Source organism: Pan paniscus, chromosome 9, assembly GCF_029289425.2.
Source record: "Pan paniscus chromosome 9, NHGRI_mPanPan1-v2.0_pri, whole genome shotgun sequence".
In the NCBI taxonomy this organism is placed as follows: Eukaryota; Metazoa; Chordata; class Mammalia; order Primates; family Hominidae; genus Pan; species Pan paniscus.
Window position 1 is genome coordinate 47,570,920 of NC_073258.2, and position 71,423 is coordinate 47,642,342.

Genomic DNA, 71,423 nt, shown 5'->3' on the forward strand with positions numbered 1-71,423 from the left:
GGGTTTTGAAGTTTCTCCATGCATCATATTGGAGTACATAATATCAATATGTCTTATTATTGGTGCTGTTAATAAGACACATTGCTGTCGATGACATCTGATCACTGATTAAGGTGGCATCTGTCTGTTTTTTCCACTGCAAAGAGGAGAATTCCATTTGTGTTAATATATATTTGGAGAGAGATGCTGTGAGGTTACCTTGGCCTTATTTGTAACCAGATTTTCCTTACATGTGTGTTGGGATGGAGAGGTGATGGGAGGTGGGATGGGGTGGACTGTGTGATCTGTTCAGTCTGTACATCCCAAGTACAGATCAGAGCTTGCTATGATTATGCTGCACAAAGAGGGGAAGAAACCTTTGCACTATAATAAATAGCTGGGGCTACATCTTGATATGCATAAACGAAAATGTGATATGGCATGTTTTTATTGTGTGTGTGTATGTGTGTGTGTGTGGAGGTGTGTGTTGTTCATTGAATCGAGTTCTTCTTATCCGTGAGTTCATTATTTCTTAATAAAGGGTAACCTTTTCTGAGTGTCTACAATGTTCCAAGCACTGTACTAGGCTCTGCATCTCTTATCTCAGTTCAACACTGTAAAGTGGACATCATTAGATGTTTTACAGATAAGGATACCAAGGCTCATGGAAGTAAGTTACTCAAAGGCAAGTGGCAGAACTGAAACTTGAACCCAGGCTCGTCTGACTCAGAAGTTTGTGCTACTTCCAAAGCACCAAGCTTGCTTTCCTACTGTGCGCCAGGCCCTGCAATTAGTGCTAGGATGCAGAAGTATGAGATAGTGTTCAAGAAGCTCACACCTACCGCACAGGGACCTTGGGAAGAAGCACTGAGGGCCTGGGGAGGAACATTTATTATGGGCATCATCCTTGTTTTCTCAGTGACAATCCCTTGTCTTGAAAATCACTGAAATGGTTTTTTCTCGGGCCTTTAATGAGTCAGGGTAGATTTGCCAGGTTGCCCTCAGCTACAAGTAGCTGAACAGAGGAGGGAACTAATAGCGATGCAATGCCTGCTCTGCTTGTCACTGACTGTTATCCATCTCAGCCCCACCATGAATGAGTATATTATTATCTCCACTAAGTACGTGAGATATCCAAGGCCCAAAGAAGCTAAATAATATCATCCCTAAAGTCACCAGCTAGTAAATGGCTAGCCAGGAGTTTGATCCCAGATCTAACTGATTCCACAGCCAGTGTCCAATCTCAGTGCCCCTTGATATGGCAGGGGTACAGATTCCAGCATCCTTGCTGCAACATGGCTATGCATCCACTACCTTCTCATTTGTAGAAGGGGTGGCCATGTCAACATAGTGCCTGATGGACATTGACAACAGTTCATTTGTACCAAGCATTTTTTTGCTCAAGCCAAATGATCTCTGGGCAGCTTTTGCTTTTTTTTTTTTTTCCACCCCCCCCCCCCAACAGTCAGTCCATACCAACAGGGCAAATGGAAAGTGATGATTCTGAGTCATTTGTGACATATAAAATGCTACTGTGTAAACAAATGTGCTTCCCTAAGAGAGACGGCATACGGCAAGTCAGGTCTCTTTGTCCCCAGCTTTTGATGAGAGGATTTAGTTCCTCATAGAGGCAATGCTTAATAAATAGCATTTGATGTGGCTGCTGATAGTTTGTGGCCTTCCAGTCTCCAGGCATTTGCTGAACTGTGTAGTGAGGAAGGGGGACAGAAAAAAATTCTTCATTCCCCTGCCTGTCCCATTTGGCAGCTCCCTAGATTCTCTCAGATCAACGTCCTTTCTATTCTTTGCTATTTTTGAAAATTTGAAAGCAAGGTGAGGTCGCTGCATTGGAGTAGTTGGAAAAGAAAAGGAGACTAATGATTAGCAGGCCCAGGGATTAGGATGGGGAGAGCAGGTGGCAATCTGGTTTATTAAAATTACTCCATTTGGTTCCTACCATATAGAACCGAGGTTCATTGATTATCTTGATTCTGCTGCCATTGTCCTGCTACAGGCAGTGAGAATGAATGACCAAAAGGTGAGATTAGCAGTAGATGGAAAGAAAAATGGGGTAAAAGGAATTGGAAGTTGTTTTTGATTTCCCTCTCTTAGTTTGGATTCTCCCAGACCAGATCCAGAGGCAAGGATTCAAGCGTAAGCAATTTATTTGGGAGGTTCAGGAACCGTTGGCAGGGAATTGAGAACAAGCTGGGAAGGGAGAAAGGCCAATAAAGGATTGCTACTCTTGTGGAAGACTGGAGCTCAATTCCACTGGTGAATCCTGGGAATGGTGGTGTAGGACACACAGGTCAGAATGATCTGTCTTCCCACTCCCACTCAGGGAAGGGAGCTGAGGTATTTATACACCAACTTGTGAGTGTAGGTTATTAACAGCTGCTCCCATGTGGTGTGCTGGGCACACAGGCAGAGTGGTTCTCTCCTGTTTAGGAGAAAACCCGCAGGCAAAAAGATGCAAATGCTGCAGTTGAAAATAAACCAGTGTGCACTGATGTGGTAAAGCCAAAGGGATATGGGCTGGGTATCAACAGCATCTGCTATGTCCCTTTAAAACAAAACACCCACTCCTCCCCCCGTATTTCCATATCACTAAATAGCACCAACATTTACTCAGTTTCTTATGCCGGAAGACCTTAGAATCTTCCTTGATGCTTTTCTGCTCTTGCCTCACATTCAGTCATGAACTCCATCTTAAAAATACACCTCGAATTGTACTGCTTCTCATCATCCCCGCCATCATCTTTCACTGGGTCTCTGCAACAGCATCTTAGCTCAAATTCGTATTTACACTCGTTCCCCTGACATGGTAGCCAGAGTGATTTTTTAAAACCTGAATCAGATCATTTTACCCCACCCCACCAGCTCAAAACTATCCAGTGGCCCCTCATCACTCTTAGAATACAATCAGAAGCCTTTACCATGCCCCAAAAGACCCTACAAGATCTAGCCTGACTTCATCCCTGACTTCACTTTCTATCTGTTCTCCTCTTTGCTCACAGTGCTCCTGCTAGATGGCTTTTCTTGCGCATTCCTGCCTCAGGGCCTTTGCATTTGCTCTTTCAACATAGAACACTACTCCAAATACTCATCTCACTCAATCCTCTCAATTACTCAGTCATCTGCTCAAATATCACCTCTTTAGGGAAGACTTTTCTTAATACTCTATCTAGAAAAGAGCCTTTTGTCACTCTATTCCTTAATCTGTTTTATTAATTTTTCCATAGCAGTGATCATGACCTGAATAATATTAGTTTCTATTTTATTTGTCTGTTGCCTGTCTCTTGCATTAGAATGTAAGTACCATGAGTGCAAGGACCTTGATTCTCTGCATTGCTCCCAGCTCCTAAAAGAGGGTGACACATAGTAGGTATTGATTGAATGAATGGATTAATAACCATTTACTGGTCCTGCTGAGAGGACCCATCTGTCAAAATTTTTCAGAACAGACAGGAGAAACCGGAAACTTGGTTTAATAACTGCCTGGCTGCCTCTTTTCCCAGAGCTGGCTCTAACGAAGAATAAACACACTTAACAGAGACGGTTGAAGGTCCTGGGATTACTTCCAATATGTGCCTTCCTGATGTCCACGGCAAATCTCAACTTGTTCATTTTTCTTTTTGTTTGCCTTTCTGAAAACAATGGAAGGAAAATTGAGGGAATCAATGTGCTACATTTCATATATGATGATAGGGACAAAGTGTAGTTTTGATTTTTTTTTTTAAATGATCTAGAATACAAAGTTGGTTATTTCCTCCTAGTGCCTGGCACATAGTATGTGCATACTAAATGTCGAGTGAATTGGCAATGTCATCTATTTGATGTTATTAAGTTTTCATTGTGTGCTAATTGTTCTGTAGAAGGTATTGGATTAGAGGGCCCACGCCCTTAAAGATACCAAAAAGCTGGAGGATTTTCTCCATCACTGCCCCCAACCCAGAAAACCCTTAGCCTAATCCATGCCTGTTCCTTGTCATATGTACCAGCCCATGATCCTAAAAATAGTCAGTAGAATCAACTCTATTTTTTTGTGTGGTTTAATTTAATCCATTATAAAAGTAATGCAGGTTAATTTTAGAAAGTTTTTAAATTACAGAAAAGTAAAAGAGAAGAAGAAAAAAATATGTGGTTCTACCACCCAGAGATAACCACTGTTAATATGCTGGTGTATTTATTTCCTTCCACTGTTTTCTATGTGTATTTTTACACAGATTGAACATACAATTGTATTTCTCTCTTAATATCATAACATAAGCATTTATTCTTGGAATTCAATACTGTGAATATCTCTTTTAATAGTTGCATACTATTACATTTTCCTGTTTTAGACCATTTAGTTTGTTTTCTATTTTTTAAAATTATAAGTAATGCTGGATAAATATCCTCATATGTGTATCTTTGCTGGCATTCCTGGTTTTTTTTGTTTTGTTTTGTTTTGTTTTGTTTTAGGATAGAGTTCCAGAAATGGTGTAACTAGTTCTAAAGGAGACAAACTCTTAATACATTTTATGAGATTTCATTTTGATTTCTAAAACCGTTCGAATGTGACTTCCATAAAAGAGCTCTAGGAAAGCAGATTGCCTCAAAGAATTTACTTCCAGTTTTGCAACATTTCAGGCATAGAGTGTTTTAGCATTCAGTTTAAATGAGTACAGAAATATTCTGTAGACTGCCTCCTCTTCAGGCCTCTTCTCTCTCTAATAAAATGCAGCATTGGCATTATAAAAATCTTTCTTTGATAAACAACGTCTTTCTGCGTTCTCAAGGATTGTTTTCCTAAGTCTTTCTGGCGGGTATTGGGTTTATGCCTAGAATTATGTGTTGTATTTTTGCTTGCCTGTTTATGATATCTTAAGGGTTTAGTTATGCTTTGTGTTTTGTTTTGTTTTTTCATTGCCAAAGGAAGTCCAGATTTCATAGCAGTGAAACCGGCTTTTACAAGTCTGTCTGGGTCTTTCCTGAAAGGCCAGGAGATTACCTTGGCAGGGACTGTTCTCAGGAATATTGCATGGAAAAGGACTCCCCTCTCCAAGGCTAAGCCATCGTGGAAACGGCCTTGCCAAAGATAAGCGGTTTATCAATGGAGGGAAACCATGCCATTCATAGATATGAGAGACCAGGCATGCCATCTAGGAGGGTCAGGATATAGGATGGCTTAGTAAATGATGTCTCAGTCATACCACATAAAATCATGCATGCAACATTATTGAAAAGAATGGAACAGACATCCTTATCTTACCTGAAAAGACATCCATGATATTTTGTTAATTCTGAATAACAAGATGTAGAGAAATATGTATGGTGTGATCTCATATTTGTAAGAAAAAAATAAAAACAAAAATCATGTTTAACCATTTGGGAGGCCGAGGTGGGCAGATCACCTGAGGTCAGGAGTTCAAGACCAGCCTGGCCAACACGGTGAAACCCCGTCTTTACTAAAAATACAAAAATTAGCCAGGTGTGGTGGTGGGCACCTGTAATCCCAGCTACTCAGGAGGCTGGAGCAGGAGAATCACTTGAACCCAGGAGGCAGATGTTGCAGTGAGCCAAGATCACACCACTGCACATATCAGACTGTTGGTAACTCACTGGTATGTGAAATTGGGCTAGATGAGAATAAGGAACTTTGCTTTATACAACTCTGTTGAATAACCTATTACAATGAACATGTATTACTTTTATAACTTAAAGGAGGAAAACTAAAAAAAAAAATACTGGAGACGGACAGAATAGGAAGTGGGATTTAGGAGCTAGTTAAATGGGACCTGTGCAGGGGGGATCATCAGCCTTTCTGGCAAGGCTGATGCATGTGCCAAAGAAGAAAAGTGGGGCTACCTAGAAAAGTGGGGCTGAGCTGGCGTGTCCTTACCCTGGCAGCTGCTAGAAAAATTGAATATGTTGGCATTCAATGGAGATATCACATCTGTAAAGTCTATTGGGGGAGAAAATGGGAAATGATCCAGAGAGAGTCAAGAGTTGCCATCTGAGGGCTTGAGAGAGGGTGGCCAGGAGAGATCAGAAGAACATGCTTTAAAAGCCCCAGAATGGAAAAGATGGATTCTGCATCTGAATCACAGAGCTCTTCTTAGCCATCTGTGAGACATGCCCTAGGCCTTGAACTAGAGACAGTGCCCCAGGCTTTTATTAACCTTCTTCCCTTGGGAGTGAATGCTGAGGTGTGTGTCTTCGAGGAGTGATGGCTCAGAGGCTACACAGCTCTCAAACTTGATTTGCTTTATATTTTATTTGTGAATTAGGGTGTATTCACGGCGAATGGATGATTTAGACGATGATGGGTCTGCTGCAAATATAAAGGGATAATTGAATCTCGAAGTCTATTAAAGACTGTTGCCTTACATCTTGTGGGATGACATTTTATTACAGGGGCCAACTTGTCTCTTATATTCTGTTTCTTCTCTTCCCTTCCTCCCTTTCTTCATTATCCTTAAAAAATTAGATTTTCCCCTTCGCCAATCAGCAGTTGCAAAAAGTCCTCCAGGAAAAGTCAGGATGCCAGAAAGCCGTACCTGAGGGAGGCAGAATTGCATGGCAGTGGGCTACATGGGCTCCAGAGTTGGCCAATGTGTGACCTCTAACAAGTATCTTGCCTCCTCTATGCCTCAGTTTCCTTCTCTGTAAAGTGTGGGTGATGATGTTTACTTTTTAGTTGCCATGAAGGTGAGGGATGATGATGCTTAGCACAGTGTCTGACACTTTACAGCAAGCGCCACGATCCACTGTTGGCATCGGGACTTTTGTCATCCTCAGTGCTGCCACACGTTTGCCCTGGGTCCTTGAGCAAATTGGCTCCTTTCTGTGGCCCCCTTGTTCCTCATCTGCCAACTGAACTCTCCACAGTTAATAACTCCAGCGACACTCGAAAAAACAACAAAAGCAGTTGAACAGCAAAAACAATAATCCAAAAACCCACCCTGATTCCTGGGTAGGATAACATCATTTCGCTCAGGACTGCTCTCAGTAAGTGGGCCTCTCCTGTCAGAAGAGCCTGGAACCTCTCTGTTCCTCAGAGCTGCCAACACTGGCCTTGTTCTGCGGTCTGATCTGCTGGCCACCTCTGTCCGCACACTTCTGAGACTGGCCAGGGGCCCTGGCACAGTCACACTGCACAGCCCGCCAAATCGAAAGGTCCTTTCTTTTGAGCAAAGAGCATCATACACGTTGCCATCAAGAAAATGAAAGCATTTGCAGTGGCGCAGCATCCAGCTTCTCTCTGTGGCCTTTGAAAACAATTTTGTGACCAGAGAATGGTTGGAGACAAAGGTCTTTCTATCTGATCTGCTCACCAGGCTGGCATGGGATCGTGGGGGGCCTATGTCCCTCTTTCCTGGCACCACATGGATTGCTATCACTGCATTTGTCTCCTCTCTTTGATTAGGACAAGACAGGCAGGCAGGCAGAGGGTTATATTTCAACTGCCCTTGACTCTGTTTATAATCACAAACATGAAAGGAAGGGGAAGAGATTGAGTTTATAGGACTGGTTCTTTGTGTAGCCTAATTTATCTCTCTCGGGCAGCAGTGGGCTAAGCGAGTTTCCTTTTTGTTTCCAATGCAGGAAACTGAAATATGAATCTATGTTGATGAGAGAATAAAGGAATTGAAAGAGGCATAAATCTTATCTTCTCGCAACCCTAGAAGATCAGCTTCTTGTGAAGAAGGGGATTATACTTCTGTAATTAACTGCTTTGCAGCTCCTGGTGATGGCTCAGAGCTGAATAATAGCACCCAGCCAAGTTGGATAAAAGGCTGTTGGATGGGCGGGTGCAGCCGCTCATCGTGAACAATGGTCTCAGGGCTTGACATCCTTTTCCAGTGCCCCGTGCTCAGAGAGTCCAACCAGGGGATATTTGTTCCCTGTCTATCAACATTCACAGCAGAGAATAAAATTCCAGAACAAATAGCTCAAAGAGACCTGTTCCACTGGAGGCCAGTAGCTGCAATGAGCTGCCTTGAAGGACCAACCCAGATTCTACACCTCTTTGTGTTCTGACCAGTGCCCGAGACCTGTTAGGGGCTTATGGAACGCTGGTTGGAAGTGACTGCTTCTCAGCCGCTGTGCTGTCTCAGGAAAGTTGCCTGAGTTCTCTGATCTTCAGAGTTAACCGTCCACACAATGCAAGGGGTTCTTATGGAATTCTTATGAGGAAGAAATCAGATTATGAGTGTAAACAAATTACTTAGTACAGTGCCTGGCACAGGGCAGGTGATCAATAAATGGTAGCTATTATTATTAAATTGTGAAATAAAATGGATCGCGGACACATAGCCATTATAATAGTCAATGTTTATGAGGCTTATCCTATACAGACACTGCATATCCATTAGTGCATGAAGGCCCCACAGCATCCCTATCAGGTAGGCAGGATTCTTTCCCCCCATTTCACTGGTGACAAAATGGGCTCAGAATGGAAGATGATCTGCTATGGTTAGGAGCAGGAATGGAGACTGGCACCCAGGTCTTTCCCTTGTCTCTTTTTCCTTAGCCCCTGCCCCTCAATACTGGAGCCACAGGTACTCAGCCCCTCAACCCACTGTACTCTGAAACTCACCAACCCCAGGATCAAGCTTCTGAGCCATCTGTGTTTCCTTTTCTCCTCCATGCTGCATGCTGAAATCTCTAGGAATCCTAGAGATTCTTCTTTTGAGATGTTTCCAAAACACCTCCCTTCTTCAATCCCACTGCCACTCATGCTGGTACAGACCCTCGGCTCATGACAACCAGGCTTCCTACATTGAGCAGGTACCCAAGTAGTGTCTCAGGCCCAGGTCCTCTTTCTGTCACCCCTCACATCAGTGCCAGATGAGTGATCCCTTGCCTCACTCTCCTGTCCTTCCCTCCTGAGGGAGCAACAATCACTCCCCTGCCATATTAAGTCAGTTCCACGTTCCTTTCTTGGTATTCAAAGCTCTTTAGCTGACCCACTCAAACTTGTCTTCCTACTCACAGTCAGAACTTTGGGTCCAGCTGAGCCTGTCTCAGTTGCCCTCAGGCAGGCATCTGCAGCCACTCTGTGGGCTCAATGGATTAGACCCTTGATAAAGACTCAAATGTCCTCATTCACTGAACATTTAAGTGTTTAACAGAGCTATGGAACACAGAGATCATGTCTTCCATTCACCCACCCATTCTACAGATGGAACCTGAGGTCCAGAGAGGCTCAATATCACACAGTGAATTAGTTTCAGAACCAAGTCTCAAAGCTAGGCTTTTAAGCTTAGAATTCAGTGTTCTTCCATTAGGTCAATAGGCCATACCACCCTCAGTAATGACTGGCTGCCCGTGGCTGGGAGGGGCAATTTATTTATTCCTCAGTCTACATATGGGCTCTGGACCTGTGTGGTGCCCCAGAGGGTCAGCCTGAAGGCTGCGGAGGCTCCGAGTTAGGTGCTGGGGACAGGGATGTGATGGGCAGAGGCTGGGTGGTGGCAGCAGCAGAGGTGGGGGTGGGAGATTGAGATTTAGGGGGACTGTTGTGAATCTCAGCAACTGTTAAGACAGATGAAAATGGGGCTGAATGCCAGGCCAAGCAGTGTGTGTGGGAACAGAGCACTTAACTTCTCTATTTGGATGGGAGATGGGATCCAGAAGGGCTTCAGGGAAAAAGTGGCCTGTGGCTCTGAAGAACCAGAAGGATTACGTTCATGGCACCAGAGGTCAGGTATTCCGGGTGGAGGAGCAGCGTGGACAGGGCCAGACTGCCTGGCATGTGCGTGGTGAACAGCGCAGCTGCAGCAAGGGAGCCCGGAAAAGCAGAGGAGCCTGGACTCCAGCTCTGCCTCTGCATCTGGGCTGACCCACTCAAGGTCTGGGCAAGTCACTTTGCTTTCCTGAACCTCAGTGTCCTTGTATGTGAAATGGGCATCATGATGTTACCTGTCTCCTAAGGCTATTGTGGGGATTAACCTAAATAGCAAGGCACCAAATATAGGGCCTGGCACATAGTAGGTATTCAGCAGAAGACCTAGTGTGGCTGGAGCTCAGGTTATTGGGCCACAGGGACAAACAGATGTTTGGATGTCATTGTTTGTTTTCTTTTGCCTTCCAATGGGCCCTTTCTGCTCCTTCCAGGAGCTCACCAGCTGGCCTGGGAGGGCTGCTTGCCCACTTATAGTTGCCAAGATGTTTGGCTGTGCCCCCGTCCAGAACCATCTTCTGGTCCTGTCTTCATTCTTGAGCCCTTTCCAGCCTGAACCCAATGGGGGACTCGTGTTCCAGGTCTGCTAACGTTTGCTGGCAGAGCCCATGTTTGGGAGCGTGAGCTGTGTTTAGGTAGAAACAGACACTGAAAACAGCTGCTGGCTTCTCTGCCGTGGTAAACAGGGAATAAAGCACTCCCCACCTCCCACTGTGAGCTTCGCTGGGGATTGGGGAGCACAAGGCAGGCTGGGCTTACTGTCGTTTTTGGGGAGGGGAAGGCCATTTTTCTTTAGGGAGTGGGCCTGCCCCCTCAGGCTCGGGTCGGGCCAGGGGTGGGGTGAGATGTGTGGAGGGAGTTGGAAGCCCTCCCTCTCCCTGGACTTCTAGATGTTTGAAGACTCCATAGGCACTTTCTACCGTTTGGTGTCTGTGAGGCAGGGTCGTTTCTTTAAGCCTTTGTGGGTGGACTGTCAGCAAAGGCAGTTTCTGGCATGTCCTTGTACTGTGTTGATGAGTGGTATCAAACTTACCTTCACATCAGCCTCACTTGGTTGGTGCTGATTTAAACATACATATTCCCAGGCCCTTGCTCAGGCTCGCATAATCAGAATCTCTGAGGGAAGGGCCCAGAAGCCTGCATTTTAACAAACTCTTCAGGTGATTCTGCTGCAGGCATTCAGGGAACTACACCTTGGAGACCCCTGACAGGTTTCTAATGGGTTATCTGGGAAACCAGGGGGAAGGGGCAGTCAGGAGGAGGAGGGGGCCAGCCCAACCGCCCTTAGCATGCACACCCTGTTATGCTTTTTGACTTAGACTTGGGAGCAGATGCTTTTAGATGTAGGTCTCCTTAGAAACAGATGCTATCCCTGTTCTAGAATATAGAATAGAGTAGTTCCCCATCCTCTAGGTGTGCTTCATTTGCTGTCCACCCACTCATCCATCTCTCGACCCACCCACCCAACCATCCATCCACCCACTCTTTCATCCACCCACCCACCCACCCATCCATCCACCCACCCTTTCATCCACTCACCCACCCACCCACACACCCACCCATCTTTCCATCTACCCATCCTTTTTGGAGCGACCACCTGCTTTGTGTCTGGCTCTGGGCTGAGCTTTGGAGACACCAGAACTCTCCATTTAGACAAACAGACACAGAAATCATCATAATACAGAGGAACCTGTTCAATGATCAATGTCTCGAATAAGTACTGTGGTGGCACAGATGACGGACTCCACTGGCAGGGAGAAGGGATCAGAGAAGGCTTTGGAAGACAGCAACCTGTGAGTGGGCCATAAAGGGCAAACAGTTTGCTAGATGGAGAGTGTGAGCGTGACACGGTGTGTAGGAGGGAAAGTCAGTTCTGCGAACTAAATCCTCTCACACCCACATTCAGAGCAGGGGCCTATCCCCAGGCCCCATGGAGCCCGTATTCGGAGGCTTATCTGTAGCTGCAACCTCTAAACTTGGCCCCATCTCCTGACATTTCTGAGTGAAAAGGAGCCACTCTTTAGTGTGTGTGCTGCAGGCTCCTGTGGCTGTCACAGTACAGTTATTGCGGAATTAACAGGGGAACAGCCATCCAAGTGGAGAGGCACAGAATACTTCCTGTCCTAGCTCTGCCTTCAACTCACTGTGTAACTGTGGACAGTTTTGGCCTCAGTTTCCCCATCATAAAGATGGGAGATTGGCTGTCAACTCTGCCAGCTTCCTGCCTGGAGCGCAGCCCTGACACCCTGCCTGCAAGATACACGTTAGCAACGACCGTTCTCTCTACACCAAGCTCATTTGTCTGAGCGTATCAGCAACACGACACCTCGCAGTTCAGTGGATTTGATGTGAGCTCCCGCCCCTGGCACACCTAGCGTGTAATACCTGCCCCTGAAAAGGGGCATTTGAAGGCAAAGTGCATGGCAGAAGGAAGCCTGTAGGTGGCGCTATGGCTCCGGTTGCCGAGCTGCTCCCGGGAGATCCATTTTCAGAGGATCTGAGAAAAACCCGGCAGGGTTGATGGCAGCTCTTTCTTCTCGGTGCCCTCGCAGTGCAGCAGGCCCCGCTTATTTGCAAGAAGCAGCCAGGTCAGCCCACTGGGCCTCCCCACCTCTTGTGCCCCTTCGCACATTTCAGAGCTCTCTCTTTTCCTCTGGGTCCTTCCATTCAGGAGAGGAGGAGGAGGAGGGGGTGAGCCTGTTGCGAACGGCGTTGGTGGGGCAGGGGCCGGTTCCCCTGTTTCTGGGGAGCCTTTTCTGTGCTGGTTGCAGGCAGGAGCCCTCAGTGTGGAGCTGCGGTGAGCCTGTGCCCCGTTGTATTTGGGTCACAGCCTCCGTGACCCCCAGCCCCCGCCAGGCACTCCACACCTGCAGTGATTCGCTTGATATTTTAAAAGCACTCCATCTTCTGCCTGCTGCCTTCTCTCCATTCATCTGGGTCCAGGTTTTCACCGAGCCATCTAATAAAGAATCCAGGGGGGAGAATGATGGGGGCGAGGAGAGGGAAAGTGCTAACATTTATTAAGTGCCCGCTGGGTGCCCAGCACTTCCTCAACAACTAGAGCAGCGGTCTTTCTGCTTTCTTTCAGCTGCATAACCCTTTCCTCCATCCAAAATCGCAAGCCTAACCTGGCCGTGTAAACAAACACCAGGGAAGCGCCTCTGATGGAAGGGGATGGGGCACCTAAGGCCCTGTCCCTCACCAAGTAGCAACCTCCCCACTCCTAACAGACACTTTGGTGCTTCCATGAAACCTGGATCTAAAAGCTCTGTGCTCACTAAATCTACATATAACTCTCCAAGGAAATAGTATCCCCATTTTTATAATACCAAGCTAAAGGCCAGAGAGGGAGAATGTAGGATCACACAATTTTTTTTTTTTTTTTTGAGATGGCGTTTCACTGTCACCCAGGCTATAGTGCAATGGCGTGATCTCAGCTCACTGCAACCTCCACCTCCCTGATTCAAGTGATTCTCCTGCCTCAGCCTTCTGAGTAGCTGGGATTATAGGCGCGTGCCACCACGCCCTGCTAATTTTTGTATTTTAATAGAGATGGGGTTTCACCATATTGGCCAGGCTGGTCTCCGAGCTCCTGACCTCAGGTGATCCGCCTGCTTTGGCCTCTCAAAGTGCTGGGATTATAGGCGTGAGCCACCGCGTCCGGCCCAGGGACACGATTATTAAAGGGCAGAGAGCCAGACTGGGGAGGCAGGTGTGCTCCATTCCCAAGCCCATGCTTGCCCTGGCTCTGCGGGAAGACAGTAGGTGCTTTGCTTCCTGAGAAAGGGCAGGAAGAGGCGTGGCTCCTCCAGCTGTACAGACGACCAGGCCAGATCCACATGGCCCCCTTTGGTGCTTGGATGTCTGGTAAACTGCCTGCCAAGGAGGAACGCAGGTAGGACAAGAGAACTGTTGGTGGTGAAACGCATGGGGAATGGGTTCTGTGTCGCCAGTGAAATGGTCTTTCAACCTGCCAGGCTCCAACTTGGCTGACTTTAGAAGAAATCAGCCAGCCATGGATTGCTGGAGATTCAGACACAAGCTTTCCAGGCCCTGATAAGTCCTTGTTTTCTTCCAGGACAACTGGGGTTTGGGACTGTAAGCTATGACCCAGATCTTGGTTCCCATTTCGCACATGAAGAGAAGATTGGCCCTTAAAAAGCAAAATGCTTTAAAACAAAAACAAAGAAAAGAAAAAAAAGGAATTCACTTTTTTGCTTGCAATTTATTGTTTTCTTATAATCTTATAATGACCATCAATTTGGATTCAGAAATACCTGGATCAAAAGGTCATGTCGGTGCTAAGACCTGACTTCCCTGCATCTCAGTTGCCTCCTCTGTAAGATGGCATCACAAACACTCCCCATGCCATCGGGCTGCTGTCACTGGTTCTTGTGTGTGGAAATGTCAATCCCAGGGTCTAAGTTGTGCAAAGTCAATAGTGGTTCTCTCCCCACTTCCACCCCCCAGTTTTTCTCAAAGCCTGTTGAATGTATGATGTGTCCTAAATGGAAGTGCTTCCACGGGGCACTGAGAGGATGGGTGATCTCTTCTCACTGCAGTCAACTGGCTGAAACGCTCACCTTTTCATCTTAGCATGTGAGATGTGACACTCTGATCCCTGGAATTGTAAATTCAGACTCTCAGAGAGCTCAGGATGGCAAAATCCAACCTCTTCGTTTTTAAGATGGGGAAATTGGTTTGCACAAGGTCATGCAGCAGGTTTGTGGCAGAGCTGGAACCCACACCTGCTGATTCCCAACCTGGTGCTCTGTCTGTCATCCTGGGTGACAAGGAGCCATGGAGGCCGCAGGGAGGAAGGACCATGGGATGCTGTCTTGATCCCTCTGGCCTGTGACTGTGAGGGAGGCTCACTCTGCTCTGGAGCCCCATCACATGGGTGTCATGTGTGAGGGGGTGTGGTGCCTCCCTTATAGAAACGAAACCCCAAGAGCCAGGAAGAGCCCAGTCATCATCCAGATTCATAGGGAAAGCCAGCTCCTATCAGAGGCATCAAGGGGTTAGGAGGTCTGCCAAACTTGGAGTTGAGTCCCATTCCTGCCTCTTGCCAACTGTGTGCCCTGGGCAGGGGATTTCTCGAGTTGAGCCTGTTTCCTTACGAACTGAGGAGAGTAAAATTACAAACCCATAGGTTAATGTGAAGTTTCAACAAGTTAATATAATACTAATACTTAATGAGCATTTACTATGTGTCAGGTTGGGTTCTAAACTCTTTATATGTATTTTCTTATTTAATCTTCATAACAACATAGTTTGCTGCTAAGGCAATGGAGGCTCAGGATGGTTAAACAAACCCCAGGGACAAAACTGGAGCGGACAGTGTAGATTTTGAGCCCAGGTAGCCTGGCTCTGGCACTCTACTCTTAACCACTGTGCTCTTTGACCTCAATTTCGGCAGAATCCAGTGCTTAGCACATAGAAGGTCCAAAAATGTCCACCCCTCCCTTGCTGTCTGTAACCAGCCTTCCTCATCCGCCCCTTCTGGCCCTCAAGAGTAGGTTCTAGAAGCAGGATTCTGTTATTTCTCAGACACCAAAAGTTGACCCAACTCGATTGCTCTATCTTGAGTTATTTTACTTCTCTGTTTTGTTGTTGGTTTTGGTTTTTATTGCCTTTTCTTTGATCAGAAGCAAGACTGAATTGCCTACAAAGGCAAATCTGATTCTGTGCTCCTGAGCACCAAGTGAGCCTCAGCGATCAGCTCAGCTCAGCTCCTAATGCCAACCAGTGAAGGAGCATGGTTTCTTGGCTTCTAACTGCTCACATGCATGGCTAAACCCCCAGCCCCAGACGAGCTTCCCCGACCAATTTGGGGGAAGAATACACCTTGTTGTTTGTGGGTTTCTGGCGACACTTGTTCAATTTCCTGGTTACTATAGAGACCTTGTCAACACATCCAAATACTCTTCTTAGCAAAGAAATTTTCTTCTCCCCAGTCTCTGCATAGCCCCAAAGAACACAGGGTCTCAGGAAGAAGCAGGAAAGGCTTAGCCTATGGGCCTTCTGAGCCCAGCCCAGGCTCTGGTTCCCTTTCAGCTGCTTGCAGACTTTGAGCCTACAGAGGATAAAATGAGGGAATGAACAAGGAGCGCTGTTTGAGTGGGACTGAGCTTCAGGGCAAATAAAGGGAAGTGAATCAGAACAATGGAAAATCTGGCCAGGGTATTTAAACATTCAAATTTCTTTCTTTTTCCAGTGACCTAAGGACAGGCAATCTGCACTGGGAATCTGGATCCCTTACTCCTGATATTATGGCTGGAAGGGCAAGGTCAAGACTCCCAGTGGACTGGATACTAGGGTTGGGTCTCAGGTCTGCTCCTGATGGCCGAGGCCAGCAGCTACATTGCATTTATACAAATGGTTAGTGGAGCTCCCAAGCTGGCTCCTGTCTTTCCATCTCTGCTTATTGAAAGCTTACGCATGCTTTATGACCCTGCTTTGTTGCCACCACCTCCAGAAAGACTTAGAATCGATCTCCTCTTTTGCCCTTGTACCTCTCATTATAATCTCATCTCTCATCACCTCCTGCCCGACGTCATGGTTGCTTGTATGTCTGCCTTTATTCCAGAAATTCTCATCAAGCTGTAATTATGGGGCAGGCCCAGAGCTAGTCACTGGCGATGAGAAAGATCTAATCCCTGTCCTTATTTCAGGGGCTCCCATATGCTCAACAGCCTGGCAGAGACGGACAAGTCCACACGTAATTTAAGCAGACGGAGGGGGATGTGCTGAGTACCTGGGGCATCTCTGCCTGCAGATGGGGAAGGGGTGATCCAGGAAGGCTTCCCAGAAGTGATGATGCCTGGCTTACATCTTAAAAGATGAGTTTCACAGAACAGCATAGGGGACAGGGGAGAAGGGACAATTCATGAAGGCAGAACAGGATGTGCAAAGCCAGAGAAGTGTGAGGTCTTCAGGGATGAGCCCCAAGGAGCCCAGATGGCCAGTGTCGGGGTCATCCTGGGGCGCAGGGGCAGGAGGTGGGATTGGGCAGGCAGGGACTGTCAGACCGCAGAGGACCTACTATGCACTGCTTAGCAGCTTGGGCTTTATCCTGCCAGCTGTGGGGAGCCATGAAAAAGTTTTCAGGAGGCAAGAGACCCGACAGGGTTTGTCTTTTAAAAGGACAACTGGGGCTGCTGAGTGAAGGATGGATGGTTGAGAGGCAAAAGGTGAAGCAGGGAGACCAGCTAGTAGGTAGGTAGTGGCCTTCATCCAGGTGAGGGACCATGGTGTGGACCGAGTGATAGCAGTGGAGGTAGAAGTAGGAGGATTTGAGATCTGTTTAGGAGGTAGAATTGGCAGGACCTCGTGGTTGATGGGATGGGAGAAAGAGAGGGTGAGTTGGAGATGACTCCCAGAATTGTGGCATCGTTGGCCAGGGTGGATGATCAGATCTGAGGAGGAAAGTGGCACTTTTGGCTTAGGAAATGCTGATCTAAGGAGCCTGAAGGATACCTCAAGGTGCATCTAGATGCTCTTCACTCCTCTTTCCCCTGCTCCCCAGGCCAGCCCTTGCTGTGGCTTTTCCTCCAACCTGTTGTCTGGACCCACACTAAGGTGGTAGCTTGGAGTTAGATCAACAGATTTGGAAAAAGTCACCAGATGAATGCACTCCTACTGCAGATGTTTGAGCTGGACTCCGTGTGCCCTGCCTCCCTGGGGTTTTCAAACTTCAAGGAGAAATCCAGGAGAAAAAGGACACAAACAGTGGAATTCCAGGTTTGTTAGGAGAGAGATTTAGCAAGTCCTTCTCTAGGGCCTGAAAACACACTTGCTCAGGCTGCTGGGCCTGCTCCTCTCGGGTCATGGTCCTGTGTGCCCTGGTCCAGCCCTGCAGCCTTCAGTTGTGCACCCAGCCTGCATCACCAGCCACAAGGCCCCAAGTACATCCTTTGTTTTTCCTGGGCCTAATTCTTTATTTATCAAATAACAGAATTGTGCTCCTTCTCTTCCCACCCCACCCCCCTTATCTTCTCTTCTTCCTTAGTGATAAAGAACAAGGACTTCAGAATCAGGTAAATCTGGGTGTAAATTTCAATCCTACAACTTTCTACCTGTGTAAGTTACTTCACTAGTACCTTAGTCTCCTCATCTGTAAAGTGGGGACAGTAATGGTACCTACTTCATATAAGTATCGTTCATATTCAGTGAGACAATGTATGGAAAACTGTCAGCTCAGTGCCTGCCACCCAGGAAATGCTCCAAGGTCATGGCCATCACGGGCATCAAGGTTCCTTCCCTCCCTCTCACCTCCCCTCCCTCTCTGATATTCTTTGCAAATACTCCCATTACACGGCTATCTCTGGCCTGGGCTGCTGGCTGTCCAGTCTGGAGGCAGAAGACTGAACTGAATGACCCCTCGAGGTCTTTTTGGTTTGGGAGTCTTGAGTCTCAAAGGCTTGGGAGCATTCTCCCTGAACTTTCTTCATCTGGGTTCTCATGGTGATGCGGGCCCTGGGCTCTGTGGGTCTCTGTCTCTATTTAGTTTTTCCAAGTCACCTGGAGGCTCCCTCCCTCCACTGCCCACTCTCAGCATCCCCTCCTGGGTCCAGACAGGTTCAGGCAGAGCACACTCTCCATCAGTCATCATGGCCCACCTGCTGGCTCCCCAGTGACTGGGTCTCTGATTGGCTTCCTTCTGCATTTCCCAAGGATGTTCTGAAGAGCTTCACGTGCTTCCCCCTGCCTGCCCATGCTCAGCGTTTCTGAAGCTGGCAGAGCAGAGGGAAATTGCTTTGGGAGAATGAGTATTCTTTTTTATTTTTTACTTTTTTTGAGATGGAGTCTCACTCTGTCACCCAGGCTGGAGTGCATTGGTGCGATCTCGGCTCACTGCAACCTCCACCTCCCAGGCTCAAGTGATCCTCCTGCCTCAGCCTCCCAAGTAGCTGGGATTACAGGCACACGCCACCACGCAAAGCTAGTTTTTTGTATTTTTAGTAGAGACAGGGTTTCGCCATGTTGGCCAGGCTGGTCTTGAACTCCTGACCTCAAGTGATCCAGCTGCCTCGGCCTCCCAAAGTGCTGGGATTACAGGCATGAGCCACCGCACCTGGCCAGAATTAATTTTCACATTCTCTGTACCTCCTTCACGCCTGGCAGTTCCTGGTGCCCAAGGAGCTTGCCTTTGTGTGATTTATCTGCTGATCACCTTGGTCCATGTCCCTGGGTATTAGGGTTCTCCAGAGAAACAGAACCAATGGGATGCATATAGAGAGAAAGATTCATTTTAAGGAATTGGCTCACCCAATTATGGAGGCTGGAATATCCAGAATCTGCGGGATGGGCTGGCAGAACCAATGGGGCAGTTCAAACTCAAAGGTTGTCTGCGGCTGAATTCCCTCCTGCTCAGGGCGGGTCAGTCTTTTGTTCTATCGAGGCCTTCAACTGATGAGAGGAAGCCCTCCCATGCTACGGAGGGCAATCGTTTTACTCAAAGCTCACTGATTTCAGTGTTAATCTCACCCCCAAATCACCCTCACAGAAACAACTAGAATGATGTTTAACTCTGGATCTGGGGACCGTGGCTCAGCCAAGTTGACACATAAAGTGAACCATCCCACCCTGTTATTGGCAAACATACCAGACACATATCCCAGGCCTCAGGGAGGCTGTCACTTATCTTGGATTCCAGACCACACAGTAGTAAGATTTTGTTCCCACTTCTCTAGAAGATCATGTTGGGAAGCCACCGGCCACTAGGTGTAACCTCTGCCTCGGCCAGTCAAGGCCTCCTGGACTGCAGCAGCACAGGACTGGGCCCGGCCTGGGGCTGAAGGCTGCATGTTGGTTACTGAGTGTGTAATGGAGGTTGTAGGGAGGGAATGAGGGGTGTTGCTGCCCCATGGCCTCACAGACAGTAATTTTCTTTCTTTTTTTTTTTTATTTTGAGATGGAGTTTCGCTCTTGTTGCCCAGGCTGGAGTGCAATGGCGCAATCTTGGCTCACTGCAACCTCTGCCTCCCGGGTTCAAGCAATTGTCCTACCTCAGCCTCCCGAGTAGCTAGGATTACAAGCATGTGCCACCAAGCCTGGCTAAATTTTGTATTTTTCGTAGAGACAGGGTTTCTCCATATTGGTCAGGCTGGTCTCGAACTCCCGACCTCAGGTGATCCGTTGGCCTCGGCCTCCCAAAGTGCTGAGATTATAGGCGTGAGACACCACGCCTGGCCAGACAGTAATTTTCAAACCTGGCTGCATACCAGAATCACTTTAAGTTGTAGATTCCCAGACCTCACTATCAGGGGAAATTCAGAGGCACTAGTCAAATCTAGAAAGATCAGGGCATCTAAATTATTAGGAAGTAATTAATGTATCACCATAGAAAACTCAGAATGAGAGTGGAGCTGTGAGCGTCTCCTGGGGCCAGGCATTTCCTGTCTCTTTCAGAGGTGAGGCACCTGGTCCGACCCATCATTTCACGCTGAATCGCCTGTTGACCCATCTCACTTGAATGACTCCTGGGATGGAGGCCTGGCTCCCTCCAAGGCAGCCCCTTGCGTTGGAAGAAGGGCAATGGTGTGAAGCCTGTCGGTTGTACCCTCCAGCTGCGGGTCCTTACTCCAGCTCTCAGAACCAGAAGGAATCTGTCTAATTGCTCATCTACTGGAGAGCCCTTGAGGTATTGATGACAGTTTTCATTTCCTGCTGTGTCTTCTCTACGATAAAAAATCCCCAGCCCTCTTACCAAGCTGTGTCTCTCAGCATGAGGCCCCAGCAGTGGACTCTGCTCAGGCTTTTGTTTGGCCCCTACAAGGCCTACCAAAGCAATCACCTCCTTCCTTCTGAACACTCCACCCCCATTAATGTGTCCAAAGCCACATGGCTGCTTGTGTTAGCTCCATCACACTGAGGATAGAACCCTCAGTGTTAGCTCCATCACACTGTGGATAGAACCCTCCAAGCCTGAGCCCCAGCCTGCATCCTTATCCTCCTCCTCTCTTTTGCCTTAACTGTTCCACCTGGAAGAGGGGCTTCTTCAAGGTCCTGGGCACTCCAGAATGTTCTCCTCCACTTAAAAAACACAAGGATGGTCTCCAGGCACCTGAGGAAACACAGTCTCCTGCCCTTTAGGATCAGCCACCTCTGAGGCCAAGACCTGACCCAGATTCCGGTACCCTTCACAGAAGGAGCCACCACAGTGGAGAAGGAAGCTCATGGCTTTTGGGCAAGGTAGGCTTAGGTTCAAAACCTGGCTCTCCCTGTAGGACCTAGGGCAACTGATCCTCTCTTTCTTAATCTGTAAACGGTACCTGCCTACTAGGGCTGTGCTGAGACTTCTGGATAAAGTGTCAAAGCACCTAGCCCAGGGCCAGCACATAGTAAGCACACCTAAGTCTAAGTTCTCATCTCCTCTTGAGGGACTTAGATCTTTTATCCCTTTTTCTTTCCCATCAAATCCTCCAATTCTAGCCTCTAATGTGGAAAAGTTGTACTGACTCAACACACTAGTACACCAGTACACCAAGGCACTAGTCAAATCTTATGGCTTTGGGCAGAGAATGCCCCCGTGTGGGTTGTGTGACCTGGGGCAAACCTCTTCCTTTCCTCTGATTGTGGGTCTTTCATCTCTGATTTGAGATGCGCAGGCTAGGAAGTCACATTTATTTATTTATTTATTTATTTATTTATTTATTTATTTATATGGAATCTCGCTCTGTCACCCAGGCTGGAATGCAGTGGCACAATCATGGTTCACTGCAGCCTTGACCTCCTGGGCTCAAGCGATCCTCTTACCCCGCCTCCGGAGTAGCTGGGACCAAAGGCGTGCACCACCACACCCAGCTAATTTTTGTAGAGATAGGGTCTCACTATGTTGCCCAGGCTGGTCTCAAACTCCTGGGAGCAAGCGATTCCCCCACCCAGGCTTCCCAGTGTTGAGATTGCAGGCATGAGCCACCACGCCCGGCCCAGGAAGTCACTTTAAAGCCCCTTCTAGCTCTGCCTGTTGGGTCTCCCCAGAAGCCTCCTTGTCATATGGGATCCTTGGCCCTGGGAGGGAGCTGGGGCAGCTGTGAAAATCATCTAACGAGCGCCCCAAGAGGAGGCTGGACCATTCTTCCTCACCACTCAGCCTGATTTTCTTTTTGTTTGTTTGTTTTGTTTTTTGTTTTTGTTTGTTTGTTTGTTTGAGACAGAGTCTCGCTCTGTCATCCAGGCTGGAGTGCAGTGGCACAATCTAGGCTCACTGCAATGAGCCATTCTCCTGCCTCAGTCTCCTGAGTAGCTGGGACTACAGGCGCCCGCCACCACGCCCGGCTACATTTTTGTATTTTTAGTAGAGACGGGGTCTCACTGTGTTAGCCAGGATGGTCTCAATCTCCTGACCTCGTGATCCACCCACCTTGGCCTCCCAAAGTGCTGGGATTACAGGCGTGAGCCACTGTGCCCAGCCCACTCAGCCTGATTTTCAAGCACCCGATCATCTCATTCATTCCTCAGACACCCACATGTCCCCACTTGTTGGCAGGCACGATGAGGGCACAGATGAGAAATAAAGGGTCTTTCACCTCAAGATGCTGACAGGCCAGCAGGGCAGACAGACAAGCAAACAAATAGCTAAGCCAGGGTGACAGGAGCTATCCTAGAAGCAGCAGACAGAGCACAGAGGATGCAACACGTGATTCTACCAGGGATGAGGGATGGGTGGTGGTTCAGAGAAGCTAACGAGAAGCGAATGTTGGCGTTCAGGCTTGAAGGATGAGTGGGGGTCTGCCTGGTGGGAAAGGGAGGAGGGGCACTGCAGGCCAAGGACACAGCATGGGCATTGGCCCAGGGATTGGAAAGTCCTGTTCCACTCTTGGAATGACCTAAGAGTTCAGCAAAGCTTGAGGAAGTTGACTGGGAGATGAGAATGGAGCCACGAAGGCCAGCTGGCTGTCTGCTGTGGAGATCCAGACTGGAGGCCACGGGAACATGAACTAGGACAGAGCCTTTGTCCTTAATAGGCAATTTGGGGACACAAAGACCAGCCAGATCTGGATCCTCCTTTCCAGGGACTGACCATCCATCCAACCATTCACTCATCAGTAAATGTCGATATAGCACCTATGCTGTGCCAGATGCTGTGACGGCGGTGAGCCTTCTCCAGGAGGAAGAAATCGCCTGTCCTCCTGTGCATTAATTTCCCAGGGTGGCTACAAGAAAGCACCATGATCTGAGTGGCTTAAAACCACAAAAATGCATCCGTGCATAGGTCTGGAGGCTGGAAGTCTGAAATCGAGGTGTCAGCAGGGCTATGCTCCCTCTGAGACTCCAGGTAGAATCCGTCCTTGCCCCTGCCTACCTTCTGCTGGTGACCATTCATCTTAGTGTTCCTTGGCTTGCAGACGCATTAATCCAGCCTCGGCCTCTGTCATCACGTGACCTTCTTCCTGTGTGTCTGTCTCTGTATCGCTTCTCCTCCTTGTCATAAATAGACCAGTCATATAGGATTAGGGCTCATCCTAATTGAATAGGACCTCATCTTAACTAATTATATCTGAAAAGACCAAATTTCCAAATAAGATCACATTCACAGGTACTGGGCAGTTGGGTCTTCAACATCTCTTTCTTGGGGGGTGGGGGAGGTGGAGACACAGTTCAACGTACAATGCCAAGTAATCACAATGCACTGTGGCAACTACCTTAGAGGAATTGGGGACAGGCTGTGAGCATTCAGAATAAAGAGTTCTTGCCAAGCAGAGGAATCCTCAGTGGCTTCCTGGAGGAGGTGGCCTTTCAGCCATACATTGACAGTATTTAGCTATGGAAATGGAAGGGCATCCCAGGCAGAGGGTAGTGCAGGAGTATAAGCATGTAGGAGGGAATTGCAGGGCAGTAATTATGTCACTTGTTGTAAGCAGTACTCAGAAAGCCCTCTCCTCTCACCCTTCTGCCTGCCTGCACCCCCCAAATCTTATACATGCCAAGCTCACTCCAGCACCATCCAATCTTGCACTTGCATTTGATGGGGTTTGGAAGAAAACTGCTGCCTGGAGTCATCATGACATTCCTATTCATGTCCAAGCCTGGATTTGTTTTTCCTGAGCTGCAGTGAAGAAAAAAAAATAATAAACTCTGTATTTATCAAGCAGCTAACCAGTAGGAAATTATAACCTTTTAAAATAAATATGTATCTAATTATAGGAGAGCAGCATTTACTTTTGCAGTACTGTCAGGATTTCCCCGGCCAGCCTAGTCTACAGATAATGTTCCAACTGCCCTCAACCCCCAAATCTCACTGGGTATTAACCTCAAAACTACCACCTTTGCTGATCTCTCAGCAGACAGTGATTTAGGCTGTGCTGAGATGCCCTGAGCAGGCTGGAGAGGAACCTGATTCCCCAGACTTTCCTTTTAAAGCCAGAGGCCCAGCCCCTTCATTGGCTCCTAACCACAAAGCCACAACCCGCACCCCCAACAATGTCTGTTCTGTCCAGCACACATCTCTGTGGTTGGCAGTTTTCTCCCTTGCAGAAAAGTCAGAAGTCCCAGAGGGAGCAGAACTGAGCCATCTTGGGGAAGGAGCTAACACTGAGGGCTCGTCTCATGCCAGGCATGGCGCAAGGCCCTTCCTTCACTTCTGTATTCCTGTCATCTGTAAGTCCACAGACAGCAATCTAGCCCCGAATGTCGCGTCCACACACACCATGAAGAACAAGTAAGGAACAGGAGCAAAGTGTGTAAAGTGCCAACGGGAGCCCAGGCACCTATTAAGTGCTGATAGGAGGCAGCTGTTGTTATTCATGGCCAGAATCCCATTACTCTCCACCAGGCACATCCTATGATGAGTTCATTCTTTCAGCATCTATTCATTAAGCACCTGTGATGCAGCAGGTACTGCTATTCACCTGGCTCCTTCCCTCCCTTCCTCCCTCCCTCCTTCGCACTGGGGCCTGCCCCGTCTGCCCTCTTTAATGCCTAGCCCCCTCCAACCCCACTGCTGGCTCACCCCCCACTGTTTACCCAGCTCTGCTTTCCCCCTCGTACTTATCACCTCTGATACCCTAGATGATTTATGTTTGTCTGTTATTCTTGTCTGTTCCCCACAACTCTGGGAAGGTGGAGTCTTGGTAAACTCACTGCTATGGTGGCAGCACCTAGGTCAAGGCTTTAAACATAGCAAGTGTTCAATTAATATTTGTTGAGTTGAACTAAGATCATTGTCTTTGTAGATGGACAAATCCAGGTGAAATGCCCACTCCTTGCTAGCTGTGTGACCTTGGACCCACAACATGGCCTCACTGAGTCTCAGTGTCCACTTCTATAAAGTAGAGAATCTGTGGGGATCTGAGCAGGTAGGAAGCTTGCACAGCACAGAGCAATGCCCGGTGCCGAGATGCTTCTCGGGAGCTGGTAGGCAGGCTTCTGAGGGTCAGGCATGCAGTGGGAATTGCATGGTTTATGGAGGTCTCAAGTGTTAGCAGGTCTGGGTTTGAATTCTGGTTCCCACCACTTCCCAGCTCTGTGACCGTAAGCAAATCGTGGAACCTTTCTAAGCCTCAGTTTCCTGTTTGTAAAATGGGGCTCAAACAGCACCCCCACCTCAGAGAGTCATTTTGACATAGTATGAGGTTGTGTCCATAAAGCAAGCTTGCAAGCAGTAGGCATCCAGGGAGTACAGGCTCCCCCTTCCCTCCTCCCAGCTGGGGGCTGTAAGAAGCTTGGCAGCAGAAACCTGCAAATACCCAGGGCTGCTGGGGGCATTGGCCCCTATTCCTCATGGCCATCCATCCCTCCTCCCATAATTACCCAACCTGAGCCTGCCAGATGTGCTCCCGAGAGGGTTCCACCTCCCCAACGCCGGCCCCACAGCTCCCTCCCCGAGCCCCAGCTTCCCCAGCCAGCATCTCTCACTGGCTTTGGCACTAATGGGCCCTGCACACCTCCGAAAGATGGTGATGGCTCCCCGCAGAGCCCACAGCAAGTGCCAGAGGAAGAGGGGTCTCCTGGGCAATGGAGGGGCTCCCCCAGGATTTGGGGGTGTGAGCAGCTGCCTTCCAGAGGGGTCACCTCTGAGTGGAGAAGGATGAGGAGGGGCTGCCACTTGGCTCTGGCTGACTCTAAAGCTGACAGTCAATGACAGGGTGGGCTCCGGCTGAGTGGGAACCTGAAGGGGGAGGTAGCCATGGCAACCTTCCCTGACACTCCATAATAGGAGATGCCCCAGTGCCTTGCGTGTCTACATGAGGCCCGGAGAGGGCCAGTGCGTCCAAGGTCAGCCACTGCCCATCCTTGCATACTGAATGGGGCTGTTGCTTTTGAGGACTGTCCTGCCCCTACCACCACAGACCTGGGGTGAAGTGGTGGGGGTGGGGGGCTCCGAGCCCTCCAGAGCTTGTAGAGGCCTGATGACTGCACACCAGGCCCCTTAGCAGACACAGGAGAGGGGGCAGGTGATGCCTCTGTGCACCAGCACCCAGTGTGAAGAATTGGAAATGTATTTATCATCCTAAAGGTGGGGCTTTCACCTGATGCCGAGATACACCAGTCACCATATGGGCCTGTGTCTGGCTTCCCCATCCCAGCCACTTGGGGGGCGCTGATTTGAAAGGGCCTTGAATAGCTGGTGTGGAGACAGATGCGTCCCTGAGTTCTGGGGCCATCGGGCTGGACAGGGGCGGGAAGCCACAGAGTCCAGCACAGGGGATGCACAGGGGACAGAAGATGCACATGTATCCGGCACTCGAGGTTGGCTGGGGCAACACTGAGCAGCCTGGGCTGGTTGCTGGGCACCAGGTTGCTCCTTGAGACTGCAGTGGGTTGATGTGTATTGAGCCTTTCACCCACAGTATCTCATCCAAGTCCCAGAACCACCCATGAGGAAGGTGCTGTCAGGAACCCCATCCTCCAGCCAGTGAACTGAGGCTTAGTGAGCTCACTTTCCAAGGGCACACCCAAGTGGTGGAGCAGTTTTTAAAGCCAGCTCAGTCTGCCTCCAAAGCCCATTTTGTAGATGAAGACCTCAAAGCCAAAGGAAGCCAAGGTTACCCAGCTATAAATACCAGAGCTGGCAGGCTCGGAGGCTGGGTCCTTAACTGGTGGTTGGTGGGTGGGGGAAGGGGGTGTCTGTGAACTTGGGTGGGAACAAAATACAACTTTATGTTCACTCACCTCTAACTAAAACGTAGCATTTCCTTCAAGCACAAATGTAAGACAGTTCTGTTAACAGCACCTGTGATTTCATTGCCACTGGAAACCACAGGTATTTTCACATCACACTACAATGGTGACAAAGATCTTGAACTATCATTTATGCTCATCACTACTTTGAAATTGCAGTAGTTACTAGACCTGATGTTAGATCTTATCATGTAATGCACTAGTAAAGAATTTAATGCACATATATTTTTACATCTCAATTTTATTTATTTATTTATTTTTTTGAGACGGCGTTTTGTTCTTATCACCCAGGCTGGAGTGCAATGGCACGATCTTGGCTCACTGCAACCTCCGCCTCTTGGGTTCAAGCGATTCTCCTGCCTCAGCTTCTTGAGTAGCTAGGACTACAGGCGTGCACCTCTACGCCAGTCTAATTTTTGTATTTTTAGTAGAGATGGGGTTTCACCATGTTGGCCAGGCTGGTCTCAAACTCCTGACCTCAGGTGATCTGCCTGCCTCAGCCTCCTAAAGCGCTGGGATTACAGACATGAGCCACCATGCCTGGCCTACAATTTTAAATTTTTTAATTATTTTCGGAAATATATATAATTGACTTGCTTTGTAATCATGCATACTTTATGCATTTAAAAACGTTGTTTTGAGAAAGGATCTACAGTCTCTAGCAGCCGGTCACAGGGGTCATGGCATAGAAAATGTTAGGAGACCCAGCTCTCAAGCCGGTGCTTCTAACCACTAGGCTCACCTCCCTCGCAGGCACTGAGCCTCTATGCCATCACTTTGCTTCCAGAGCCATGCAGAACAGTAAGCTTGGACTAGTGGCCTCTGGAGGCTTGGCACATTTGAGTGGGGTGTACCCCTCTTCTTCTCTTCCCTGTCTGACCCTCACACACCCTTTCTAGTCCCTTGGCCATGTCAGTGTTAAAATGCCAAATTCTCTGTAGAGCCCAATCTTCCAATTTACAACCAAGTCAGGTTTGTGCAGATTTTCAGGCACCAATTATGGGCCAGCTCTCTTGGACCAATTAAAATGTGCAGGTGCAATAATGTCGACATCAACAGTCTGGGGTTATCTCAGCAGATATTTTTCATGAAATATTTATGAGGGACTGGGAATTTTAACCATTTGATGGCATGCTTCCCCTTTCTGCCAGGGCCTCTTTGAAAAGGAGGAAGAGCTCGCAAAGGGTGACGGCAGAGAGATGCCCAGAATCTTGCAGGAGGAGGGAGAATGCAGGTGAGGGGCTGGGAAAGCCCAGGAGTGGGTGTAGGGTGGGGAGACAAGACTTTTTTGAAGGTATTGGGGGGAAAAAGAATCTGTAGAATTAGATTAATCAGGGGGCTGGTGTTCTGCAAAGAGCCCATGTGGGTCTTGGGAGACTCAGGTTTTTGTTGGGACTCTGCCATGCACTTGCTGGGTGATCTCCGTGTCCTCATGTGCAAAAGGGCAGAAATGCCCCCTGCCTTGTGCCACCTCCCAGGGTTGTGGTGGGAATTAAATGGCAGCGTGAAGCGGAGAGGGCTTTGGAAGGGGTTCAGCACTGCCCACAGGGAAGGTTCTCTGCAAAGGGACTGTGCCTCCAGAAGGGTTGATATTAATGGTGCCCCCAGTTTCTCATGCCTCTGTGTGTCCTTGCCCTTCAGTAGTTCCTCCCAGATCATTGACTCTGGCTTGGCCTTATGATTTGCTTTGATCAATGGAATAGTCACCAACTAGGTTGAAGCAGAGCTTGCAAAAACACTGGTGTATTTTCATGTTCCTTTTGCTCTTCTGCCTTTGTCATATGAATGTGTCCAGCCTAACTTGCTGGAAGGATTCAGGAGATGTGTGAGTAAAAGCCAAGATTTCCCAGATCAGCCTACAGCCAAGATAAGCACAGCTTTGTACCCAACCTGCACCTCACCACAGAGAATGGAAGAATCACTCAGCCATCCTGTATATTGTAGCAATAATGTATGGTTATTTTTTCTAGGCACTGAGTTTTGGGATGATTTGTTATGCAGCAACAGCTGGCTGCTACAGAGATTGTGCCCACCCTCACAGCCCCCTGGATCTGTGTGCTCGCACTGAGTTTTGGGATGATTTGTTATGCAGCAACAGCTGGCTGCTACAGAGATTGTGCCCACCCTCACAGCCCCCTGGATCTGTGTGCTCTCACTGAAAAGCAAAAGTAACTTCTGTTTTTCTCTTCTCTGTGGCCACCAGGGCTGCTGCCCAAACAGAAAGGCAATTTGCTTAGTGGTGGAGGTTGTGACCTCCAGAGTCAGACAGTCCTGGAATCCTATCCCAGCTGTGTGACCTGCAGTTGGCTTCTTAACCACTCTGTGCCTCAGTGTCTCCATCTACAAAAGGCACAGTTTCTACCCCATCAGGTTGTGGTAAGGACTAGAAAAGACATTGGAAGTAAAGTGCATGACACCAAAGTTCTCCAAATGACATTTTTTGTTGTTTATTTGTGGTAGTTGATGTTCATATTTTCCCAAAAAAGCCTCTTCTTATCTTCATCAGCCCAGATTGCCTGAATTTTTTGCCAGGATATCTTCCCAGTGGAGGGAGACAAGCTAGAATTGGTAGCCACGTGCCTTTGGTGCAGATTTCACAAACACTGTGATTTTTGGCAAGCAGAGTCTGCCAGTTGCATAGGAACAAGCCTGCCTGATAACATCCCAGTTTAACCATCTCCAAAGCACTTTCATATCCATGCTCAGATTTGAAAGCCTCACAAGAATCCTGGGAGGTGGGCAAGGCAGGAGCTGGCAGCCCCATTTTATAGACGAAGACACTGAGGTTTAGAGAGTTCCCCTGACTTGCAGAAGTTAAAATGTGGCCCAGGTTATCTGGTCACAGAGGAGAGCTGCCCCTGTCCTGGGCCACTCAACCTCTCCCACAGGGACAGATCTCAGCCGTGGAGATGCTGGAAAGAGCTCTGGAATCCCTGATGAGGGGCTACACCCTAGAGTCCTAAATGTCCCTCTGTAGAATACGATTTTATTCCCTGAGCAGGAGGGATCTCTTCCTCTCCCTGCGCCAGTGGAGTAGTTTGGGAGTTATAGTGGGAGATCTCTTTAGTATTTAGTAAAATCAGGATTTTAAATTTAATGGTGATTAGGCAGGGTCCCTTCACACTGTCTATCACCCCCGACAGAGTTAAAACATCAATAACAATGCGGGTCCCAATGGAGATCCTTGTCCCCAGCGTCATGATGTCCAGGGAGCCTGGTTATGGATGTAGCCAGCTGTCTCACTGACTCTCTCCTTTGGGTTTAGCCTCACCTGCCAGCTCACTGGGTGTAAACAGGAGGTGGAGGGGTTCTTGCTGTGTGTTATGTATTTATTAATGGGTTTACTTAGTTGCTTCTCTACAAAACCAAACATTGCCCCCTTTTTACCTCTTCTTCCCAAAAGTTACTTTCAGAGTTTGCCAAGAAGCCTGGAAAGTTGTTATGGCTTCAGGAAGGCCCAAAACACAACCGAAAAACAAAAACCAAAAACACAGTGCAGCAGCAATATTAAACAGCATTGTGGAAAGAACTGCCCTGTAAAACGGCTTTTGTGATGTCCAGCTCCCTTCCATAGCGGGTAGACTATTAAATGGGTGTAGCCAGAAGGAATGGGCCATTTTGCCGTCTGCTCTCTTCCCTTACTGTTCTATCATAAGCATTTTCCTTGTTGCAGCACATTAAATTATGGTGTATGCACCAGTAGAATTTTAGACAGTCATGAAAAAAATGATTATTACAAAGAACAGATTGTTTCTTGGAATGCACCTTCCTGATGAGGCAGCACCCTTTCTCATTCTGTGCTTTGTAAAAATTGCAAACTGGCTACCAGGCCTCAGATGTCCCCCAGAGCTCCCTGTCTGAGGACAGAGCAAGGTAGAAATCATCTCAAACCAAGCTGAGCCCTGTGGTCTGGAGTGTCCCAGCCACAGGCACAGTATGCACCCTGCCCAGACCCCTGGCAAGCCCCTATGCCCAGTCCCCCCTTCACACTCATTTTTGGGTTGGTGCTGCTTCTAGTTTTTCTCTCTGATCTGTTACTCTCCTAGAACGTAAGGGCCTGGGAGGCAGGAATCTCAGTTTATCAGACTCTCCCGTTATCCTTGTATAATATTTGCATTAATGGGGACAATGATGGTGTTGATGATGGTAGGAGGAAGTTCAGTGCCTGGTAAAGCACTTTGGGACCCACAGACTGGAGTTAGGGTCCCAGGACCCTCACTGACCATCTTGCTTTGACGCTTTTGACCTTGACTTACACGAGCATCATCTCTGATCCTCATCACTGCTTTGAGATGGTGAAATTATCATCATCCCCATTTTTGAAGTTGAAGAAACTGAGGCACAGTTTAAGTAGCTGCTTCCAATGTGATAGAGTGAATGAGGGTTCGAGAAACCTGGATTCAAAGCCTGCCTCCACCCGCTACTGTCTGATGCTGGCAGTATCAGAGTTTTGCAACCTCTCTGCGCCTCCCTGTCCTCAGCCAGCCCCTACACAGGCTTAATAAATTCTAACCACTCATCCCTTCCCACATGCTGTGAGCAAATAACTGCTTGGGAGCTACTGGGCTCCGGGCAGAGAGCAGCTCTGCCTGAGTCACTCTGGAGCAACTGGTATTGATTGGGTGGGCACACCACCAGTGGCTGGCAGGGTGGGCCCCTAACCTCTGCCACCCCCGCCTAGGCCTCTGGTTCCTCTGTCTCCAATCTCATCCCACCATGGCTGTGAAGAACAAGCCCACCTTCCCGCCTCATGCCCTTCTCTGGGTCCTCTCAGCCACAGCAGCCCCCAACCTGCATTTTCACCCTCCTCCAAACAGGCACTCCATGGAGGGTCTGCCCTCAGCCCTGCATTGCTGAGAGAGCCACACTGGAGGCAGGGGACAACTGAGGGGTCCTAGACAGGATGCTCTCAGGAGATGGGGGCCAGGAGAGGGGTGGGGTCAGCAGGATGATGAGGAAGGGACCGGCTGAGGGGGCCGAGGAGACAGAGCCCACAGGGCAGGGAGGAAGGGGGAGGCAGGGGCCTAGGACGACCCCCATGGCTTGGTCTTGAGCCCACAGAGGAGCAGGTTTGGGTGGAGAGGTTGAGTTTTATTTCTGATACATCACAGGGAGGCTCAGGGAGAGCAGGAGCAGGGATCTAATCAACAGGTGCTCAGGAGAGAGGCCTGTGCTAAAGACTGCCTGAGCCTCTCCTGCCCAGTGATGGCCTCGGAGCTGGGGAGTGGGGGGATTGCAGGGCGGTTGGAGGAGGAGAGGGGAGTGTGCTCTTGGGTGTATTCTGTCCTCCCCTTTAGCCTCTCAGGGCACTTCTGCCCCCTTCGGGTAGGTCCAGGTGGGGCAGCAGGATGCTAAATCACCATCCAGTCCAGAAGTCAGCCTCTCACCTTGTGACCTCCTTTGGTAGGAGAACTCTCCAGTCTGTTTATCCATCCTGACCTTCAACCCATCAAAAGCAAAATATTTGGTTTTTAGAAACTGCCTGTTTGCTTTTCTGCTTCCGGAGGCAGCCAGAGCTTTGAGAGACCCATCCAGATGTGGGCTTGGAGCAGTCAACCCCCAACCTTTGAGGACTGAGCCTCTCAGAGGGGAGGCGGCCGTCCCTGGGGCCTGAGTCCCAGAGTGGGCTAGGCTTGCTTCTCCTGAGAGTACACAGGAGGCAGGAATCCTGGGGATGCTTAGCCCTGCTGGCCCATCTGAGGATGGGAGCAGTGGGCCCCAGGAACATGTCTTTCCTGCCGGCAAGAGTTGGGAGGAGCTTACCGTGCGTGCGGGGGGTGGGAAGTCGAGGTGCCCTGGACAAGCACACCTAAGCTGGGGTCTCAGAGTCATTCTTAGTCCCCTCTTCAGGCCACCAATTACTGCTCTGCAGAATTCACATGTGAATTACACACAGCTAAGGGGAAACAGAATCCGGCACTCTTAGAGCTTATATTTCCACAAGGAAGAGAAAACTGGCATAATCCTGCCTGCCCTGTTTACCCAGAAGTCCCTAAGATGATCATCTCGTCCACCTCCCTCATCTTCTGAAGAAGGAAATCTGGAGGGTGAAGGGACTTGCCCAGGGTCACACAGCAAGTACCTGAACCCAGGCATCCTGGGTCCTACACAGCAGGGCTCCCATTACCCCAGGCTGCTCAGAGGAGTTAAAGGAGATGGAAGTGCCTTTGTGTTCGGGTTGTTGATCCTGTATTTCGAGAGAAGAGGCAGGTCTGAAAGCTCTGGCAGCAGCTGCTGGGTGCCCCCAACAGCCAAGAAGCCTGGCAAGGGGCTGTTGGCCCCAGAGTCCGGGGTCCCTCCCTCCCTTTCATCGCTGACTGTGTGGCCAGGTGAGGCCCGGAGGTGAGGGAAAGCAGGAGTAGATGGGAACTGCCTTTCTGTTTTAAGGCCCCTCTTAAACGGAAGGTGGGGAGGCAGAGACAAGTCTTAAAGGAGGCCCAGCTTTCTGGGGTTACCTCTGGGCTGCAGCTGAGCCCTGGTCTCTTTCTCAGGCCAGCTCTTGAGAAGCCTTGGTTACAACCCTGAGAGCTGATCTCTGAGGGTCTGTTACTAGAAGAGGCCATTAGCAGCATTTTTTTTTCCTGCTATTGCATTTTTACGGCCCACAGCTCCTCTGCATAGCATTTTCCCCATTAAATCAGATGTTTTGAAAAAAAAGAAAAAGAAAAAAAAAGGCCTGGTAATCATAACCATAAATCATAAGTCACATTATTGTAAGTGGATGGCTTCCTGGCTTCCTGGGATCTGTGAATCGGAGGCAGTGTGTGGGAAAGCTTGCTGTAATGAGGCGATGGGGGAGGCCAGGTTTTCCCAGGGGGGTGTCGTCCACCAGCCAGATACTTCACAGAGCCTTGCTTCTGGATGACTTCCACCTCAGCGAGGGGCAGCACATTCATGGGGAGGCTGGGGGCGGTGGGTGGTCGGGGGGGGCACCAGGGAAAAGTGAATCACAAGAGGAGAATGATGTTGGCTGCCCTGAACCCTGCTTGATGTTTCTATGAAGAGGCAGATCCCCATCCAGGATGCCCCCAGCTGGGTTTCCGGAGGGTGCGGAGACCTTGTCCAGGATGCCTCCAAGGGCCTGGGGGTTCCCGTGGCCCATCACGCTTGCTTAAGAGCTGGAGCCCTTGACTGACAAGAGGACAAGAGAACTCACATGGGTATGCAATGGGGGGTCCCAGGCTGCATCAGCAGTGCCTCCGTGATCCAGCCAGTTCTCCTCTGAGTGTGAATAAAGCCATTGCAGAAGGGTTTAGTAAACCCAAAGAGGAGAATTTTCTAAAGGCGCTGGATACACGTAAAATACAAGTGTCTGAGCCCTTCCGAGAGTGCCTGGGCTCTGAAGAAAGGGGGGAAAAGGATAGCTAAATGTTTATGAGCAAGCAGCAGATCTTACTCCCCAGACATAAGGAAATGGAAGTGGGCACAGAGAGACTCAGGGGCTTGCCCAAGGCTGCACAGCAGCCGCAGGCCCAAAGACTCCTTACTTATGCAGTCGAGGATCAGTGGCTCAGCCAGGGAAAATGTATTTAGCGCTGTTGGGGACCAGGCCCTGCCCTCAGGCCTGGAGGTCTGGAGGATGAAGATACATTCCTGTCCTTCAGAAGCTTGTGCCATGGCAAGAGAGAAAGACACAATGCAATTATGATGCCAGGCCCGGAGAGCCATGGATTATTTTGGATGTATAGCCATGGTTCATTCTCTGAGGCAGTTGAGACAGCAGGGGAAAAAAAATGCTGCACCAGAAGCAAGAACACAGATTCTGCGAGGGGACAACAGTGGGAGGGGTGGTCTCTGTGTGTGTCGGGGCAGGGGAGACGGGGTGGAGGCAGAAATAAGGAGACCCCCCCCCTGCACCACGCTTTGGCTGGATCTTGAGGGACACGTGGACATTGATGGGGAACAGAGGACTCCGAAGGGCGCTGCCGGGGGTGGAGAAAGTCTGCTGAAAGGCATGGAGGTGCAGAAGGGCAGGGCACAGCCGAACTGCAAGGTGTAGAAGGCCAGCTGGGAAGGGTTCTGATACCAAAGGATTTTGGACTTTGTCCCACAGGCACTAGGGATGCAGAGACAGATCCTAGGAAGGAGGAGCATCAGAGTGAGCCAGAAAGATCCCTCTAGAAAAGCTTTTCCCACTGTAGTGAGGCTGATGGAGGCAGGAGGCCGGCCAGGAGGCTTTGGCCATGCCCACGAGGAAGGGAATGAGAGTGTCTGACCTCAGGCACTGGTTGTGGGCACAGAGGGTAGAGGGTAGTGGATGTGGGGAGTGAGGAAGGCGGGTTTCCTGGCTGCCTCTGAGGTTCCAGCATTAGGAGAACCCAGACAGGCAGGGGCAGTGTTAACTTTAGTCCTTCCTGACCTCCGGCCTGGTCCACCTTTGCTGAACCACCTGGTCTCTCTAAAGCCTGAGTAATGTAAACACCCAGCTGGGGCAGGTTCCAGTCCCCACTCCCCCACCCCTAGCTGCGCAACTTCGGACAAGTCACTCGCCATCTCTGACCTTCTGGGCTTCAGTTTCCTTATCTGGAAATGGGATGACCTGGAAGCAGGGCTAACATGAGGATTATAAACTCTGTGTTTGTTTCAGATTGGTCCTGGCAGGAAAAAAGCTCATTCAAATTGGGTAATTGGAAGGGAGTTTTTAAAAGGACTATTTCCAAAGATCTGGGTGGTGTAGAAAAATCTCAAGGGACAATTCGGTGCCCAGGGCTGGTGACAGTCATCCCAGTGACCACCCGGAAGCCTATATGGGGAGGGCCACCTGGCAGGAGCTGGGGCTGGGGCTGCAGCAGCCTCCCTCTGACCATTCAGATGGGGAGCCCTGGTCCCTGGGCTTCAGTGGTCTATACCCCAGGAGACTGAGTGTGGGTCTCTCCTTGAGTGTGAGAAAAGCAGTGGGCAGCCCCAGCCAACAATCAGTCTCATGTGGAGGTCATAGGAGATTCACTTTCTTGATCAGCCTCCTAGAACCAGGCCAAATCAGGGGAACAGGCCAAGGGAAGCTGCTGATTTAAAATTCAAATGTGTCCAAAGCCCTCACCCCAGGACCTGAAGTTCCCTTTTCCACTTTCTATGCCCCATCTCTCTCTCCTGCTTCTTTTCTTCCCTCCGTCTCTGTCTTTCCTCCTCCTCTCTCTACCTCCCTTCCACCTTTCTCCTCTTCCTCTTCCTTCCTCCTCTCTTCTCTCTCTGGCCTTCTCTCCCTATCCCCCACCTCTGACCTTACTTAACAGCCAACACCGTCCAAGAGACACTCCTCAGTCAGAATCGCCCTCACTTTTTGACTTCACATTTGTGGACCTTGGCCTGAGGGAGATGTGGTGTTGTGCAGGTGTTGGGGGCCCCAGTCACCCTGGTGGCTGTGTCTAACACACGGAGGCTCTTGGGGAATCCAGAGAGGTGTAGAGCCTTAGCCTTCCATTTCCACCAGCAGTTCTTGACCATCCGCAGTAACTGGCCGAGTCAGTGCCTGGCTGCCCAGCACTGTCTGGACATCAGTGGGATGATGGTCAGTCCTGGGGAGGAAACAGCTGCTCCATGAGAAAGAGTATGTGTCTGCGTGTGTGTGTGTGTGCGTGCGTGTGTCTCTGTTTGTAGGGATCAGGCCGGGATTAGCCAGAACAGACAAACTTTTTCAGGTGAATGATGAACAAGGACAAAAAAGATGGGAACCATTTAAATTGTACCTAGTGTGTGCTAGGCACTGGGTAAGGGGCTTGCACATACTTTATCTAATTCTCACATTGGCCCTACATGGTTCTACCCATTTTAGAGGTGAGGAAAGCAGTATTGAGGACCAGCTAAAGGCTCGTGTCTGTGATACGCTGTGTGAGGACTAGGGAACAAGAGTAAGCGCAGTACAAGTCAACAACACTATTAGTTGGGCACCTACCATGTGTCAGGCACTGGGTTATGAGGAAGCCTCCGTGCTTGTCTGGCACAGTTCCAGAGCAGAGAGAAATGAAGCTGGTGACCAGAGAACCCTGTGACGTCAGGAGTGCAGATGACTTAGGCATCTTCTAGAAGTGCAACTCCTCCATTGAACAGATGGGCAACTGAAGCCCAGAGGGAGGAAGTGTTTTCCCCGAAGCCACATGGCGAGTCCTCTCGTTCTAGCTCGCAACACTGCTTCCAATGACGTTTCTTCTGCTTCTAGGCTCCCCCTGTTTTGAAGCTGATTTTTATTCCCTCACTTAAACAATTAAGCTTTAATACACTAAAAACAGATCATTATCTTCCTAAGGTTTAAAAAGCAAGATTACTATTTGTAACACAAGTAATTAGCTACCTTCTGGTGTTTCCTTACCCTCCTCTTCCCCAAAGGATTATGCTTTTTTATGTTGCAGAGGGCCCAGCAGCTAGATGTGATGGCCAAAGCTGTGGCCCTGGAGGAGGCAGAGGGAGGATCCTGGGATCTTGGGAGCTGGAAATGCTCCAGGTAGGGAGGGAAGGGGGCTAGAGTTGGCTGTGGGGGATCTGCCTACGTGCAGAGTTCCTCTTTAGGGGTGCGGGCTTGGTTCTGACGTCACTGGACCATCCCGGCCCAGATTGTTTCCTGGGCCACATGGCTGCTCTGGATAAAGATGGCCACTGCCTCAGGGATTTACGGGGGTGTAAATCAACTGTAACACCAGATGTGGAATCTTCCCATAGAGGATCTTCAAGGGGTCTATGAGCCCTCTGCATTCAAATGAAATGTCTGGATCTTTTTCTAATTGTTCGGGAATAGGGTCCATGGATTTCATCAGATAATTTTAATGGTAAAAGGAAGATTCATTGATTTTTTTCTTTCATTTGCTTTGTTATGAAATATGAAGAAGCACATATAAAGTGTATGCGTCTAATGTAGAGAATAATGAAACAGCCAGATGGAAGAGATGCCTACAGTGAGGTAAGGGAGAAGAGGCGTGGAGCTTCCATGCCCTCTCTGGGCACACTGCCCTCCAGGGACCTCCGTGTGTTCAGCAATCCAGAAACTCTCCAAACCCTGTCGTTCAGGGATTTTTATGGAGGCTTCATCACATGGGTGTGGTCACTTGTGTACCAACCATACAGATGGAGAAATAGGAACCTGTCAATGTCTCGGAAACCTCCTCCCATAGGTCCTTCAGGATTATACCTCCCTCCTCTCCCCGGAGATAACTATTATCCTAATTTTTGTAAAATTATCATTCCCCTGGCTTTCTTTATAGTTTTCCCACCTGTGAATCTATTCCAAAACAACATATTGTTTAGTAATGCCCGGTTTTGAACTTCTAGTGGATTTATACTATAAATATATAGGGGATCTTTTGAGGTTTATTCCTGCCCACGTGTGGACCTATGGTTTTTTCTGTTTCTCTGCACCCTGGTCTTCCATTACATGACTCAATGCAGCTCACAGGTTTCTGGACATTTGGGCTGTTTCTAGGTTTTGACTATTAAGAACGATGTTCCGTGGACATGCAAGAGATTGTTTAAAGAAAATAATTGGGAGTGGAACTGTCAGATCGTGGGGTATGTGCATACTCAGTTTTACCAGACAAGCATACATAATTAGGCTTTAATACACCAAACCCAGATCATTATCCTCCTAAGGTTTAAAAAGCAAGATGACTATTTGTAATCAAACCATTTTTCAGAGTGTTTCTACCTGTTTACACTCCCACCAGCATGAGAGTACCAGTTCCTCCACATCTTCACCAGTGTTGGTATTGGTAGGTAGATTCACTTTTGTCAATCCTGCAGGTGTGTCTATGGGCAATGTTTTTGCTAAATTTGCATTTATTTGATGATTAATAAGATGGGACACTTTTAATACATTTATTGGCCATTAGGGTGTCCTTTATATAAAGTACAGTTCAAGTCTATTACCCATTTTTCTATTGGGTTGTATTGTTTTTAATTTATTGATTCATAAAGGGTTTTTTGTTGGGTTTCATTTTAATATATTCTAGAAATCAATCCTTGGCAGTTATATGAATTGCAAATATCTTCTCACACCGGGGCTTTTCTTTTGACTTGTATTCATTGCATTTTCAAAGGGTCCACAAGAGGAAAGGTTGAAAACCATTTTCAATACAGGTCTTATAAACAGGAAGCCCATGAGCCAGAAACCTCAGATTTTTGTTAAGCTCACTGGTGGTGTTACAACATATTGAACCAGTAATCAGGAATGTCATGTTACAAGTCAAGATCATTAGCTTCTTTTGAAGTATTAGATGATCTCGGCCTGCAGTTCCTACATAGCAGTAGCAGGCTCCATCCAAGTGGGGGCTCCAGCTGGAGACAAGGCAGGTCTTCTGGTTCATCCCAGTTCCTATTGCTTCCCAGGCACCAAGGGTCCAATGTCACTTGCCATCCTTGGGCTGCCCTGGTGGTTTCCTTCCACACTCCTGGTTTCATTGTGCACGTCACCTGCAGGAATTTGCATTTGCATTTGCTTTTTGTTAATGCCCTGCATCCCGGCATCTCATTGTACCATACAGGGCTCTCATCGTCCCTGCATCTCTTCATACCATGCATCTCATCATACCATGCATCTCAGCGTACCATGCATCTCAGCGCACCATGCAGAGCTCTCATCGTCCCTGCATCTCAGCACACCATGCATCTCAGCACACCATGCATCTCAGCATACCATGCAGGGCTCTCATTGTACCATGCATCTCGGTGTACCATGCATCTCAGCGTACCATGCATCTCAGCATACCATGCATCTCAGCATACCATGCAGGGCTCTCATCGTACCATGCATCTCAGCGTACCTCACATTTCGGCATACCGTGCATCTCAGCGTACCATACAGATCTCTCATCGTCCTTGCATCTCATCATACCATGCATCTCAGCATACCATGTAGGGCTCTCATCGTACCATGCATCTCAGCATACCGTGCATCTCAGCGTACCGTGCATCTCAGCCTACCATGCATCTCAGCATACCATGCATCTCAGCATACCATGTAGGGCTCTCATCGTACCATGCATCTCAGCGTACCGTGCATCTCAGCGTACCATGCATCTCAGCGTACCATGCAGAGCTCTTATTGTCCCTGCATCTCATCATACCATGCAGGACTCTATCGATGCCTATGATTGTTATCATAACAGATAGGAAAACCCCCATTGCTTTTCCTACTCACACACCACTCACTACAGAACACTTCACTTCTGCTCACCAAAATGTGTGTGGGTTTCTCCTCACTAACAACCAGTTCTCCAGGGGAAAATAGATGGGTGTCCTCTAATTCATTTCTGACATTATCTGCCTGGAGATGGCATCATATCCCACAAGTTAAGGGCTGAGTTCCACAAGACTGCCCCCGACTTCGGATATGAATCGTGAGCTCCAGGCTGTGGCCTGTGCTTCTGGCCAACCAGCCATAAAGTGGGGGTTCCTATGACTCTCTCTTCAGGTTTAATGACTTTGCTAGAGCAGCTCACAGAACTCAGGGCAATTATTTGTGTTTACACATTTATTACAAAGCATGTTACAAAAGATACAGAAAAGCAGCCAGATGGAAGAGATGCCTAGAGCAAGGTAAGAGAGAAGGGGCGTGGAGCCTCCATGCTCTCTAGGGGCACCACCCTCCCGGGACCTCCTTGTGTTCAGCAATCCAGAAACTCTCCGAACCCTGTAGTTCAGGGATTTTTATGCAGGCGTCATCACATACGTATGGTCACTTATTAATTTAATCCCCAGGCCCTCTCCTTCCTGGAGGATGAGGAGGGAGCTGAAAGTTTCAAGCCTTCAATTATGACCAGGTCTTTCTGGGGACCATCCCCCATCCTGAAGTTACCCAGGATCCCAACAAGAGTCACCTAATTAGAAAAAAAAATGCCCCTATCACCCAGGAAATTCCAAGGGATTAGGAGCTCTGTCAGGAACTGGGGTCATAGACCAAACATTATTAGAACAAAAGATGCACCTCACAACCCTTGTTGCTCAGAACATTACAAGGGTTTTAAGAGCTCTGTGCCTGGAACCAGGGGCAGAGACCAAGTATATATTTCTTGTTACATCACATTATTGCAGTTATAATTGCTGTTGTCATGCAGATGCCTCTGACAGGGGCACTACTTGGAGCTGATCTCACTCACCAAGTCCTGAGCAAGAAGAAATTTCACCTCTTTTGATCCAAAGATCAAAGCCTGTGAGGCCCTCACTCCTCAAGGAGGATGAGGGGAAAGAAGGCCCTGGAATTGGGGTCCCTGAAAGCACTGCCATGGCAGTGCTTGGCAATGGCATTGTCTGTCTGGGAGAGCTGGTGGTAGTCGTGAAGTCTGACAGATGTGAGCTTTGGATTGCCTTCAGAGGCAGCCCATGTCCTTGATCTCCATAAGGAGAGGAAAGAGCTATCACTAGAGATATTTGGTTTCCTGTTTATCTGGGGACAGTTTGATTTGCATCTCATTTACATCCATTTGTGCGCTGCATCTTGAAGGTCCAAACTCTGGGTGTCTGAGATGAAATGAGATTGTACAACCTGCTACCACTGGATTCTCATCCACGCTGGAAGGTTTGACCGGCCTGAAGCCAAGTGAATTTCTCAGCAGCTGCCTGTCGGGCGGGCTCTTTCATGCTACTCATTTCTTGAGCACTTACTGTGTACCAGCTGCTGTGCCAGTGTCTTATTTTAGGGGTAACACAATTTTGTGTGGTCTAGCAACTTACTCATTTTGAGATGCAGACATGGAAACATGCCCTTCCGGTCCGGGTGTTCTTGGACAAGTGACTTACTGTTTCTGGAGTTTCAGCTTCCCGATGGGTAAAATGAGAAGAATAACGGACTTCTCTCTGAAGGTTTGTGTGAGGATGTGACTCAGTGAGCCACATGGTAGAGCACTCAGCCTGGGACACCCGCAGAACTGAGATGAGAAGGAGCCAGGATTTAAAGTCAATTTAATTGTCACTTCTCTGGGGTCTACCATGCCTCCCACTAAAGCACTCTCTTTTGCTATTAGCCACAAGCACGACATGCGGTTTCCCAACGCTGCTGGGTGCACACCTCTCCTCCTGACCCCTCTCCCCACTTCCCCGGCAAGGACACACAGGCGGCTGTGGACTGGGGGGGCTCATGTATCCATCCATTTCATGGGGATGCCATTGGGGGGCTGCACTGGACTGGGTTATTTTTTAACTCCTGTTATTAGTCACTGCCTGTCATGAGAAAAAAAAGCCAGGGCAAGGTGTAAACATTCAGGCTTCTCTCAGTACTTTCTATTATTTTTCCCTCCTCTTTTCGTGAGCTGCTGTCCCATCACGGGAGGGTTGCCCATGAAGATGTGGCTGCTGCCATTCCTATAAACAGCTGGGATGTGTGGGACCTGCACACAGAGTGGGGGTGTCCCCGGGGCAACCTGCGGCGGCAATGCAGGACTTCCTGAGTTGTCCTGTCAAATCTGGAGATCAGTCACATCCAGCCCTATCTGGCCCTTACCTCTCTGCTCCCAAGTTTGACGTGCCCACTCTGGTCATCTGAGTTGATCTTGGCCCTCTGAACCCACCTCACAGGCTGCACCTTCTATGTGGAACCCTCCCAGCCCTCCCAGGAGAATGCAGGGGAGAGTGGGCTTCGGGGGTCAGATCGCCTGGGTTTGAGCCCTAGTTCTGCCATTCAGTAGCTGTGTGACTTTGGGAACATTCTGGACTTCTCTGTGCTTATTTCCTTATCTGTAAAATAGGGATAATAATGGTACTTTGCAGGTGGTTGTGTGCATTAAGTGAATACATGAATAATGCTTAGAACACCCCCTGGCTTAGAGTGAGCACTCAAGGTTGGCTATTATTATTATTAGAATGCAGTGGGCAGATTGCTTGAGGTCAGGAGTTCAAGACCAGCCTGGCCAACATGGTGAAATCTCGTCTCTACTAAAAATACAAAAATTAGCCAGGCGTGGTGGCGGGCGCCTGTAATCCCAGCTACTCGGGAGGCAGAGGCATGAGCATCGCTTGAACCAAGGAGGTAGAGGTTGCAGTGAGCCAAGATCATGCCACTGCACTCCAGCCTGGGTGACAGAGTGAGACTGTCTCAAAAAAAAAAAAGAAATAGAGTGCAGTGGTGGGCCAGAAGCATGGGCTTTACTGGGATTCAAATCCCAACCCCTCCACTAAGTTGCCCTGCAACCTTAGGCATCTCCTTTAACCTCATGGCACCTCAGAGGCCTCATCTGGGTTGCCTACACTGAAGGGTGGTTGCAGGGCTGGCTTCATGGGTGTGTGACTTGTGTAGTCACGCAGGGCTCCATGCTCAGAGGGACCCTGTGCCTGGCTTAATGCTCTGCTGTTGCCATCTTGAAATCCCTAATAATTTGTTAGCAAAGGCCACTCATTTTCCTTTAGCACTAGGTCCTGCAAATCATGTCGCTGGTCCTGGGTGGGTGGGAGAGTGACAGGAGGCGGTGTGTATAACTCACCCCACTGTGTGGTTCCCTTCCCCTTCCAGAGGCTCCTCTGAACCCTCAGCATCTGCTGTCTCATGGGGAGCCCTCGACTGGTGTATATTCTGCCTCATGCCATCTCCTAGGCTTCCGCTTTCATAATTGAGCTCTTGTGGTTTTGCCGACTTCTCTGGGGTTTTCTCTCTCTCATGGTTAGACTGCAGGCTCCACAAGGGAGATGCAGCCTCTACACATCTCTCTCTCTCATCTCTTGCCTTACCTGAGCTGGGCACGGGGTCTCAATAACAGTTCACCTTCCCCGAGGGGTAGGGCAACTCATGGAGCTATTTTCGGTGGAAACATTATGGGCTTGGGATTCTGACCTCAGTGTGGAATGATTTAGGTTACTCACTGCTGTAGAACTGACCATATATTTTCAGTATATTAGGTAATTTCAAAAAAAAATCAGTTTTAATAGCAACAATCAAAACTGTAGAAGCCCACAAATGGTAGTATAGCCTACTTTGCGCCTGGGTTTATGGGACAGGAGGGCAAAGCGCCAGCTCTCTGCTGCCTCCCAATACCTGGAGCTGGGAGTAAGGAGTGGGAGGAGGAGTGGGAGGAGAGTGAGCATGGGGGGAGCTCATCAGAGCGGGAAGAAGTCGGCCTTGACAACAGCTCTTCAGATCTAACACCCTCTGTAATAGCTGATTAATCTTTGGGCTGGAATATATTCTTGATTTTAAATTCATATTTAATGATAATTGTTAGTTGTTTAATAGTTAATGCCTCCTCATGGTTGATACTCTTAAAGGTACAAAAGGATATGGAATCAAAATTCTCCCTCTACTCCTGTTCTCCTTCCTGGAGGCAACCATTATTATTGGTGTCTTGTGTGTCCTTCCAGAGATAGCTTATTTAATGCAAGAAAAAATATTTGTATTATAGATTTGTATATTTATATTCATGTATTTCCTCCATTTTAAGGCAAATAGTTGCATACAATGCCTGCTGTTCTATACCTTCACCTTATTAATATGTCTTGGAGATGATTCCTTAATAATCTAGAGTTTCTTTGTTGTTTTTTTACACTTTTTAAATTTTTTTTTCTTCAGGTTCTGGGACTCTGATTACAAAATCTTGACAGGTCTGTTTTCATCCCATTCTACCTTTTAGAATATATATACTATTATACATATACTACTTTATATATAAATACATATATATACATATACTACTTTATATATATATGTGTATATATATATATATATATATGAATGAAACATTCCTGAAAAGCTGCTTCTAAGACAAAATCTATCTTTCAAATACCACCATCCTCAAATCTCCCTTTGTAAAATCAAACCATATTTCCAGTATTAGTGGCTTTTCTCTCTTCCTGCAATTCTCTTCCCCTAGGTATTTCTATTGCCCCACCCCTCACTTCATTTAGCTCTAAACTAAAATGTCACCACTTTGGTGAAGCCTTCCTTTGCTGCCCTAATTAAAGTACTCCCTACCAACTTCTCTATCCAGCTCTAGTCCTGAATTATTTTTCATAACATTTCCGAAATATTTATCCCCAGTGCCAAGAAAAGCACTTGATAGACAGTTAAGTGGTGAATTAATATTTGTCAAAGGAAAAAATGAATGAAAATAAGTGGCCACTTACGTAGCATAAACAAAAAACTCCCCAGAATAGTTTGCCCTACTCTGGAGCCACACTACCTGACATGCTCATTAAGGATATAGTCGTCTTCTGATTTCCTTTATAAAATGCGAATTAACTTGGTAAAGTCATTTCATTTATGAGATTCTTTCTTCCAAGATAAGTTCTCCTGGCCATGAACATTCTAATTTAGAATTTTGTATGTGCTTTACTTATTATCTTTGTTTCTTGATTATTTTATATCTAAATCAGTGTGGAGATCCATTGTATTTTAATCTCATATAAACACTTATGAATTTAGATAATAAGTCAGAAAATGAATTCAGGTTTTGAAATTTTATGCGTGTAGAATTTTGAATCATTAGCATATTTGGTTATTTTGTTATTGATAACATTGAAGAATTAGATGAGAATTAAAAAATAACAGTACTAGAAATATAGGGGCTTCCAGGTCCTGGCTTCTATTCTCAGCATTCAGTCAAGAGTGAATATTGGGGCCGGGCGCTGTGGCTCACGCCTGTAATCCCAGCACTTTGGGAGTCCGAGGTGGGCGGATCACCAGGTCAGGCATTTGAGACCATCCTGGCTAACAAGGCGAAACCCTGTCTGTACTAAAAATACAAAAAAAATAGCCGGGCGTGGCGGCGGGCTCCTGTAGTCCCAGCTACTCGGGAGACTGAGGCAGGAGAATGGTGTGAACCCGGGAGGCGGAGCTTGCAGCGAACCGAGATCGCGCCACTGCACTCCAGCCTGGGCGACAGAGCGAGACTCCGTCTCAAAAAAAAAAAAAAAAAAAAGAGTGAATATTGGAAGGGATCTAATTATAATTCAATAGTGCTGTCATAATAACGGACAACATTTGTTCAGAGCTGAGGTGGGAAAATGGAGTTTTCTATATTTAAAAAGAATCTGTTTTCTCTATTTTCTGTGAAAGATGCTGCATTACTCGTGCTTCCTACCAGTATAACGGTATAATGGCATGCTTGAGAAACAAGTTAGGACATCAGTCTGTGTGTTCTGTAGTCTGGATTCTTTTTTTTTTTTTTTTTTTTTTTTTTTTGCCTCCTTGGTGTCTGCTCATTTTTCTAAGATCCAGATCAGCTATGGGCAAATTCACTGGGAATAGGATAAAGTGAAGGTCTTCTTTTTCTTTTCTCAGTGGACTAAAAAACTCTTAAGTGTTTCTTTTGTATTCAAACCCAAAACTGGTACAAAGTCCATTAAGAGAAGCCACAGCTGCAGAACATACTTTCTTCCCATCGTCAATGTCTTATTTCTTCCCTCAGGATTCACTTTCTGTATAGTCACCTCGAGGAATGACTCACTGAAGACATTAGGGATTGGGGAACTGCCATCCCCTCCTAGATTACCCAGACCAAATACTGCTTTTTCCTCAAATGCTTTCTCCTGCCATATAGTTTTGCTCTGTTTTAACCCTATAAGGGGAGCCACCAAAAACAATAGGCAGACTATCTTTACCTTGTGTTGATTAAAAGGTATCATTAATATGGGGAAAATGAGGACAACAGTTTGTTTCTGGAATACTCTGTTCTTTTATAGAGCTGCAGAGTGATCTGTTATAGAGAGACCCTCTAATTTAGCCAGTCCCCTATTGCTGGATATATAGGTTGTTTCCACTCTTTATCAGCATAAATCTTTAAGTTTAAATAAATCCTCTTCTTCCTCATTCACTCTTGACAGCACTTGTTTAAAGGGGCAAATGGTCTTGTTCAGTTGCAACCTCTGCTCCATCGCTACAGCTCCATGCTTCTTGAAGACACAGATCCTCTTCCCTTCCTCCACCTCTTCTAATACTCTCCCATCCCCCCTTCCAGAAACCTCCAGGAGTCAACCTTGACTCCTCCATCTCCCTCCACTCCCACGCCCAGTACGTCCACTTTACTTCCACAGCACAACCCTATGCAGCTCGCTCCTTCCCCGTCACCATCCTCCTGAGTCCAAGGCTCCATCAGGTTGGGCTGGGACCATTGCAGTAAACTCCTCTCCTGTTATGGAAATCAGACTGGGTCACTACTCTACCTGAAGCCATCGATGGCTGCCTTGTGCTCAGGAGATAAAACCCCCAAATCCTCACCACCACCCTGTCTCATCTCCATCGCTGCCCCCCTGCTCATTTCCTTATGATGACCTATCAAGCTCTCTCCTGTCTCCAAGCAGTTGCACAAACTGTGTCTTCTGCTTGAGCACCGTCCCCACCACAGACACCTTCCTGCTCCCCCTGACTCTCATTTCCCTGAGTCTCAGCTTACACAGCACTTCCTCACACAGGCCATCCCTGCCTCCTGTCTGAAAGTGGTCACCCATCCAAAGCTCTCATCCCCATGGCTTGTCCATTTCCTTACATCATACATCATCATGTGTAATTACATAGTTGTTTATTTGTCTGTTTAATGTCCGTCTCCCCTACTAGAATATAAACTGAGGGCAAAGATGTGTGTCTTATTCACTGCTCTGTCCCTTGTCCTTCTTAGGGGACCTGACTGGTGTTTGTCAAATGAATGAGTGTTTGTGGGCCCCTGTTCTTTGCCAGCCCTTGTGCTCAGTACTGGGCATCCAAAGTTTAATAGGACCCACTGACTGCCCACCTAAAAAACAGAGATTTGCACCTTCCTGGTAATACGACCCAAGAAAGAAGAGTTAACTCTACCACAGAGAAAGTCTGGAAGGATAAGGGACATTTCATCAGTGAGGAAGAAGAGAATGGGCATTCCAGGCAGAGGGTAGAGCATCAGCAAAGATCTAGAGATATCCAAGCCCATGGTATGTCTGGGAGCTTGTATAGACCCAGGGAGCTGGAACAGAGAGTATGCAGTAAGATGGGATGAAGTGAGCTGGGAAATTTCACCGAAGTCCTACTGTGATGGGTCAAGGAGTTGCAATATTTTTGTTGTTTTCTGTTTCTTTGTATCCCTAGACTTTCCCTCAGTACTGGAAATACAGTAGAAGCTCAACAAAAAATACTAGATGTAACCCGATGAGACTAGATGTTCCCTCTGCTGTTAATGAAGAGGAAACCAACAATTCTAGATTCAAAAGTGACTTTCCTTGCTTCCTCTTCTGTCAAATATTTTGGAAATCCCTGTATTAGTCAGGGGAAGCTAAGCTGTAGTAACAGAGACCCCCTTTGCAAAATCCAGTATCTTATAGAAAAATAATTATTTCTCTTTTTTACAATAGTTTTGGGCAGGTAGCTCATTTAGGGTCTCAGGTTCCTTCCATCTGTTTCTCCACAATTCCCCAGGGTATTATGAACCTCTCTGTGGGTGAAGCTGGGTCTCACCCATGTCCTGGTTGTAGGCAGGAGGAAGGAGAAAGAGATTGAGATGGAGGTGGGCCCATTGTCTTAAAGGCTCTGGCTTGAGTGGGGCATGCATCACTTGTGCTCACATCCCATTGGCGAGAACTTGACCTAAGTGCAAAGGAGACTGTGAAGTGTAATCTAGCTGGCCAGCCAGGTGCCATAATTTTACTGCTCTGGAGGCAGGAAAGCATGGAATTTGGTAGACAGTGAGCCAGAGGAAGTCACTGTGGCAGCCTCCAGTTCACCATCATGGAGGAGCAGGTAGCCAGGTGCATGGCCTTTGCATGACTCCAGGTGCCCCATGCGTCTATCCCCCAGGGAGTGAGCCCTGAGCTCTGTTCACTACCCCCAGCTATGAGGGAGAAGATCTTGGGGTTCCCCTGATCTCTGTCTGCCTGGTTCTTCTAACAGGGCTCTCTGTGGTAGGGCCTCTCCTCAGCCTTTCTCCTGTCTTTCATTCCTGACTGGTGATGACCCTGGTCCAGACCTGGACTTGGCCCTCCTGCTCTGAGAAGAGCCTTGGTCAGCAAATAAACACCTGGGGCCACATTCTAGTGGCCCATAGGGACTGTGGAACTGCAGAAACTCTTTTTAAGTGCTTGAGAAGTACCTTTTATGATATAGAAACAAGCCATTAATTGCAAATCATTATTTTCCTGTGATTCTTACAGTTCCCCAAAGACTATCTGCCAATATTGCAGTAGCCCAATAGGGGTCACTGTATGTACCTAAAAGTAATAAACCTGCATTTTAAAATCCTGTAATCTAAATTCAACTCTTATTGGACTTTTATTACAAATAGTATAAAATCTCATTAATATTAAAATTAATGATAGCTAATATTTATTGAGCACTTACTGTGTCAAGCACTATATAGCACCTCAGAAGCAATCTCTCACTTAATTCTTACTACTCCTAGTGTGGAACACTGGGGGTTCGCATTTCAAATGTGGAAACTGAGGCTTAGTGAGGTTAGATGGCTTGACAAAGGCCACACAGTTAATATAGAGCAAAGCCATAGCCAGGCACAATGGCTCATGCCTGTAATCCTAGCACTTTAGGAGGCTGAACTAGGTGGATCAGTTGAGCCCAGAAGTTCAAGACCAGCCTGGGCCACATGGTGAAACCCCATCTCTCTACAAAAAAAAAAAAAAAACAAAAAAACGTAAAATTAGCCGGGGCATGGTGGCACACACTTGTAGTCCCAGCTACTCGGGAAGCTGAGATGGGAGAATCACCTGAGCCCCAGAGGTCAAGGCTGCAGTGAGCCATGATTGTGCCACTGCACTCCAGCCTGGGCATCAGAGTGAGACCCTGTCTCATATAAAAGAAAAATAAAAAGAGCAAACCCAGGGTTTGACTCCATTTCTGCCTAACTCCAGAGCCTTAGTTCACCATGAAGCTGCTAGCCTAAGCAACACGAAAGTGACTTTTACTGAAACCTGCATGGCACTCCACAGCTTCTCAATCCTTGCAACACCCCTGGTTTACCTCTATTCCCATTTCAGCTGAGGAAACGAGGTGCAGGAGGTCAAATACACACAGTAGGGAGCCATTCTTGTTGGCCGTCTGCCCCTGCATAAAGCAGGGGCCACCCCTGCCCTGGAGGGACAGCTTTCCTACCTGGGTGGGCAGCATCCTCAGACCCTTGGACCTTTCCACACTGCTTGGAAGGGAACCGATGGCCACTTTCCTTCCTGAGAGAAGCCAGCAGGACCTTGCTGCCCCATGATGATGCTGTCAGACCCTCCTCCCTCTGACTCTTCCCCAGGCCTTGCCACCCTCCCCTCCTCTTGCCACCCTCCCCTCCCCTTGCTGGTCCAGGGCTGAGCCTTTATCCTTATCCTGGCCCCTATCTTTCTCTTTCCTCCACCCTCTTCAAACAGCACCTTGATCTTTGTAAACTGCTAGTGAACCTGATAATGTCACCTTCTGCCTAGAAACCTTTCATGTTCCCATTACCCGCAGAGTAAAGCTGCTGCCTGGCACCTAGGGCACCTAGCACGACCTGGCTTTGCCTCTGTTCCTGGTTTTTGTCTACTACCTCATCTGCCCCCTTCCCGCCAGCCCAGTGGGTGCTCCCCAGCTACAGATAAAAAGAGAGAAGGTGGTGGTGGGGCCTGGAGACAAATTCGGAATAATCTGTATTCTCCATGCCTTCTTGAAAAGTGACCATACATGCATATTAGTAAAGGCTCTGAAACCCTGCAGAGCAACATGTTAAACTGTTATTCAACCTAATAGTCTCCATGTTTATTTGACCACAGAAGACACAGAAATCCATGTTAACATCGTGCACAGCAGCCACTTTGAAAATGCCCCTGTTTCCATATGGGACCACATTCCCTGCCCTTCGTTTTGCCTCCCCACCCTCAACTCTCTGACCATCTCTCCGTGTTGAAATGTTTTAAGGCCCAACACAAAAGCCTCATTCCCCATGAAACCTTCCTGATTTCGCCCCAACTAGAGTGCTCTCCTCAACCTCAGCATTAGATTGGGCCTCTCCCTGAACTTGAACTGTAAAGTCAGCCAGAATGTGGGGTCACACGTGGTCTTTTGTCTTTTCCCTGAACATTGGGTGTCTTAAGGAAAGGGATTAAATTTTAGTTCCCTCTTCATATCTCAAACAGGGCCTGTCTCATTACAGGTGCCCTGGAACAGTCATTGAACAAGAACTGGAGAAGGAGATGCAACCTGTGAAAGGCAAAGTCTCCACCTTCTTCCACACAGCCCAGCTCTGGTTCCCACAGTCACCACTGTGGAGGGTCAGCCTGGCTCCCCAGCCCCAGAGTGGCCTGGCCTGACTCACTGATCATGCAGACAGGATGTCAGGATTCCCTGGAAGCTCAGGGGCAGGCCATAGGGACTCCACTTGCCACCCTGACTGACTCAATGTCTCCAGTCTGAGTGTCCCCTGAAGAAATACGTCATCTGCCATCTGAGGGCAGGCAGCCAGGCACTGACCTAGGATCAGGCCTTCTCACTTGTAGCTGGCTGCCTCCATCCTTTTGAGCTGGGAAGTTGTGAAGAATTTGTTAAGAACCAGAAAGAACTTGTTTTGGGGACCACAGGCATGTGTCAGACCCAGGTCCCAAAGCCCTGGGCTTGCAGAGCCAGGTGGGCTGTGGGAATGAGACATGGCAGGGGCAGGGTTCCTGCTGAATTGGGAGAGCCCTGTCCAGCAGCAGCCAGTGAAGCCCGGTGAGTTAGCACCCAGGAAAGCCAGACCTTCTGATTTGTATGTCAATCTCCTGATATTGAAAAATCAGCTCAAGACATTTTTGACCCTGAAAGGTAAAGAAAACCAGGCAGCTGGTCCAATCTGTCCTGCGGCTGTCGGCTTGACCTTTGTGTTAGGTTAGCATCATACCAAGCCAAGTGCACAGGTCAAGGTGTTGTGTGAGATGCAGCTCATCTGGCACATGGGGGCGGGCATTTCAAAGTCACGGTTGAGTGGATGAGTATGTGAAAGCTGCATATCCGTCATGGATTAAGTAAACAGTGTCGAATGTCAGGAGCCATATCCGAGTTTCATTTTTACAATCATGTCAGCATCGGGTGCAGGTTGCTCATGTCGGAGGCAGGCACGAGGTACGCACATCAGCCATATGGTAGGTGCTGCTGTGTGTTACATGTGTATGTCGGTATCAGGTGTGGGGCCTCGGTTCACATGCTCATGTAAAGCGTGCCTGGCAACCTGTCTGGTACCCAGCCCCTCCTCCCAGCACCCCACTCCCCTCTCACAGGAATGGCTGCCTCTCCTTCTCAGGGCCTGTCCAGGTGACATAGCGGAAGCCCCTGCCTTTCATCTCCAGCCCCATAAGGTTGGGAGCCCCAAGCACATCCCAGCTCAGGGAATAAAGAGGCCCCTTTGTCGGACGCTACAGCAGACTCCCTGGTCCCCTCCTCCAGCCCTACCTCACCTATCCGTGTGCCCCACTGACCACAATCGCACTCGACCTGAGTCATGCTCCCTGGAGAAGGGGCCTGATGTCATCGAGAGCTGGCAGAGGAGAGGCATAGACAGGCTGCTGCTGTTAAAAATGACACCTCTGCAGGCTGCTGTGATACTGTGTGTGGGCCAGCTCTGTCCTCTATCTTCTCCTCTCCCTGTGGCACTGCCCTAGCAGGGCCTGCCTGCATTGCTCATTGCTCCAGGCTTTATGTTTGGAGAAGAGAGAGAGAGAGATGAACTGGGGCCCAGGAAAATATGCAAGTGGGCGCTGTGCATGAGGACCATGGCTCTGCTGCTTACCAGCTCTGGGAGCTTGAGCAAATTGCTTAAGCTCTTCTTGCCTCAGTTTACTGCTCTGTAAAATAGGGATGGGATTGTTGTGATGGTGAGAAAAGAGCTTGTCTGTGACCATGCCTGGCACAGGCACACAGTAAGCTCAATAGATTGATCAAATATTCTCTTTTCTTCCTGGCGACTGGCAGGTCCTCATTCCAGGAAGAGGGCAGAAAGAAGTGGGAAGACTGTGCTTCTCTCTCTCTCCCTGTCTTTCTCTCCCTCTCTCATTTCCTCCTTCCCTTCCCTTTCCTCAGGGCAACAGAATGACCTGTCTCTCAGAATGAGCCTGGGCCCAGGGAGCTACATTCCCAACCTGCCTCTGAAAGGCAACCCTGGAGGGCAGGTCCTCCCAGCAGGCTTGGACACCCTCTGTCCCTCCATCTTCTCCCTTTAGGTTCAGACCAAGGCTGCGCCCTCACCCAATTGCCTTTATTCTGAACCTGCCGCAAGACAAGCTTCCATCTTCTGCAGGAATAAGTATGGCTGGAGAAAGCGCAGGCCAAGGAGTCAGCCCTGCACCTCCCTGGCCAGGGGCACTGCATACATTCCTGGCCTGGTGACTTCACGCATCTTTAGGGCAGGAAGAGTACCCTGGCAGGGCTGTTAGGAGGACTTGCTGAAATGACATTCTTAATGCTGCTAGTTCAGAGGGCTTTAGTCCACGTCCTTCACTCCTATAAATGTTTCCTTTCACTCTGTGCAAAGTGCAGAGGTTGTCAGGCAGCAGCTTCAGAGCCCCTGACTCCCCTGGGGCATGGTGGCCCTCACTGGATCTGCTTCCTCCCTCAAGGTGGGGGCATTCCCTGTCTGTCTGTGAGTACCCTGGTCAGCATGTGGGTCTGGCTCTTGTCCGATTTCCCTTCCCTTGTCCTTATCACCCCTCCCAACCCGACCCCCGACCAGGACAATGCCAAGGTTTGCAGGAATTCTCACCCACACCCCGCCTCCACCTCCCTGCCCTTCCTCTCTGTGGGGAGCCCTCTGTGTCACACAGAAAGAGAGCAGCAGATGTTAAAGCCGTGTTCCCTTGTCCGCACTCAGCCCGCTGGGGTGTTTGATCTCTGGCTTAACAAGTTCAGCCATTTTTCTGAAATGAGGAAAAGATTCAGACAGAGAAAGAGGGATGGAGACAAAGAATGAGAGAGACCATAAGATAAAATGATCCAGAGACTGAGAGGAAGATAGAAGAGAAAGACAAAGCAAGGCAAACACAGAGAGAAAGAGAGAGAGACTAGAGCAGGGACCACCTTCTCTTACAATCCTCACCTTCCCCCTTCCCCCTTCTCCCACCTCTCACCCGACCTCCTGCCCTGCCTCCCACCCTGCCTCCCGCCCTGCCTCCCAGGCCCTGATGACTGGTGACCATCAGCCTTGTAGCCACCATATCAACTCTGAGTGACCGTGCCCTCCCTGGGGGAGGTTACAGCCTCTCTCCTGTGTGACAGGGCATTTGCTTAAGATTCAAAGGCCTCTGATACAGAGGACGCTTCCCTCACAAGCTGGGAAGAGCAGCCCTGTGGTCCGGAGGGCTGGCTGGCAGGGGACAAATGGGCTGCCAGGATGGAGCCAAGAACTCCTGCTTTGCTCACTCCTGGGGCTGAGCAGCCTTTCAGGAGCACCCGGGGAGCCAGCAGTGAAGCCCTCCCTCACTCAGCATTAACTCCAAATTTATTTCTTGCTCTGCCTCTCCCTCCCCTCTTCCCTCTCCCCTCCTTTGTCTTCCCAGTATTCGATTTCCTATTTGAGAACCGTTCCAGCCTGTGCCACTGCTGAAATCCCATCCTCGGTAACCAGTGAAGGCTGTTTTAAGCCTGTGAGTCAGAGACCAGTGCTGGTTTTTATTAAAGGCAAAAGGAAAATAATCTGATTTTTAAAAAGCAAAACACCTTCTTAATGTTTCATGGGACATCAAACTGTCTGAGATAATATCTTAAAACACTCATATACACATGATAGCCCCCAACCCCTTCCCAGCCTCGGGTGGGAGTGTCAAACCTGCTTGGGTTATTTTTTTCCCCGGGCTAAATGTTTCTAGGTCACTTCCATCCTCCCCCACTGAGAGCTCCCATACAGGAAACGCTAAGGATTCCACTCCAGTCCCCGAGCCTCCATAATTAATGGGATCACTGGAAACCAGCCGGAAGGATGCTAGGGGCGAGGGGTCTTATCTCTCTGGTCTCCAGGCAGAGAATCTTCTCGCCAGATGAGATGCTGAGTCTATGCAGGCCCTCGGGCCACATCTGCTGACACTGATCCAGCTCCTTACTAGCCCACCTGGGGCTGGCAGTCCCGGGGCCTCTTTCTCTTCCTGCCCCACCACCCTCTGGAGCTGTCTCTTTCTATAATTCTTCCCTTGTCGAGTCTATTAGCGTTCTCCGGCAGGCTCTGCCAAGCTCAGCTGCATCTCCTTGTCTAGTTTATATTAGAAGAGAAAGCTCTGGCGTGTTTTCCCCTTACCTGAGGAAAGAGACGCTTCTCTTTTTCAAGACACTCATAGCCTTTGATGAAGCCCAAGAAAGGCTTAAATTATAATGAAATGCAGTCATCTCCAGACGAGATTACCCGGGAGTGCTTCCGGCTGCCTTGTGAAAACGGCCTTCCAGCAGAAAGGCAGCTGGGTGCAGGGGCTGCCCTGGATGCCTGTATGGGCCTGTGTGCAGCTTGTCACCTGCCTGCCCCTCCTCCCTGCCTGGACTATTGCAGTAGCCTCCCGACTGGGCTTACCACCTCCTGTTTACCTCCCCTCCCCTGCTGATTCTTTCCTGCTCTGGTCTGATCACTGTCCTTCTCAGAGACCTTCAGTGGCTTTTAAATTCTCAATTCAAATGCCCCCTCCACTCCTTCACCAAGCCCTCCCAACACCTTCCAGGTGGGCTGGACTGCACCACCTCACTGACATCCCTACCTACCACTGGGTCTGTAGCCCAGAATAAAAATAAAAATAAAAAACAAAAAACACTTCACTTGTCCTGCTTGGGATTATCATTATTTGTATATTTGAGAAAAGAAAGAAAATAGCCCATATGGACAAAGGCCCACCATGTGCCAGGTGCAAATGTCAACCTGCCTTGGAGTCACACAGACCTGGGTTCAAACCCTCACTCTGCCCACTTACAGCTAAACGCCCCAGAACAAGTTTACTCCTATCTCTGAGCTTGCTTCCCTATCTGTTAAATGTGACTAATGATACCTACCTCATAGGACTGCTATGGCGGTTAAGGAAGACTAAGTGCTGAGCACATAGTAATTGCTCAATAAATACTAGCTGCTCTGCTTTTTAAAAAAAATTCCTCATAATGACAAAGGAATGATTGGCCTGGTTTTATGGAGGATGAGGTGGTTCTCAACCTTGGCTATGTTTTAAAAACACCTGGTGTAATAGTCCATTCTCATACTGCTATGAAGAAATACCCGAGATTGGGTAATTTATAAAGAAAAAGAGGTATAATGGACTCACAGTTCCACATGGCTGAGAGGCCTCACAATCATGGAGGAAGGAGGAGCAAAGGCTCATCTTACATGGTGGCAGGCAAGAGAGCTTGTACAGGGGAACTGCCTTTCATAAAACCATCAGACCTTGTGAAATTTACTCACTGTCACGAGAACAGCACAGGAAAACCTGCCCCGTCATTCAATTACCTCCCACTGGGTCCCTCCCATGAGATGTGGGGATTATGGGAGCTACAATTCAAGATGAGATTTGGGTGGGGGGACAGCCAAACCGTATCACCTGTGGAGATTTATAAACTACACGTGCTGGGTCCCAATGCCCAGATCTCTCCTGGGGTCACAGCATCTCTGTCTGCACAGGACAGGAATCACTGTACAAGGCACTGAAGAAGCAGAGGCCCAGGTAGGGCCTGGCTGCCTTGGACAAAAAGCCCAGGAGAGGGCATTTTTCAGGGGTCAAGAGATGGGAGTGGCCGGGCGGGATGCCTGGGCTTTGGAGTGAGTCCAGGGCAGCCTCACTGTTCAGCAGGGGTGGGTTGGGAGGGCTCATGGCACCATCTTGCCCTGTCACTGGGCACACCCAGTGCAGGGAGTGCCCATGGGGTCTGAGGAGGCAGGAGGCTGCAGGGGAAGCCAGGCTACCTTGCTTGCCCAGAAACAGGCCAATGACCACAGCACCTGCCTTCTGGTGGGGATGGGGGAGCTCAGGAGAAGCAGGAGCTAATTGAGGTTGTCAGGAACAAAGGCGAGCTTTCCACAGTTGAGAACAGAAGGGAAAAACACCCAGAGTTAATTAACTTCCTTCAATATGGCTGGTGCCTCAGGTCTTACAGCTGCCTGGGGTCTTACTCTGCCTTCCAAGAGAAGGAGATCATGGTGGCTGAAAGAAAAACACCCTCAGACAGGCAGGACAGCCCTTCTTTTTGCTACTCATGTGCTCATTAATTCATTCGGTTATCAATCAACAAATCCATATCAAATGCCAGGCTCTGTGCTGAGGACTAGAAACAGCACAATATAGAGGCGTCCTCATGGAGCTCAAAATCATTCATTTACTTCCTCTTTCAACCAGCACACAGCAAACAGCTCTCAAGTGGGTCCATTGTGCTGCCTTCAATTGCTTTATTTATTAATATTTTCTCCAGTGCATTCATCCTGCCCCTCTCCTAGATCTGCCTTCTCTTGCCTCCAGTTCTTCCTCCTCCATTCCTCCCCTCAGCTGAAGGCCTTACTCGAGTTTACTTGGAAAATAGAAGCAATTGGAAGAGATCTTCCCCCAGCTCCCCAGGTACCCACTTCCAGCACTTGTGCCTGCAACATCCTCTGCCTTCTCTCCCGTTGATGAAACGGATTGCCCATGCGCCTAAGGCAGCCCTTCCTTAGACCTGAGCCCCAGGTCCCATCCACTTTAGCTTCCTGGAGCACAGTGTCCAGAGAGTTCCTCTGCTTTATCCTGTGTTGCCAATTTCCCCTCTTTATCTGGTCATTCCCCTCAGCATATGAACGTGCTGCTGTTTCTCCCTTTCTAGAAAGTTATAAAACATCTCTTGGCCCTACCATCTCTGCCAGCAGTACTCCATTTCCTTCTACTTCTTTACAGCAAAACACCTGTAAGTAGTTGTCTCTGCGGGCTGTCTGCAGTTCCTCTTCTGCTCTGTTTTAATTCCACTCCAGCCAGCTTTCATCTCTACAGTTCCATTGGACCTGCTCTTACCAAGGACACCAAAGACCTCTAAGGCACCAAGAGCCACTCCTCAGTGCTCGTCTTACTTGACCCAGCTGCAGCATTTCACAGATTGATCACCACCTCTTTAAACCACTATTCCCTTGGTTCCCAGACACCACCCTCCCCTAGTTTTCTTCCCACCTCACTGGTCACACATTTCAGCCTCCTTTGTCGGGTCCCATTCTTCAATCTCTCACTTTTTTTTTGAGGCAGAGTCTCACACTGTCACCTGGGCTGGAGTGCAGTGGCACAATCTAGGCTCACTGCAACCTCCACCTCCCGGGTTCAAGCAATTCTCTTGCCTCAGCCTCCTGAGTAGCTGGGATTACAGGTGCCTGCCACTGTGCCTGTCTAATTTTTTGTATTTTTAGTAGAGACGGGGTTTCACTATGTTGGCCAGGCTCGTCTCAAACTCCTGACCTTGTGATCCACCCTCCTCAGCCTCCCAAAGTGCTGGGATTACAGGCATGAGCCATCGCACCCCGCCTCAATCTCTTAATGTTGAGGTGTGCTTTGTGAAGGTTAGTCCTTGTTCCTGTTTATCCATTCTCACAGTTTTAAATATTGTCTCTATGCTGACAACCAAATTCATATCTGCAGCTCAGACCTCGCCACAAACTCCAGACTCAAATATCCAACTATTTAAACATCATCTCTTCTTAGTTGATATCTGATATTGTCTGGCTCTGTGTCTCCATTTAAATCTCATCTTGAATTATAATCCAAATTGTAATCCCCATGTGTTGGGGGAGGGACCTCATGGGAGGTGATTGGATCATGGGGATGTTTCCTCCATGCTGTTCTCATGAGAGTGAGTTCTCACGAGACTTGATGGTTTTATAAGGGGCTCTTCTCCCCTTCGCTCTGTACTTCTCTCTCCTGCCGCCTTGTGAAGAAAGATGAGTTTGCTTCCCCTTCTGCCATTTATTGTAAGTTTCCTGAGGCTTCCCCAGCCATGTGGAACTGTGAGTCAATTAAACCTCTTTCCTTTATATTTATGCAGTCTCAGGTAGTATCTTCATAGCAGTGTGAAAACAGACTAATACAATATCTCAAACTCAACATGTCCCAAACTCAATTCCTGTCTTTTCCCTATAATTCTGTTCCACCTACATCCTTCTCCAACTCAGTTAACGGCAACTCCATCTTTGCAATTGCTTAGACTAACACACCTCACTGTTATCTGGGACTCCTCTCTTTTTATCACATTCCACATCTATTAGGAAATGCTACTGACCCAATCTTCAAAATGCGCCCAGGATTCCACCAATCCTCCTCACCTCTGCTGCTGCTACCTGGTCCAAGCCAGTATCTCCCATCTGGGTTACTGCAGTTGCCTCCTCACTGGTCTCCATAAGGCAGCTAACATTCTCTGTTACATCAACCTCTCTGCTCAAAACCATCCCTCCAATGGCTTTCATCTTGGTCAGAGGAACAGTGCCCATGAGGTCCTCTGTGATCCAAGTCCCACCACTGCCTTCCTCCCTCTCTTCCCCATGCTCAGTTCTTTCCAGGCATGCTCCTTCCTGTAGGCTTTTATACCTGCTATTTTCCTCTCCCTGGGACACTTTTCATGCTGATACCTATGTGGCTTTTTCTGTGGCCACCTTCATGTCTTTGCTCAAATGTTTACTTTCACAGTGAGGCCTTCCCTGAATGCCCCATTTAGAACTGCAGTGCTTGCCCCCATAGATTCTTTCTTCCCTCTTTTCCCCTTCTTTGGAACAGCTTTCTTTACCATTTCACATGCTACATATTTATTTGTTGTCCATTTTCCTCCATTACAAAGTAGGCTGGTGTCCATTTTCCTCCATTAGAATGTAGTGGGTTGAATTGGACTCTGGCCCAAAATTATGTCCAAGTCCTAGCCTCTGGTACCTATGATTTCGTCTTATTTGGAAATAAGCTCTTTACAAATTAAGTTAAGGATCTTGAGATGGGTTCATCCTGGATTTAAGGTGGGCCCTAAATCCAATGACTGGAGCCTTATAAGAGAAAGGAGAGAGAGAGATTTGAGACAGAGGCTCAGGGAAGAAGGCCATAGGAAGAGGTAGAGACTGGAATTACGCTGCCAAAAAATGCAAGGAGCTGCCAGAAGCTGGAAGAGGTGAGGAAGAACCTTTAGAAGGAGCTTGTTGTATCACTCCCAGGAAACTCAGTCAGGATCTTGATTTTGTTTACTGCTGCCTCTCAAGTTGTCCCACAATGCCAGGCAGAGTGGGCACACAGCACGTGTTGGATGACTGAATAAATTTCTTTCCACACAGCACTATGCTGAGCATTCTGAGAGAGACAAAAAGACAGGTGAGTCCCAGCCCTGTGATTCAGCAGCTGGAACCTGCATTGCCCCATTCCCTCATTTGTAAAATAGAGGAAAAATATTCTGTATCGTAGGGTGGCTGGGAAAACTGGATGATATGTAATAGGTGCTGGGTGAATCTTCCTCCTTCCCTAGCACCTCGGTGTCCTCATCTCTGAAATAGGGGGAATGCCCAGGCTTGTCCGACTTGGAGAACTGTTCTCAATATATTTTTAAAAATCAAACACCATTTAATGATCTGGGAAATATCCATGCTATATTGTTAAGTGGGAAAAAGCTAGTGACGAAATAGCATGTGCATGATCTATGCTTTAATAAATGAGCATGGAAGTGCAGCCAGCCCCTTGCGAGAAAGAAGTTTACTCAATTGCCCATAGTCCAGGATCCTAATCATTCTTTGCTTTTTCCCTTAACTTTTATCTCAACCTGTACAAAGTCCACATGGCATGGGCCTTGGAGAAGTCTTCTCACCTGCCCTCTCTCCGTCATTCTCATTTCCCATAACCCCCTCAGTCTTTCTAGTTTGTCTTTTTATTTCCTTCTGTAATGCTATATAAATTTCTCCATAAAATCAGGCACATCTTTTGCTCAATTTATTCCTAGGTACCTTTCAGGATGTCTTGCTGTTTTGATAGTATTTTTTTATTACAGTTTTGAGTTGGTTATTGCTAATGAACAGGAACACAATCTATGTCTATATATTGACCTTGAGTTCACCTCGCAACTGTGGTGAGCTCTTACTCATTCTCGGAGATTCTTTGGGATTTTCTATATAGGAATGCAAGTGAAGACAGATTTGTTTCTGATATGGTTTGGCTGTGTCACCACCAAATCTCATCTTGAATTCCCACATGTTGTGGGAGGGCCCCAGTGGGAGGTAATTGAATCACAGGGGCAGGTCTTTCCCATGCTGTTCTGTGATAGTGAATAACTCTCACAAGATCTGATGGTTTGTAAAAGAGGAGTTACCCTGCACAAGCTCTCTCTTTGCTGCCATCCATGTAAGACGTGACTTACTCCTCCTTGCCTTCCACCATGATTGTGAGGCTTCCCCAGCCATGTGGAACTGTAAGCCCAATTAAACCTCTTTCTTTTGTAATTTGTCCCATCTTGGGTATGTCTTTGTCAGCAGTGTGAAAATGGACTAATACAGTTGATTTCTAATTCTTATGCAATTTATGTATTTTTCTCTTCTTATTGCATTGATTAGGATACCCAGTTCAGTGTTGAACAAAATCAATGACAGAAATTTTGTTTATCTTGTTCCTGACTAGCAGAACTATGTCTAAAGTTTCATCATTGAATGTGATGTTTGCTTTAATTTTTTGATAGATAAAATTGAACAGATTAGGAAAGTTTGTTTATTTTCCTACCTTGCCAAAAGTTTGTTTGTTTTTATTATGAGTACATGTTGGAGTTTATTAAATATGTTTTCTGCATCTTTTGAAGTGATACTCTGATTTTTCTATTTAATTTGCTAGTATGCTGTATTATATAATAATTTTTCTGATATTGAACTAACCCTGCATTCCTGGGTTAAATATAACTTAATCATAGCATATTTTCAACATGTATTACTGAATTATTACCTAATATGCATCTGGAATTTGCCTGTTCAAGTTCATAAGTGAGATTTTTAAATAATAAGAAATGGTGCTTTGAACATCATATAACACTAAGTTTTTAGATATTTATTAATTATCTCAAAGAGCCTGGCCCAGGGAGAAGACTGTGCCTGACCAAGAGGCATGTCCAACTGCCCACATGGGGTGATGCGGGAGGCACCTGACTGATGCAGTGCCTGGAATTCCACAATTCAGGATCCACTCATGATTCTGGTAGGTTTTTGGTCCCCAAAAATCCCATTTAAGATCCAAGATACCCTGAAAGTGAGTCTCTACTGAAGCTATTTCAGGATTAGCTGCCACCCCAAGAGATGGGGCAGAGAAGACCCAGGTCACCCACTTGGCCAGTCCCAGGACCACTCCCATGGGGAGATGACACATCAGGTAGCAGTATCCTTGCATCCAAAGGGGAAAATATGTCCATGTTCTTCACCATTATAGGAGTAGGGCTGTGGACCAGGGGTGGCTGAACTCTTTAAACTGATAAACAGAACTTGTTTCTAGCCAAGCTGCTCTACTGCAAAATCAATAAGAAATATAATTTTATCCCTAGAAGACATTTTTCTGTCCAGAATCGTGGCACCATTCCAGCTTTTGTTCCCAAGCAGCATTTTGTATGCACCCTGGAAATGGGACAGGACTTTCTGAGGATCCCAAGAAGTTTGGGATTGTGGAAGGAGCTTTGGCATTGGAGTAGGAGACTGGGGTTCAAATCCTTACTCCTCTCCTTGTTCTCTGTGACTCCAAGCCCTTGACTTCTTAATGTGTAAAATGGGAATAGTTATACCCTACCTTCTAGGGTTGTAATGAGGATGAAATAAAATAACTGGTGCCAGGTGACTGGTAAGTAGGAGGTGCTCAGTCAATTCCCTCAGTGTCCTGGGGGGAGTAAGGGCAATTCCATGACCTCAACAGTAATAAGGAGCGATAGAGGGAAGTTGTGTCCTACTCCTTCCAGCGGATCACTGAAAGCCCAAGCTCCTAGCAGATTCAGAGGAGGCCTAGGGGTGTCAGCTTCTAGGAGGAGACTTGGTTTGGGCTGGGGGCAGAGCTCTATGAGAGGAGTACAGGGACTGAGTTACCAGCTGCTTGGTTCCAGAAGAAAGAACAAAAGAACTGTGCCAGGAGCAGGAATTTAAAAGGGAGGAGTCCAACAGGATTTTGATAGATGCATCTGCTACCCTAGGCACAGAGCAGCCATTTCTCTGTCCATCCCGCTCCCATGCTCTTCCTCCCCACTATCCATCCATTCACTTACCTACATAAGAATTAACTCGCCCATCTATCCATTTTCCCGTCATCCACCTATCTACCCATCTACCTAACCATCTACACATTCATCCAACCATTCATGTCTCCATTTATTAATACGAAGTGTGGTAATAACAAAAATCACAGTGGCTAATGTTTATTCAGTCCTCTTTGTGCCAGCCACTGTTGGAAGTGTTTCCTAGGTATAATTTAGTCCTCACAATAAGCTTAAGAGAAGAGTTGTATTATTATTATTCCCATTCAGATAAGAAAGAAAACTGAGGTCCAGAGAAAAGGATTGATTTGCCCATGATTACGCAGCCAGGAAATACCAGAGCTGAGATTCAACCGAAGACATCTGGCTCCAGAGAACACACTCCTAACCAATGCATTGAATGGCCTCCCATGGACTTACCCACCCACCAACCACTTAGCCTCCATGTCTCTTACCCTTCCTCTTTTCAAATCCATGTACCCTCCTATTCTTTTCACCCAACACCCATTCTCCCTTCTTATCCTCTAACCACTCAGCCATCTTTATTCCCTGCTAGTTATCCATTCCTCTTCCTCTTCCTGATCCTCTGTGCACCCACAAGTTCATCAACCCATGTACCCACCCTTTTTGGCAAAACCTATCCATACTTCCATCTAACAACAATTTACTTGGCACCTTATAATCTAGTGATGTTTAAAGAGAAATAAATTTAGTCCCTGACATCAAAGGCTCACTTTTTAGTGAGGAAAAGAGTGAGGTGATCCAATGGGTGTAATTAGATGGCATACATGCTAAGGAAGAAGTGGTCCCAGGATGGCATGGGTGCACAGTAGAAGGGCCCTTGACCTCTGGAAGAATCTCTCAGGATTTGGAGGCTTACCTAGATGACCCAGGTAGAGGAGGTGAGAAATGGTGTTCTAGGCAGTAGGGGCCTCCTCTGCAAAAGCACAGACCCAGCTGTTTCCTAGCTCTGGTGGAGCTGGTGGAAGGGGGCTGGTCCCTTCCTCTCTCATAGGCTGTGGAAGGAGAGTGCTGGCCAAGCCATGGGCAGACTCCTCTGAGTTCCCCCATGAGGATGGAGACAGGTCCAGTCAGGGGCTGGCCAGAACAGGGGTGTGGAGCCAGCATCTGAGCTGAGACTCAGGGCAGATCTCTGAAATAGAAGTCAAATCCAAGGTTCCTTTAAGACCCATTCACTACTTGGCTTCCCCTAGAGACACCCTGCATTTGCTATTCTGTGCACTTTCCACGTATTTGCAAGTTTTGATTGAACAAACACTGGCTGGGGCACAGTGAACCCAAATAATTGTGTGCCTGTCAACGGTACATGTTAATTGGAGAGTTGTAGAGTCCGCGGGATGGGTCACAAGGGAAAAGCCAATTACTCCATGTACCTGTTTGAAAGGCTCCCGCTCCTGGATTCCTGACTGGCATTAGAAAGCTCTGTATTGGTCCATGTTATTGATTTTCCTCCTGCCTCAGTTGATGGGCTCGTTAATTGACAATTACCTTTTTCCCTGTGTTGGGAGAATTGACAACAACGACCCAAAGTGTTCAAGTTTCATTTGAGCCGAGCTACGCCTCTACCTGTTTAACCTATAACAAGTCCCAGGAGGCAACTCTGGGGAGTGGGAGCCTCCAAGGAGGCACCAGGGATGTTCAGGGTGAGCTTGGGTGCTATCGGGTGCTGACTAGGGCATGGAGCCTGCCAGGGCCAAAAGCCTGAGGGTGGAGTTGGGCCCAGGCAGACTGAGGCCTATACACAAAAGCTCCCATTGAGACCAATTCATGTGTGGCTCCAGCAGGCAGTGAAGCAGGGGATGGCTGTTTCCTGAACACCTACTATGCACCAGACACTTGCTCCTAATTGCACTCCCCATAAACTTTTAATATTACAGGTAAGCTCTATATCTGTTACATACTGTATGTATGCTTTATATGTAAAACAAGTAATATTTTTTGTTCTGTTCCCCGACACAGAAAACAAATTGTTGCTGTGTTAGGGGGCAATATCGTCCCCACTGAGAATGTATGGTGTAGAGAAACTAAGGCAAGGACCCTGGAATATAGATTTGGTGGGGCTGGGATCCCACTTACTCCAGACACACTGGGTATGGGCAGCAGAGCTTGGTCAAGGATAAAGGCTTAGGCATCTGGCTTGGGCTCAAGTCTCTCCTCTGGCACTTAATGTTTGGCTTAACCTCTCTGAACCTCAGTCTTCTCATCTGTTAAATGGATCTGGAAACAGGATTCACTTTCCAGTGGCTCATAATGGTAATACAATGAAGTAATGTATGTAGAGTGCTTGGCACACAGTAAGCTCTCAATAAATTACAGTGGCTACTATGGTCATTACTTCCGGAACCCACTTGGTGATGAAGCAAGGATTCTTGGCATGCTCCCTGCTCCTCAAGGGCACAGCTATATCTTATTCGTCTTGGTGGCCCTGGCCCTTGGTGGGGGCTGGGCAGCATCTGTTGCTGTGTGAACCGTCAGCTCTTGGGCAGGTTTGTTCTGGCTCTGATCAGGCCAAACAGCAGAAGAAAAGATCAGGGACAACAGGGGCTGCCCACGAGAACCTGGGGGCCACGTGTTCCTCTGGGAACACCATGTCCAGCCACCAAAAGGAAATTGCTGTTTTAGCCTCTGCAGATGTGTGAGCGACTTCAGAGACTTCCTTAAACTTCCGCCTCCCTCTGAAGTTGCCCAGCCAGACCATCTGCCCAAGGCTGACCCAATGTGCCCAAGGAGTCTGACGTTTTCTGCTTAGATGGGGGAAAACCCCGTTATTGAATGCCTGAGGGTCGGGGCTTGAAGGCTCAGTGCTAGCTGGCACCAGTCTCCTCCTCTTAGCCCAGCCGGGAGGTCAGACACTCTGGCATGGGATCAACAGCTACCCTGCCTGAAGAGTCACGCCTCTCAGACCAAGGGGCAAACTTTACAAGGACCAAAACCTTCCCCAGAGCTCTGTCGTGGGAGGTGGCCACTTGAGTGTTGCCAGTACCAACGGGACTGTTGCCATTTTATAATAGCTAAAGTTTCTAATTCAAATTCAGCAGAGGCATTCCCTTTCCCTCCCCACCCCCACCCTACCCCAATTATGCCTGGCATTTGACACTGTGCAGCCTCTTAGAGACTTGAGAGTTTTCACTGTACACCATGGCAGAGAAAACACACATCATCACAAACCCACCCAGTAGGCACAAGCCACAGACTTGGCTGGGTGCACTGATTTTCAATTATTTTTAAGCTGTTTATCCCCTTCTTCAAATGAAATCTTATGTGGAGGCCAATTTATATCCAACAGTTACAAATAGCCCTAATGTGTGACAGGAACAGAAATTAACCCATGTGTGAATATCTCCAGCTTTCTCCCAGCCCATCCCTCTTGCTTTCCAGACAGGCCTCAAGGGTTCTTCTTTGTGTATGTGATCACTATAGCGAGCGAGAGGAAAGAGAAGTAGAAGAAGCCTGACACCTGGTTGCTCTTCTTCCCTGCAACTCCTTCTCCTCTCCCTCCCCCTAGACCCCAAAACTCCAAGGATGCAATTTGAAAGTTACCAGTTGGTGGTGATGGGTTCAAATCCCAGCCCAGCACTCACTAGCCAGATCACCAGGAGCAAGTCACTTTGCCTCCCTGAGCCTCTATTGGCCAAGTGTTCAAAATGAGAAAAAGAATCTCGTTACCCTTTCTCACTGCACTGCCACCGGGACAGAATGGATCTGTCAGTGTGAGAACAAAGTCTGAGGGGCTGTCCTGGGAACTGGGAAATCACCCTGTTGAGTTTTGTGTCTTTTGGACCCTTTAAGGTGGCAGGTGGCAGAGGCAGACACTCCACTGACTGTTCAGGATGCCAAGCCTGGGAAATCCAAACTGCTTATGTTTTGCTTGGAGAAAATTTAAAAAAAGGAATAGCACTTTCCTTTCCCATTCCATGGAGCAGGACCTGCTTTGCGCTCTGTTCTGAACATTTCGTTCTCTGAGTTTTGAAAGTATTCCTGTTCTGGTTTTGTTTGTGATTCCTATTTCTGCAGAGGAGAAATTTCAGCCACTGGGGCGGTAGTTGGAGGCCTCTCCGGGGCTTTTTCTGGGTCTCAGAGCAAGATGGTTTTAGGTGCTGCCCAAACATCGCTCTCCCCTGGGTATTCTTCCATGACCCAGTCTTTCTTCCCGGGGGGAGGCAGCAGGGACGAGATTGAGGTCCCTCACTGTGCAAAGAGGTAGGAATTGATGAGTTTCTCTGCACAGGTCCTGGTGACACTTGTGTGGGGTCTGGCTCAGTTCTCATCCCACTTACAGTGAAGGGGCCTATGTGTGGGGTGGAGGGGCCTTCAGGATTGCCCTGCCTAGAAACCAGAAGAGGGACACCAGCAGGGCCAAGTGGAAGCCACTTGCTTTTGGCAATTTGGAAGGGAAGACACTATAGGGAACCAGTGACTGCCAAGAGTCTCCTGTTGCCATGCTCTGTTCTGGGAGCCTTCTAAATGGCAGCTCATTACATCCTCAAGTGACTCTGTAAGGCAAGCAGAATTGTCCCCTTCTGGGGATGGGAAAATAGAGGTTCAGAGGAGTTAATGACTTACCTAGGACCCCACAGCTAATAAATGTGGTCGAGCCAGGATGGACAGAAGCCAAGAAGAGACTATCACTCAGTGAGATGGGGGAGACATTGGGAAGGGGGGCTTCCCAGGAGCCAGACCAGGTCTTGGAATTCATGTGCCCACAGGTCAAGGTGATCTGAAGCAGTTGGCTGGGCTGATTAGTAGGGGGCATCATCCATGCTGACAATGATGGTTTTTTGAGGATTACTGAGTGCATGTTGGTGGGTAAGAGGAACTCTGCTGAGGAATCTGAGGAGGCTGTTTGAGCCCAGCTGGGAGAAATGAGGGGAGGAGGTGGGCCCAGGATATTTAGCAACGCTGCAGCCTGTGGAGTCACTGACCACACAATGTTATTGCTTATGTCCAACGGCTGTTCTACTGAATGAGAGGGTTCAGGTTGGTTCTTGCAGGTCTGATCTTGGTCAAAGATACGGTCCTCTCTTCTGTGCTACTATCACCGTCACTCTAGAAGTCCAGAGCCCCTCCTTCTGGTTGGGGGAAGAGTTTAAAAGTATCCTGGACTGTTGGACTCTGAGTTGCCCCTTCAGGGGTGGGTTGGAGGAGGGCTGAGCAGTTTCCAGGCACCAATAGGCATCACCTCAGACTGGATGTTTGGCCAGGGACCTGATGACCCCATCCCCAGGTGGTCCATGTGGACAATAATGGGAAGGGAACCTCTGCACTCATGTAGCTTCCTTGATGCTGTGACAGGCTTCCCAGTTCCAGCTGGGTTTCATGGTGCTTCCTAATCTCCCTGACCCTCCCCTTTTTTCTTCCTGTTTATTCTCATCTGTAGTAAGAACCTCACTCTGCAAGGGTGCACCCCAAAGTGGTTAAGAGCCTGAACCCTGGCGCTAGCTGCTGGGTTCGAGTCTCACCTCTGATACAGGCTGTTTGACTTTAGGCAAGTGACTTCATCTCTCTGCCTCAGTTTCTTCCTCTGTAAAGTGGAGATCATAATAGGATCTACCACATAGACTTAGCTATGAGGATTAAGTGCCAAAACACATGCTTCTTCTGGGACTTCACACTGTCCTCCAGGCGATGAAAACTCACAGATGTTACCCCCAGTGGTTTCTCAGTGTAGGTGGGAGTGATAAAGTGAACTGGGCAGAGGAGGGTCAGTGCAAAGCAAAGGCCCAGAATGGAAGTGAGTAAATGGCCAGGGAAGACAGCAGTACCATGGGAGAGTTTTAAATCTAAATTCCAGGTTTAAAAAATGCCAAGTAGAGCAAAAATATGGTAGGTCTAGAGCAGGGATGTCCAATCTTTTGGTTTCCCTGGGCTACATTGGAAGAAGAATAATTGTCTTGGGCCACACATAAAATATACTAACTCTCATGACAGCTGATGCACTAAAAAAGAAAAGAAATCACAAAAAAAATCTGATAATATTTTAAGAAAATTACAAATTCTTGATGGGCCGCATTCAAAGTTGTCCTGGGCCGCATGCGACCCGTGGGCCGTGGGTTGGACGAGCTTGGTCTAGAGCCTAACCCAGCATCAGGTTAGATGGTGGAGGACTGGACAGGAAGGAATGATGAGGAAGGTACTCCAGGAGGCGAGACCTGCTGGGGCAGAAGCATGGAGGCTGGAAACCCTGGGGGGAATCCAAGGAGGAGCACCTCTGTGGTTGAGGCTGACAGCGGGTCCACGGAGGGGCGTTAGGTAGTGCCCAGCACAGAGGTGGTTTTGTGGGCCAGGCACCATGTTAGCAGCTTGCCAGGATCATTTCACGGACTCCTCATGCTAACCCCATGAGGCCTATCACGATCTGCATTTTGTAGAGCAAAACAGCCTCCAAGAGGCTAATTCCTTGCCCAAGATCCCTCAGTAAGTGGTGGGTACAGGCATCAAGTCTGTCTGTCAGTCAGTCTGTCCACAGGGCCACTCACCTTCCCAGTACTCCACACTATCACCCAGTAATGCGAAAAGAGTCATAGAGAATGAAGGGGAAGCTAATTTGGCCCAAGCCCCAAGGACTTGGAGAACTCAAGAGGGGCATTTCAACTTTAGCCTTCTTAGGGCAGGTCAGCCACCAAATGGGGTCTCACACATTTGAAGTGTCCACAGATATTAATTGGCAACCTGGAAATCCGGGCTGTCAGCCACTGGTTTTATATCCACGGAGAAGGGGCTGACTTCTATGTGGTTGTCCTGCTCATCTCCCTATTCTCCTGCCTGCTAGGAGAAAAATTGTCCCTGGACCCACTTTCTCACCTGCACACTTGCTCTCAGCACATCAGGTACCATGCTATTGATTCTGGTATCATCAAGGCTTGCCACACTCCAAATGCCAATCTTCTTTTCCTTGTTGGGCCCCTAATCTTTTACAGCAGCAGTTCCCAACCCTGGGCACCAATGAAAATTAACATAGGAGCTTTAACAAATACTCATGCCCAGGCCTTCTAGTCTGCATGAAGGCCCAGGCACGAAGCATTTTATTTATTTTTTCTTTTAAGACAGTGTCTCTCTCTGTCACCCAGGCCGGAGTGCAGTAGCACAATCATGATTCACTGCAGTTCGATCTCCCAGGCTCAGGGAATTCTCCCAATTCAGCCTCCCGAGTAGCTGGGACCATAGGCACACACTGTCATGCCTGGCTAATTTGTTTGTATTTCGTAGAGACAGGGTCTTACCATGTTGCTTAGGCTGGTCTTGAACTCCTGAACTCAGGTGATCAGCCCACCTTGATCTTCCAAAGTGCTGGGATTATAGACATAAGCCACCTTGCCCCACCAGGCATAAAAATTCCCCAAAAAGAAGCACTGCTTTAAAGAAATCCCTTGGAATATGCTGCAGACCCTCTAAGCACTGCCGGGGGTTTCCTTTCCACTCACATCAGCATGATCCATCCTATTAAAGCCCACAAAACACAAATCAAATGATTCCTGCTGGCCAGAGAATGGGTCTTTGGAAAACAGAGCTGAGGCTTGGTGCTCGCGTCCTGAGGCGAGTTCTAACTGTGTCCCTGCCAGTTCAGTTTCTGTGGCTTCAGAGCCATCGGTACCAGCATTATTCCTGTGCCATCTCACCCACGATATCCAAAGCCCCACTGAGACTTTTATTGTCCACTTTATATTGTTGAACACGAGTCTTCGATGCTTGTGGTCATAATTTTAAAATATTAAATTACATTGAGCATTAAGGGCTATGTTTTCTGTTAGAAGACAGGTTAATTGCGGCTCTTCATCTTTAATTTTGAGATTTAAGCTGGTTTCCCATTTAGCTCTAATTGGTAGTGTTCCGGCAACCCTCCCTGACCTCTGAAGCCTTTGATATGGTTTAGAAATCCTTTTATGGAAGCCCCTTTTTCTTTTGTCCTGCACATTTAATAGATTTGTATTTCCTCAGTCATCTTTCCTTCTGTGGGGATATTTCAAAATCACACCATGAGTCTGCAGGGAATAAATGCCTCCTTTCCAGCAAATATATATATATTTTAACAGCGATTGGCAAAAGAGAATTAATTGCCTCCATTCACACACACCTCTTCCTTGCTGTGTTCCATTTTCGTACGGAGATTTTTAATCCTTTCTTCTGTAGCCAGTGTGAATTTGTCTGTGAATGCTCATGCTCTTGAAGTGACGTTCTGAAATAGACCTAAAGAGAGTATCCACTCCAATCACTCCATTTTACTGATAATGATATCACCATAATCATGCTTTATGTGTCAGGGGAGAGCACTTATTGTGGGGAGAGGGACAGGGGGTGGTAATGAGCCCCTTGTCCCTGGAGGAGTTCAAGCATAATTTGGAAGCAGCTTGTCAGACATATTGTAGAAGCAAATATAGCATAAGAACTAAGAGGTTTTCTGTCAGGAAGACCTGAATTTAAATCCCTGCCACTCCCTGAGCCTTGAGCAACTTAGGTGTCATCTTGAGCCTCCATCTCCCAGTCTATAAAATGGAGTTAATAATAATACTTACCACATAAAGCTATGGTGGAACTGGGTGAAATGATACCTGGCTCTTAGTAAGTGCTCAGTAAATGCAGGTTGCTGTTATTAAATGTTATAGATGACATCCAGGCTTCAGT

At 48.1% G+C, this 71,423-nt stretch overlaps 1 protein-coding gene and 1 long non-coding RNA gene across 2 annotated transcripts; one reads left to right on the plus strand and one right to left on the minus strand.

Annotated features, from left to right (window-relative positions):
- Nucleotides 1-12,070: 12,070 nt before the first annotated feature.
- Nucleotides 12,071-29,204, plus strand: LOC100978732 (putative uncharacterized protein FLJ41423). The gene is made up of 5 exons (XM_003808227.5): nt 12,071-13,544; nt 20,063-20,294; nt 20,642-20,845; nt 27,928-28,010; nt 28,572-29,204. The coding sequence occupies exon 1, from the start codon at nt 12,170-12,172 to the stop codon at nt 12,671-12,673; it is 504 nt and encodes a 167-aa protein (XP_003808275.1). The 5' UTR covers nt 12,071-12,169; the 3' UTR covers nt 12,674-13,544; nt 20,063-20,294; nt 20,642-20,845; nt 27,928-28,010; nt 28,572-29,204.
- A 9,112-nt stretch (nt 29,205-38,316) lies between these two features.
- Nucleotides 38,317-55,651, minus strand: LOC117974906 (uncharacterized). The gene is made up of 3 exons (XR_004665077.3): nt 54,874-55,651; nt 41,432-41,625; nt 38,317-39,172 (listed from the first exon to the last, which is right to left on the minus strand). It is a non-coding gene; the product is annotated as an uncharacterized LOC117974906 (long non-coding RNA).
- Nucleotides 55,652-71,423: the final 15,772 nt, after the last annotated feature.

Coding starts and splice junctions, on each gene's coding strand:
- LOC100978732 (XM_003808227.5), top strand. CDS start 12,170: ATGGCAGCTCTTTCTTCTCGGTGCCCTCGCAGTGCAGCAGGCCCCGCT.